Source organism: Sceloporus occidentalis, unplaced genomic scaffold, assembly GCF_023333645.1.
Source record: "Sceloporus occidentalis isolate IW3139 unplaced genomic scaffold, rSceOcc1.0.p SCAF_178, whole genome shotgun sequence".
Lineage (NCBI taxonomy): Eukaryota > Metazoa > Chordata > Lepidosauria > Squamata > Phrynosomatidae > Sceloporus > Sceloporus occidentalis.
The window spans coordinates 1,069,016-1,129,963 of NW_028317158.1; the positions used below are offsets into that span (position 1 = coordinate 1,069,016).

At 44.0% G+C, this 60,948-nt stretch overlaps 2 protein-coding genes across 2 annotated transcripts; one reads left to right on the forward strand and one right to left on the reverse strand.

The window, feature by feature from the left end:
* Positions 1-25,478: 25,478 nt before the first annotated feature.
* On the reverse strand, positions 25,479-29,658 carry LOC149278860 (vesicle-trafficking protein SEC22c-like). The gene is made up of 5 exons (XM_089501668.1): positions 29,477-29,658; positions 29,128-29,291; positions 28,418-28,588; positions 28,045-28,163; positions 25,479-25,679 (listed from the first exon to the last, which is right to left on the reverse strand). Exons 1-5 carry the CDS (start codon positions 29,656-29,658, stop codon positions 25,479-25,481), a joined length of 837 nt encoding a protein of 278 aa, XP_089357794.1.
* Positions 29,659-37,302: 7,644 nt separating this feature from the next.
* Positions 37,303-57,357, forward strand: LOC149278861 (NK-tumor recognition protein-like). The gene is made up of 17 exons (XM_089501670.1): positions 37,303-37,360; positions 40,025-40,099; positions 40,878-40,985; positions 41,452-41,496; positions 46,781-46,868; positions 47,495-47,524; positions 47,994-48,139; positions 48,497-48,725; positions 48,994-49,137; positions 50,685-50,775; positions 51,228-51,376; positions 51,675-52,165; positions 52,235-54,341; positions 54,635-54,730; positions 55,272-55,331; positions 56,855-56,950; positions 57,297-57,357. The coding sequence occupies exons 1-17, from the start codon at positions 37,303-37,305 to the stop codon at positions 57,355-57,357; spliced, it is 4,074 nt and encodes a 1,357-aa protein (XP_089357796.1).
* Positions 57,358-60,948: the final 3,591 nt, after the last annotated feature.

A 60,948-nucleotide genomic window follows, 5' to 3' on the forward strand; every position in this document is an offset into this window, starting at 1 on the left:
CTAAAGAGAAGCCGGTATTTACGTTAAAAATAAAATCAATTCTACAGAATCTCAGTATAAGGGAGTCGCAAGAAATCAGAAACAATAATAAAATATTTAATGAGTGAAATATAAGATGGAGGCCCACAAGCAGAAGCTTTCCTAGAACTCTAATAACTCCAGGGAAGCCCTAGGGAGGTGGAGCGGCCAAAGGCAAGAGATGACATTCAAGAGGAGGACTGCAGGCCTGAGGCAAATCAGCTGAAACATCTCTTCCCCTTTAGGATTTTGGTTGCTGAGCACATCTGACGGTGGAGTCCAACTTTTGACATGGTCAACTCAATTAGGTTGTGGTCCATGAGTTGTGCTGTGCCAGGGCTAGCCCAACAGGGTGTAGGATTGATTGGTCCTATCCACAGTCTGTTCTCCATTTGTGGTTTAGAAAGCATCGCTTTCCTCCTTTCCTCTAATCTTATATCTTCACATTGCCTTATTCTTTGCTCAGTTCATTCCTTACTACCCATTTTCCATCATTGGTATCATTTATCCTCGTCTGCTGCCTCCCTTGACTTTGGCTTTGCCTATATGCCCTCTCTCCTCTGTCTTTCCATATATTTTCCCCCAAAACAAAGAGAGGAACCATCTTAATATCCTTTTTGTTACTGTGTTTTCTAATGTTTCGATCTTGTTGTCCAACATTCCTCATTTGTATCAAACGCAGGTATAAACCACCTAATTTGTAAACTACTTGGTGGAATGAAATATTTTGTAAATATATCCCAGTACCCTTACAGGCAACCTAAACCAACATGGAGTTCTGAGTGTAGTCGGTGGGGATCAAGACCAAGCAATAAGGGAAAAGTTGTTCATTCACCTCTTCTGGACTTTATAATCTTCCAACCTTCTTCTGATGCCATCAAGATATATTCACCCCCACCATGTGGACGAAACAAACAAATACGAATGGTAAATCATAAATATGAAGTCAAGATGGATGCCCAATAAGGTGGGAACCCAAAATCATGGCATTTAATGTATTTTTGAATGTGCATTCCTTCATTTCAATGAAGATTTGACCCAGCGTCTCCAGGTGAAGCTCTGCTTCCCTGGGTCTCCTGGATGCTTTCTTCATTTTTTGAGTAGAAGAGCAACATTTGGTAATTACCATCCCCGCCCACTTCCCTTCCTACTCCATGCCCACTCAAGACTGTCTCCCCACTCGCAGCTAGCCCTGCCTTCATGGACAGCCCCCTCGTGAAGCCACTCCTTCCATCTAGAGAAGCCACTCCCCCAGAAGAGGGAGCTCTGAGTAGCCTACCCCAGGAAGTTCCCTGGTATGAGAGCGAAGAACTCCAGCAATCGGATCGCTTTCTCGTCTTTATAACCCTCGTGAACAGTGATTCACAAAGCAGAGTAAATATTTGTTATCTACTCATTTATTGAGTTCCGTGATCTTTCCCTTTTACTTGTCCCTGTTCCGTCATATTAAAAAAATCCATTAATGAGTTATTAAAAACTCACAAATTTCAGTTAAAATGTTGTCACCTCCGTCCTCTTGTTTGCAAATATAATGATGCCCAGGTATGTAACATTATTATCGTGCGACTAGTTAAAAAAAATACTAAATGGCTGTTCCCAGATAATGGTTAAAAAAATAAAAATAATGTATGCAAATATATTCATAGATTCACCGCTTTCCTTTTTTTTAAAAAATAACACTCCCAATATAACTTTCTCCTTATCTTTTCACATTACTGCGCTGTAGAAATCACAGTTTGAATAATGCATTACGTCTTTTTTTTTTTGTTTTCCCGGCTTTTTTTCTTGTATTTATTTATTTTAAATTAAACAAATTACCCAGTAAAATGACAATTATTCGCCCCTCCTCAACCTGCATTTTCTGGCGTGAATAGCAAAATGATGCACTTACAGCTCATCTGTAAGTAAGATGGTTTATGGAGAAGAAACATGTCAAGTCTTTTTTAGATAAATTGTGTTATTAACGGGAAAAAGTGGCTCCCCTGTTATAGTCAACTAAGTGTTGAGAAGCTCAATCTGTAAGTGGTTAGTTTCTTCGCGTACTTATTTAAGAGACGACCATCCACGATGAAATGCCAGATGAAAATGAGTTTGAACAGCTCATCCTAATGTGACGGGAAGAGTTCAGTAATTTCTTCTCCGCACCCGAGAGGCATTGAACTGTGATATATATCAACGCTTTTGTTGTTCGCTGGTAAACAGTATAAAAAAAATGACATTTGCCACATAAATGAAATGATCAAGACAATAAAACATTTCCAGTTTAAATGTCAGGCGTGTCGTAGGTTTGTCAGGCTGAAATCTCTAACAAAAGATGGATAAAACAAACAAAAAGGGCCTTTCGCTGTGTTTTTCTATAAAGGGGTAGGGGAAATTTTGTAAGTCATTCGGAGCCTATGAGCAATGAATGTGCAACCCCTGCAGCACCGCAAAGGGTTAAAGACACAGGATGTAAACAGAGCGTGAAATATTTTATAGCCATAAAATACACAGGTATATCCTGGCTGTAATATCCTTTTTCTCAAATCTAAGGACCTAAAGTGGGTCACCCGGAAGAATAAAATGTATCCGGTAGCCGGTGACGTGCATGTTTTAGATCAGTCTGTTTAAGCAGCTGGGACCAGGTTGGACCAGCCCTTTGTGAACAATGTCGGACCGGCCATGGGAGGAAGGAACGCAGAGGAGTCATGTAACGCAAGGTTACGTGACCCCGAGGTAAGACTGAGGGAATGAGTGAGAGGGCAAGGGAGGGAGTATGTATGTATGACTGTATGTACATTAAAGTGAGAGTGTATGTATTTGTGTGTGAGCATGAATGTGTATGTGTGTTAGCTTAAGGGTGTATCTGTGTGTGTATGTGTAAGTGTGTTAGCTTGAATGTGTATGTGTAAGTGTGTGTGTGAAAGGGAGTATTTGTTAACATGAGAATGTGAGAATTTGCGTATGTGTGTTACCGGGTAATAAGGTGGTCAGTCCTCTTGTACTTTGCTTAAACCCTTTATGTATTTAAATGTTTCTACCCCCGCTCTCTTCTCTCCCCCAATCCAGACATAATGACATTCCTTTGTCTTTTCTGATAATGTTTATCCAGCAAACCATTCAGATTGTCAATATCCTTCTGGAGATGGGGATCTCCAGAACTGTCTCCAATACTCTTCCCACATAATCCTCTCTTCTATCCTTTTGGTCTATTAAAAAAAAAACAACTCAGCTATATAACTATTAAAATTTTGTGAGTTTTAGGCGAGGGCGAGATAAATGTGTACTCGCCTGAACCTTGCAGAATAGTCAAAACTCCTCCATCACAAATATATTTATATAACATAATATGATAAATTGTAACAAAAAAGTTATTATTTATTATCATAAAAAGAAATGGGGGTCCTTCCTTCCTTCTTTCTTTAATTAATAATGTTAATGTAATATTATTGAGTGTGTGACCTTCCTGGCACTCAAAGGATTAGGAAGGCATCAGGTGCGATGGTCTCCTTTTAATGCTTTTAAGAGCAAAAAAAAAAAAGAGCATCTCCATTTACTTTATTTTCTTGTTACTTTATTTTGTGATGTTACATTCAACTGGTTCCCGACCTCTGGGAGTGATTTGAATTACTACAGAAGTGTTTTCTATCGGCCGTTAATGGTAGATGTCAAGAAGGATAAAAGTGCTTTGTTTTGTTTGACCTTCAGAATAACATGTCAAACAATTCCAACCCAACAAATGAGCGTGTCCTGCTTTCATACTTCATATGTACCTGTTTATTAGGACCCAAATCTCTGATGCCCTTCTTTCCTCCCCTGATATCCCTCTTTCCTCCCCGATGCCCCTCTTTCCTCTCCTGATGCTGCTTTCTCCTCTCCTGATATCCCTCTTTCCTCCTGGATGCCCCTCTTTTGTAGGAGTCCAGACTGTTTGCTGGGTATGAGGGTATTGCAGGGTTCTACAGCCCTAAAAGCCCCGATAATGTGGATAGAAACAGCAAGAAACGGCTTTATAAATTAAATTTGATTGCCACCGATGTCCTGGTCCCTGACAGAAAATAACTGTTACCAAAATAAGAAACAGCATTAATCCACAACTGTCTGTTTGGTTTTCATTTCTCATTCCACTTGTATTTCTCGTGCTTCTACAAGCCTCAACTATTAACCTGGTATCCCAACCTAATGCTGATGAGTCCTGTTAAGGACACTACAGCTATCTTTGAGTGGTGATTGCTTCTCAGTTTTCTTGGCTAAGATCAAGTGTAGTATCCCTAGGCCAGGAGGGGGAAGCACTGATCCTTTGGCCTTAAGGTCAAGGTAGTACGGAGCCCAAGGTGCTTATTTGCCCCACCGTACAGCTGGAGTCACATTTTTTTTAATGGTCTGCACGCCACTGTGAATATTGCACTGATGTGCTTTTTGTTACCTGCACGCTTTTCCCCCTGACCCTTATGGGCTTGTGTGTAAGCAATTAATTTTTTTGATTCCAGCCAGGCACGGCTGGGCACTTATTTATTTACTTCACTTTGTTTTTGAACGGATTTGAACCCAAGTTATTGGATCACGGCGCGGCCGCCACTTTGATTTTGGAATGATTTGGCATCACGTTTTTTGGTGCACATGCAGTGAAAGCTTGAGTTAGCTGGTGGGGGTGTGGGGAGTCTTATGGCCCCCTCCCTCTAACCATAAAGGGGACTTTCCCTTCGGGGATCGTCCCGAAGTTCAAAGGAGTCTTACCCTTCGGGGTTTTCCGGCCCTCCCATGGGGGAAGGAAGGAATTTAGCCTGGATTCTCCCTTCGGGGAGTTCCAGAATAGTTTGTCGGGCTTCCGCTGCCTTAATGCACGGAAAGCAGCACCCAAGGAGCAGACACCTTGGGCTCCAAAAAAAAAAAAAAGCTGTCTGTGAGTGGGGGACTTGATCCTCTGGCCTGCATGTGTAATTTTTTTGCATTGGCAACATGATATGGCTGGACATTTATTTATCTCGTGTTTTACACGTGTGCCTATGATTTGGGACTGATTTCACGTTTTTTAGACACGTTTGAAGTTTCAGTACTGCATCACAGTGAAGTTGAAACTGGGACCCCGGTTTCTTTTTGTTAGGGGAGGCCTTATGGCTCCCCATCTCTTCCTTACAGCGGTCCTCCTCTTTGGAGGAGACCATGAAGATCCGGCCCTCCTGCAGGCCTTCTGGATGGAGAGGGAAGGAAAAGCCCTGGCGTACCCCATGACGGGGTTGCTGGGTAAACAGTTTAACGTAGGATCTGGCTCCGCTGCGGTTCTTTACAGAATTCATTGATGCACATCACGAGAAGCACGACACCTCGGGCTTCCAAACAAAAACAAAAAATGAGTGGTGATCTGGCTACTGCACCTCTTCCCGAGTTTCGCCAAAGGTGATCATTGTTGACCTTATTTGTGGCAGCACCATGAGATTTCTGAAGGAAAAACCACCCTTCTGGTTTGTCTGGTGTCTGTAGATGAGTGTTTAATAAAACGTCTACTACCCCCTTTATTTTAAGTGGAAGGGTTTTCCATCACCTTTTACCCACCATAACTTATGTAATGGAATTTCTTTGCTACCCCAAGCCTCAAGTATTAGGCCAGCATCACAACTTCATGCTGATGAGTCCAATTAAGGTGATCTGACTACTGCATCTCTTACCTGAGTTTAGTCAAAGGCTGTCTGTACAGCAGGCAATTACTTTTAAGGGATCCATGTATAAAGTGGATATTGAGGCAAAATTTGGTTATTGTTGACCTTATTTGCATGTGCCTACCCATAATCCCTGAGTGGAAGGGTTTTCCATCACCTTTACCCACCATAACTTATGTGAGTTAAAAAAAACCTCTCAGGACAATACTCAAAAAGCTTGTCGAAATCGAAGGCCTGTTCGAAATCATGGATAATGTCTTTTTATTAATTTTTAGTATTGGGGCAGCAAACTAATGTTTGATGGTAAAAGGAAAAATGCTGTAGGGGAGGGAAAGAAATCTGATATTAAAGAAATTAAATAATAAACAGGACGGTCATAGAATTGTTTCAGCTTGAATAAATATTGATTCAATTATTCAACTTTCCACACTTACCGTAGAACCGTAAAAAAAAAAAAAAGGACGGAGTTTACGAGCCTCGAATTCTCAACCTAACAGCACAGGTGGCGTCTTGTCTATGGTGTCACAGCGCGAGCTCGTAACGGTCCCCAAGTGACGCCAGATGCTGAGGTGTCAGTACGAGGCTCTTTGATGGCCGTGAAATCCATCAACGGGTACGGCTCAGACCCTAGTTCTGCAGACGCACCTCCCTCTGCGTAATTTCAGATACTGAACCGCCGTCTGCCGCGCGCGCGGGGAGCTCGGATTTATCGCTTATTGGCAGCTGCAGCTTCTGGATGACTCTAAAGATTTGTAACATTGTATCTAATACGATCTCCGGAATTACTAAGCCTTTTACAACACATATATAATAAAACATAAAACTTTTTCGCTACACATATCCCAAATGCCATAGGGGACAATCCAGAAAAGCAACGTCACACTTGGCTTTTTTTTTTTACGCCCTCGTTAGGATCCTTACAACCTCGCGAATAAACTTGGATGACGACCAGGAATGACATTTACCAACGACGTGAAGCAAAAGAATATTACGGAGGGGGGGGGACCTCCTGAAGAAGGCGCAATTTATTTCCGTAATAAGAATATTCTGCATATTTATTGGCCACGTAGATATATATAATAAAATGAAAACAAGGGCATTGTGGGAAACCAGGTGGTGTTTTTGTTTTTTAGAGGCACCCTTTGCCTAGTTAGGATTTAACGGCCGATCTCTAATAAACTTTGATTTAAGGCTCTCCTCTAATCTCCCGCAGAACATACTGTATGTATTATGTTATGTATGAATTATGTTTAAGTTGCTCCTTATTCGGATCTGCGTGCTCGGCGTAATATTTTATGGCTATACTGCTGTAGGGTCCCTTCTTGCCTGCTGTGATGGGGCGCGCAGTCGTCTACAGACATTGAAATCATAAAAAAACTAATAAAAGTGGTTTTATATTCGCCTGTGTGTTATGACTTCTTCACACGTACTACGTTGTCGTAAGCAAAGTTTGTTTCATTATTTTTTTCATAAAAAGAAAAAGTTTCATTGAGATTTTAAAGTTTCTTTTTTTGAAACTTTTCTTCTCCTAAAGCAACAGTGAAGAGTCTGCTACAGCCTCAAAAACTAAGAATACGTATTAAAGTATTTACGCTACTGTTTAAAAGTTTGGGGTCACTGAGCTGTTTTCATGGAAAACAGGGAAATTTCTGGCTGTAACATAATTACAAAAGCGTTTTCTAACCATCGATTAGCCTTTTAAACCTAAACTTTCCCCACCCTGGAAACTCAAATACGCAATGGCGCTGAGCCAAGACATTGAACCTGCTTTACCTTTTTGTACTGCCATTGAGTTGGATCATCTGGACTTTGACTACTCTTCTGGATTATCCCTTAATACTGTGCTACAGACCCCCTAGCCGTCTGCTCTTGCTACAGACCCCCTATCAGTCTGTTTACGCTACAGATCCCCTATCCGTCTGCTTGCTTTACAGACCCCCTTGCCATGTGCTCGTGCTACAGACCCCCTTGCCGTCTGCTCGTGCTACAGACCCCCTTGCCGTCTGCTCGTGCTTCAGACCCCCTTGCCGTCTGCTCGTGCTTCAGACCCCCTTGCAGTCTGCTTGTGCGGCAAACCCCCTTGCCGTCTGCGTGTGCTGCAGACCCCCTTGCTGTCTGCTCGTGCTACAGACCCCCTTTCCATCTGCCCGTACCTGCCTACTCTACACAACCTGTTGCTCTGAGCCTGTTCTTAGACAACCGTTGTTTTTCAGTTGTGCCAACAGATGGCGCCACAGAGAAATCCAAAGGGGAAAGCAGACAGCCGTCTGCCTCAAGCCGAGTTTAAAGCCCGATCCTGTTCCTGCACAAAGACACCAACCTGAGCCGGCACATGTTCCCCTAACACATATTTACACACACACTCACGCTAACACACATATCCACTTACACATACAGATTTACACTAACACACTTACACCTACACGCTCACCTGCAACAACAAAAGTTGTTTGCTCAAAATGTGAAATGAAATAATGTTTGTAGTTGGACCTTGAAGTAAAAACAATTGTCTCCAGAACAATTATACTGATGGAAAAAACAAAAAGCACAAACTATAAGGCATTTCAGTAAAATAATGTCATTTACGGTGAAAGGCGTGAAGATGATGAAATGGCTGTTCTTGGGGGATTAAGACATCGGCTGCGTTGCCTGCCATAGAAAGTCGTGTCAGTTTTAATTAGCAGATTACGGTATAAAAAATGACTGCAAAAATATCACTTTGAGAATGTGAAAAACAGGCAGCACTTATGGTTTATTCACTGAAAGAATACTTGTAACATTTTATCTTTTACCTAAATTTAGAAAACGTACGCAAACTCCAGAATTTGCTTGTGTTTTATAGGCGACGTCTCTGTGTTTTCAGATGACACTAAATCACCCGAGGAATTATAAACTCCGAGGAGGATGTTTTATTTTCTAATGGGACGTGAATAAAATGTGGAATTAGATAAATATAACAAGAGAACCTTCTGCTGAGTATGAGGGTATGAGGGGCTTCGGGAAGGAAGAGAGGGGCATCGGGGAGGAGAGTGGGGTATCAGGGTTTTGTGGCATAACTAGGGACTGTCCTTTCTGACGAGAGAAATCCAGCAATGCTCCAATGGCCCTTTATCACTCCCATCACTCCTGTGCTCCAATGGCCCTTTATCACTCCCATCTCTCCTGTGCTCTAATGGCCCTTTATCACTCCCATCACTCCTGTGTCCCAATGGCCCTTTTATCACTCCCATTACTCTTGTGTCCCAATGGCCCTTTATCACTCCCATCTCTCCTGTGCTCTAATGGCCCTTTATCACTCCCATCACTCCTGTGCTCCAGTGGCCCTTTATCACTCCCATCACTCCTGTGCTCCAATGGCCCTTTATCACTCCCATCACTCTTGTGTTCCAATGGCCCTTTATCACTCCCATCACTCTTGTGTTCCAATGGCACGTCGTGTTTACTGATCCAAGTTTAGGTTTAAAAGGTTAATTGATCATTAGAAACCCTTTTACAATTATGTTACAGCCAAAAATGTCATTTTTCTATGAAAACAGCTCAGTGACCCAGAACTTTTGGACAGTAGTGTATATATATATCTCTAGATTGTAAGCTTGCGAGCAGGGCTCTCTCCACCAAATGTATCGGTTTGTCTTAGTCTGTCAATTCTTGTCTTGTCATATCCCTTGAATTTATGTATTGTATTAAGCGCTGCGTAAACTGTTGGCGCTATATAAATAAAGGATAATAATAATAATATATATATATATATATATATATATATATATATACACACCAGTATATATTGCTTATGTTAATCTGTAAATGCTATTTAAGAGGCATCCACTCAAGGGGAGGTTTGCAAAGATATATATTTTAACATAAAGTGAAATAAAATCGGCTAAAAAAATAATAAAAAGGAACCGGCGTGGGGAAAGCGAAACGCCGCGGCTTGTCGAAAGAGGAAGAAGCGATGAATTATCCATCTCCACCCTACTGACAAATCCACTAGAAATAACATTATTTGTTACAGAAAGGTGACATTTCCAAACGCCAGCGAAGGAGGTGATATATCGATTTGTATTTTAATGTCTTTTGGGCTGGCTGAGCCGTTGGGTTTCCAGAAACGAAGCCGGACTGAGCGCTCCGCTGCATATAACGCCGCGGCTGCGTTATATCACGTGTGTAATCCCGCAGACGCGCCGTCACATACATTATATAAAGAGTTTATTCCGCTGGAATTTCCTTCCTGCATCCTTTCTGTCCTCGTAAAAAGGTTACATAAATCAGAAAGGGTTTTTTTTTTCTCCTCTGAAAGGTTTTATTGTTTGTTTTAAAGATTATGTCATGTTAGAGACCGCTTGTCCGACCGTCTAAAAAAACAGTAATCTCACGAGAGGGGATTACTATAGAAAAACAGATAAAACGAGCTCCTAGTCTCCGAAACCCATCTGCCGGGCTGTTATTACTGTGAAAAAAATATATTTTTTGCAAGAGAAATGGAAGGACAGCAAGCGTTAAGGTCCAGGTGCAACGGGGGTAATCATCAGTGTGCAGCCCAACCAGCTATGTGCCCGGGGTACCAGAGGGCTACTCCAGGCCTGGCCACCAGGGCCGGCCCGACAATGGAGCCGAGTGGGGCAAATGTAACCGTAATAAAGGAAATGTCATCAGAAATAAATTTGTTTTGCCTTAAACATAACTGAAACATATAGTTTTTGTCTCATTTGATGTCATCAGAGCTGGACAGATTCATACAGAGGTTTTTTGTTGGCAAGCCCTCGCTGTCATGTGTCTTGTTATATCAGGACCTCAAGAGAGTTAAACCAGGAGCCTCATGTTTGGAGACCATCTGCATTACTGTGCTCTGCCACCAGGGGCATCCTTAGACTATTGTTCGCTGCCTGATCGTAATCAGACTCAGAGGCTCAGGAGAGTATTGTTCCACCCAGAGACTCTGGATCAACCCTGAGAGTTCCCGCGTACGCTCAGAAGGAGGTTCCTGAAACACAGAAATTACGTTCCTTTGCATTATATTTATTTTGCATTATATTGATATCAAAAAGTCACATTAAGATGTAATGCTAAGGCCCCACCCCTAGCCACACCTCTAACCCCACCCCCTTTTAATGGCCGTATTTGTGGGACACGGCTGGCTGACCCTAGAAGGAAGTCTGGGAAGGAGGCATTTGCATGAGAAAGGATGTGGTATAGATTGACAGCATGGCTTATTGCCAGCTTAGGTGACCGACCCTGCATACTTTAATCAAAAGAGGCATAAGTTCCTCATTTTCTCTATTTTCCTTATAAGTTATCTTGGGTCACAGATCTGAAAAAAAGCAATAAAGGCCGAGATTGAACCTGTCGTAGTGAATAAAATTTGAATGGATTAAAACAGCAATGAATAATTTATATGCATTTCATTCAATATGATTTTTTGGGGGGGCGAAAATACCGATCCTATACTAATGCAATGTGTATGTACTTTAATAAAATGGAAAAAAAAATGAAATAAAAAAAATACTGATGCATTCTAATTGATAATAATTGATTTGGACTGTTGCAATGCATTTTAAATCAATGCTCCTTTATTAGTAAAGATCAGAATGTTAATATTTTAGCCTGTTATTTTATTATTATATTAATTTATTAATAATTATTAAAATAAAGATGCATATTGTCCTATACATTGTCTAGTGCATACAGAAAAACATGGGGGGGGGGGTCTCAGGGGCTGTTTTCTAGAACGCTTTTCATATTTTCTGTTAAGATACTGAATTTATAGAAATTGTGAGCCATCTGTTCAGCAATAATAAGCAATATTTACTGTGACTGGTTTTCTAAAGAAAATACCAGAATTTTCATTCAGTTTGGAAATATAATTGTGTGAAAGGCTGTATATTTTAGAGTTTTCATGAATTTTGCCCGAAAAATGTCACAGGCTATAAAATGTGATTTCATCCTCAAATATTCACTATTAGCTCAGACGTTATAGCAATCTGTAGTACGCACCCGGTAGCTGTTTATGGATTCTTAGTATGAAAGGCTAAAAATTTTACTCGGCCTGAAAATAACGATCTAAAGTATAGCGTGCGCTTCAATGTAATGAATCGACCTGTTTAATTCTGGTAGGAATATTTTTTTCTGTGATTTTCTATTACCGTATTTGAAATAAAAAACATACAAAATTGGGCATTCCAGCTCCCAGAGTCAACGTAAGATCGTCTGAGCATGATGAGGAGCTAGCTAGAAAAATATGTTTTATTGTATTTTGTTCCAATAAACTCTATCTGCAGACCTTTATTATTGCTTTATGGCAATACTAATCTAGTCCCTTCCTCCACAGACTTTCATTAGTCAGAGTCCCCAAGTGGGTGATTAAGACTGAGTCATTCTATTGTATCATTACATAAGTTATGGTGGGTAAAGGTGATGGGAAAACCCTTCCACTTTAAATTAAGGGGGTAGTAGAAGTATTATTAAACACTCATCTACAGACACCAGAAGGCTTGTTTTCCCTCAGAAATCTCATAGTGCTGCCACAACCACAAGGGATTCTGGGTAGGTGCATGCAAATAAAGTCAACATTGACCACCTTTGCCTCTATATCCACTTTATACATGGATCCCTTGTAAAGTAATTGCCCGCTGTACAAGACAGCCTGTAGACAATCGGGAAGAGGTGCAATAGGCAGATCACCACTCATGTACGGAGGAGACTCCCAAACGGCTCATACTGGAATTGAGTACAAAACCATATTTACAAGGCAAGATTTACACTCTAGCACGCTCTAGTGCATACCTCCAAAGTGCCTCTGTATGGCCAGTCCTTATTTGTGTATCAAATCCATTTGATGCCCCTTTCTCCAAATCTGCATTCCTCTTTCCTCCCCTGATGCCCCTCTTTTCTAGGAGGTCAGAATGTTTGCTGGGTATGAGGGGATCGCAGGAATCTAGAGCCCTAAAAGCCCCGATAATGTGTATAGAAACAGCAGGAAACGGCTTTATAAGTTAAACGGGGTAAATAAACCTCATTCTTCTTCTTCTGAATGCCCCTCTCCGTTACACCAGTAACCAGCATAAAGCCCCGCCCCTAACCACACTTCTAACCACACCCCCATCTTTGGCCTCTTTAAATATTGAGAACTATATAAATCTGCCCCATTGTCTGCAAATCACAATTCTCCGCTACGTTTCCAAAATGTTCCAGTTTGTATCAAAACAAATTAACAAGGACATTTCCCGACGTCTCGATATCATGCCAGGAAAATGCGAACGAGTATCCGACAAACATAAAGGAGATTCATAGATCCAAAAAAAACCCAAAAAACAACCAACTGGATTAAAAACAGTCCCTTGATTTATTAATAAACTATTTAAGTAAAGTAGCTGCTGCCGTTTCGTTGCGATGAATTATTCATCGGGCTCCGGGCTGCGCACGTATTATTTTTATCACTGATTTTCTAAAAGCCTCGGTGGTTGCTGCCAATTCATAATTATTACTGACAATATGTCATCATAACTTGTGACAAGGAATCAGATTTTGCTGACACAAGCATTATTGTTTCTGGGCAAAGCTTAGGTTTTGTAAAGCGAGCGGCCCCCGACCTGCCAAAAGCTTGATACATTAACTGTCAGACCACAAAGACACCGAAGGTAGATTTTATCCTCACCCTTTGAAGTGCACTCAATCGCCGGTGTGATGTGGCATTTATTTCATGATAATGCTTTATTGTGAGTATCTTGGCCACTTTCATTTGACCTTCTCGTTTCTCCAGAGCGAGAGACTTTTAATGGAAACGACCGTTATTAATCTTTGTTTGTCAAAACCTAGAATTCCATAAACTGTATTAAGACGTTCTAGGAAAGGGCTTTTTTTTTTCAAGCAAGGAAAACTTTTAAGTTATTCTGGAAAACGATGGGTTCCGCATAATCGAGGTCAGCGTTTAGGGGTGCAGGGCTGGGAAGGTCAGGTGGCTGTCTGGGGCACCTGGACCAGGGGGCACTAGCGGTCTCCCCAGAAAATGTCCTCACTTTGTAGTGCCTGACGGGGACAGAATGCATGGAGGATCCGTACAAGAGGTCTACAGTATGTCAACATTGGCACTCTAAACGTGGACATGGTCAGGGCCGACCCTACCATGGAGCCGAGTGGGGCAACTGCCCCAGGCGGCACGTTTTTAAGGGGCAGCACTTTGCCGCCCCAAGCCCTTTTTTTTTTTTTTTAAGGCGGAGGAGAGAGAGAGAGGGCGCCGAGTGGTTTTTGCTTACCAAGTTGTCAGTACCCGCTCGGCGCCCCTCTCTCTCCTCTGCGAGCCCTACAGCTCGGTCTCGGTGCCGGCTTGTAATGCTAAGCGCTGGAAGATGACGTCATTTCCGGCGCTCAGCATTACAAGGCGGAACATGGATAAAATACAGGTAATCCAGTCTCTTGAAATCCAAACGGGTGAAACTGTAAAAACAAAAGTCTCCACCTAAGCCTCTAATTCACCCTAACTGGGTACTCTGGGTCTACTGGAATCCATGACTCTGCATCCAGTAAAAACAAAGTGAATTTTACGAATGAGCCAAGAAGTTTGCAAGGAGGCAAAAATAAATAAATAAAAAGTGGGGTTAATTTGTAATCTAAGCACTAATGCGATGTGATAAATAATGCATGTTCATCCAAAGTTCTGTTGATCATAGGCAGATTTGTCGACTCAAATCTTGAAAGTGATTAAATTATTTAATTTCCATAGTCTTTGGAGGTAATTAGCACTTTTTATAGTATTTTAGTATGATGCTGCAGGATGATCAGACTTTAACCCTCTAAGCATCAGAGCACTGTTATGATATTTCACATTAAAGGATATGTTTTTTCTACATTGATGCACAGATTTAGATCAATACCTCCAAACTGGATGGATTTATAGACTATAAAGTATTCATTAAGCAACAACATGGACACATGCAGAAATAAAGGCGGGTGTAATGCTAAGACCCTGGTTTTGGGGGGGGGGGTTATAAATGTTGATTCTAAAAATATCAGATACTGTTATAAAATGTTGGATTTAAATTCTATGGCCACTAGCTGCATCAGCAAAACTTCATGCAAGGGCATGCAAGTCTAAGGACAGCTCGCATTTCCTCGCCAGGAATAAAATAATTGAAACATCATTACTTTCGTTATAGTTGATGGAGGATGCAATGCAACCTCCAACCACTTGGGGCCAGAAATGTACAGGCGTATATAAACATGCAGGCAATCTACTGCCATCAGATATAGAAGGGATTAAATTTTTTTGGTCAACCAGTATGATTATTGTGGCAATATTTAGTTAAAACGTTAACCCCATTGTATGGACCCAAGGTGACCTGTAATGGGGCCAATTTATAATCAATTTCCTGTCCTGAAGTTTTCTTAATCCTACTCTGTCCATCCTAACCAATCAGCAGCTCTGACCAACTCAATTATAGGGAGACATAACTTAATGAGGAGGAATAATCATTACAGGAAGAAAATTTGTTGCCCTGTGCCCCCATCTTCCTTTTCTTCATCTTCTCTATTCTATCTTCATTCTTTATTCCTTAATCTTCTTTCTTCGTCCGCATTTCCACGGACATAACCCGCATACTTCCGCCAACCTCCGCCAAAATGGCGGCTCTGTGTTGACATCCTCCTCGATCCTCCAATCGGGGGAGAGGACGTCACTGCAAGTGGCGTCATTTTCCCTTGAGGGAAGCTAAGGGCAAAATTCATCTATTTCTTTTTGCTTCGTTTTCGTCCGATTCGTGGGGGGAGGGGTCATTTTTGGGGCTTCATACGAATCGCCAAATTTCTGTAAATTTGCAATACGTACAAATCAAAAAGTCTACTTATAATACATATGTATATTGTTTACACACATTATAACAGAGACAGTGGAGTAAGCTGCCGCCATATATATATATATATATATATATATATATATATATGTATATATATATATATATCCTGAAAGGGACTGAGACAAGTAGTATTATTTCCTATTATTCACATAATGCGCTGAACACAAAATAAAATTCTGCATTATTTGTTCACAAAAACCCTAAGTAGGATGAAATGTGTGATGTTTTCTGACTGCTGGACAATTTCCCCGTTGAACCCATTGTTCGTTCCTCTTAATTAAATCCGCTGCCTGCTTTCCGTCCGTTGCTCATCCCATTATGTTTTATGTATGAATAATTCCCTCTTCCAGATCAGGTTTATCAAAAGGATTTATAAAGAAGCAAATTGTGTCCTGATCTCCCGCGACCGTCATCCTTTTCAGAAATCGCACATCGTCGCCAGCCTTCGCCTCCTAAGACTCCATTCAGCGTCTCATCGTCAAGTTCTGCGCTTATCACATCACTGCTCATACTTCATCAAAAGGAATTGGACCAATGACAGCTCACCACTAGAAACTGTTCGGAAATCTTCTGTATTTAATCAGTTAACATTTCTTTTTTTTCCACATTTAAGTGCAAGCGGTCTCCTCTTGGCCGAGTTTCCACCGGTTATGTGACTACTTTTTAAAGTATACCCCCTGATATTTTGCTGCTTCTTGGCTTTCTCACGGCGGGCAGAGATGGTGGGAAAATTCTACGCGTAAGATAGGTAAGAGTGGAGACTTTGATGTGCCTAGTGTTAAAATCGGAGCATACCTGCCAACGGTCCTGAATTTCCTAGAACAGTCCCAACAGCCGGCTTATATGCCGGCGGCTGGCAAATGTCCTATTTACTGGCACTGCCGGCAGCTCGGTGTTTGATTCATACTGTGCTATACTGTGTGAGGGGTAAATCGGGAGGAAATTGGGTATTCCAGGGGCGAAACACTTTATTAGCTGCCCTCAGATTGTAAGCAGAGTCATCTGTGATGTCACACGTGCTCTGGCCGTCTGCATTCTGTCTGAGAAATCATTAAATCCCCCGGTTCCAGCGGCGGGCGTTACTGTCCCTTTAATTCACTCCAAGTTACAGAATAAATGGAATTGAATAAAAGCCAACATGGCGTCTAAAACCCTTGAACTCACACTCACTCTCTCTCCCTCTCTTTCTCACACTCTCTTAATGCCTTCTCTGTCGACCACTTCCACATTTTCTTGTTCTTCATCTTATCTACCTTATCTTCGTCCGCATCTCTGTGGACATAACCTGGCGGCACTTCCGGTGACGTCCTCTCCCCTGATCCTGCAAACACCCTTAAAATAAATAAATAAAAACCTTCTGCTGCAGTCCCAGTAAATCAATAAAATGAACTACGGTTGTACAGCTTCTTTAACCTGCCCCATCCCAGTAAATTGTATGCACGACCCTACTGACACAGAATGATAGATGAACCTCAGCACTTTTACTTTCGCTGACTGTCTCACACTCCAACTCCCATCAGTCTGTAACTGCTACTGACAAGTTAAAATGGTGTCGGCACTCTTATATATCTAATACCTGTCCTTCCACTTATAAATACTGTAAAATATAAAAAAAGGGAAAAAAAACCCATCAATCACAGCCTTGTACCTGTCAATCATTTATGTGTAGCCTTCCACACACACCCCCCCCCCCCGAAAGAGCGCTAAAACGGGCAAAAGAATGAAAAAATCTCAACAACAAAAAAAAAGTTTTGTCATTCATCCTCCTCGTTATCGAAGGTTCATTCAAATACATGAAAATGGCAAATTTCATTAAAAATAAAGTTTGTATAAATCCAAGGAAAATTAAGACATCCACCAAGAAAAAGTGTTTATTTTTCTCCTCCACTCCGTCTTATTTCTAGTATTAATGGAAGAGAAACCAGAACCTCGACTTAAACCTGTTTTTTTTTTATCATTTATTAATTTGTGAGAATTCTGTTAAAAGCACCTTAAGATAATTGTATAACCTATTTCTGAGAAATCATCGTATAATCTGCGTCACGCCGCGCAGCGCGGTAATACGGGCGATTCAGTGGCCATTATGAGTACTTTATGTGCTAGCCTCGGGCGAGAAGTCTTTCCGCCATATTAACCCGGTTGTCAGGGTCGTCCTGTGATTTCGGTTGCCATGGTTTCCATGCGATTGCTGCCCCATCAGCAGGAACATAAAATTCACCGATCCCTCGCCATGTTAAAGGGACACTTTAATGAATATGATAGCTGAGAGGTTCCTATACATTTTTGTGGGACCCCCCCTTACAAAACCATTGGGGGGGGATTCCCTTCATACTGCTACAAAATGACACCTTTTACCATTTAAAGGGACACTAACAAAAAAGGATTTCGATTAAGGGGGTTTATTATAAAAGGTGGTGTTCATCTGACCTGTTTCCTCTTACTTTCTGCTGAAAGTGACTTAAAAGTACTTTTTCTTCAACGTTTTAGCCGGGATTTAAGGCGCGAACAGACGCAGAGTCCTTCTAGAGATATTGCTGACATCGCCCGGGCTTTACATCGTCTACAGCAATTTAATCCAACGGCGTGAAGAGCTTTTCCTAGCAGAGCGGACGGGATAAAGAGATCTAGAAACCGTAAGACTAAAAAAAGATGGACAAAAAATATCCGTATAGATCAAAAAAAAAGGTGATGCCGTCCCTTTAAACGCTAAGATGATGGACGGTAAAGAAAGACGAGGAATCCCCATACTGGCCTTTTCTATAGATTTTTGGGGAAATTGATTCTGTAGTGCATCGGGGTATCAATCGGGGCGAAGGGGTGAGTGCATGGAGAAGGCCGCATGGAGTGGCTGGCTGCTGCCATGGCAACAACCGTTTAAAAAAAAAAAAAAAAACACACACAAAAAAAACATGCATGTTGGCGGTTGATCAGCTGGATCAGTTTGCCAGCATGCAGAAAAAAAAAAAAATATCTGACATGAGCTAATATGCAGAGATCAGACACTGTGACATCATACCCACCCCCCCAACCAGCAAACCCCCAAATAAATTAAATTATATACAAATCAATACATTAGTTACCCATGTATTTATTTACACATCGAAAAAGGACAGATGGCCTTTTGTGGAATACAAAATGGTAATATATATAAAAAAATGTATATATATATTAAATTATAAAGTATAATCAATAACAATCAATCAGCAACTGAATGGGGAGGAATAACAATGCAGGATGTTAAGGTTGTTGCTCCCATTGAATACACAATTCAAGTACATTCCTAGTACATATTTATTGCTTATATCATTTTTACACCCATGTATAAAATGTAGAGTTTGTTTTATGTTAATGGAATCCTAGGCATGCCTTGTTTTGATGGCCACACTGATTGCAAGCTCTTTGGACAAACCAGTGGGGCATAAAACAGGTTGCCATCCCTGAATTCACAATTTAAAAAGACGCTTAACTGCATATTTGTGAGAGAACAAAGGCATTCATGGCCCCCTCTCTGTGGCTGGGCCCTGGGCAATTAACTCCTTTTGCCCCACGGAACAGATTGCTGTTTCTAGTTACTGGACTCCATAGTCTTATGTCTTTGCTGCAGGCAAGGTGCGGGAAGCCACGTTTTAAGGTACTGCTCACCCCTGCGGCACTGAAAAGGTTCAATATTGTCTCTCTGTATTACCCCATATCAGGAAAATCCATCAGCGGAGCTCCGGATTTCCATTTATATTTTATGAATTTCACGCGTACGCGGCGAAGCACTTTTTTGAACAGTAAAATATTTAGCAGCTTCTCTGCTGTCTCATAGCGAGACGCCCTCCTGGGGGTTTCTTCAGCGACCGTCGCCAGCTTTTTACCACCCAGTTTTTAATGAAGTATATGTAATTCATATTGGTTAAAAAAAACCAAAAACGTCTAAAATATATTAAAAAAAAAAGAAAAGCCAAAATCCCTTTCTGAAAAGAGAAAGCGACAATTTCCTTAAAAAAAGGAAGAAGGTACAGAAGAGCCTAAAGACTTGGTTCAGGCTTCAAATGTATCTGAGCAGAAATAGAAAGGGACTGGCCAAATTAAACAGGGATACTCCGCACATATCCACACATGCACACTCTACCTCCAAGGTTACGCCCCCCCCCCTCCAGCGAATCGGAACGCCAGGAGCGGAGCCTGGGAGGTATAACGCCACCGTGGGACAGAGACAGAGCTTGGTGGGGCAGCGGCATAGAATGATAAAATCAAGACTGTCCTGTGCAAACTGGGGCAGTTGGGAGGTATGCTTAGACGAGTATATATAATTATATAATAATGCATAATCAATACATTATGCTCTCATTTATGTTACTTAAAGGCAAGGGCTGGACAGGGGATGACTGGGTGGTCCTGGGGCTTTAAGGTCAGTGGCTGTCAAATGACGTGAAGCTATTCTCTGGATACAAGTCTTTTTATACTCACACACCCAAACAGCCTGTCTGTGCCATCTTTGTCCCCAAACAGCCGGTCTGTGCCATCTTTGTCCCCAAACAGCCGGTCTGTGCCATCTTTGTCCCCAAACAGCCGGTCTGTGCCATCTTTGTCCCCCAACACCCCACCTGTGTGTCTCCCTCCCTACGTGCAGACTGCTCCAACATGCAGGAAATAGAAGAGATGTCACTTCCTGTGTGCTGGATCAGGCAGCCTCTAACTGCAGGTGTAACTTGGCAGCAAGCGAAGGCCACCTTTTGAGGGGGCGGTCACCTAGACTGGCGGGTTGGACCCCTGCGACCATGATTGTTATGGACCTGTTTTAAGGTGACCAGGTTTACTCTTACTCTGGGAAACCTTATGGAGAATGAATACAGCCGGACAGAATAAGAATCTTCGCTGCCCTGCATGATGCATTTTTCTCCAGACGTCCACTGAGCAAAGAATTCCACGTTTCAAATCAGTGTCTGACGTTTTAAGGATCAAACTGTTTCTTTGGGCAGCAAGTTTTGTTTATAACTCAAAACAATTTTGGAAGTTTTGGGATTTAAAAAAAATAATTCAGATAGGTTCCTTGAAGTCATAGATGTTTGATTGATTTATATAGTGCCAACATATGCTACACGCTGTACTTAAACATAGAAACCGGTAGATCGGCCCCATTCAGCCCTGTCCAGTCTGCCCATTTCTCCTGCTATAAAGACTAAAACCTTAATCAGTCATTGGTCTCATCTTAGATTCAGGAGCCATATGCCTATTCTCTCACTGTATTAGCCCATTTCTGCTGGGAGGCTGTTCCAGTTATCAATCAGAAATAACTGTCATTTGGTGGGCTCTTAGTGGGGAATATTGATTTGCAGTAAAATATATCATTCTGCGTGAGTGATGTTGATAAAGTAACAAAGTAAACTCACTTAAACCTTTTCAATTAATATAGCGTGCGAATGAATGTAATGAGCATATAGAAGTATTGGCTGTGTGAGACTGCCCTCTAGTGGTGAAGAGATTTTTTACATTAGGCGTTGCTTTCAGAAACTGGAGTTCCTTCCTCCTGAAGAAGAGACCTATGAAGCCCCAAAAGTTTATGAAACTTTGCAACTTTTCCTATGTTGGCCAAATAAAAGGACTCAACGTCAACTCTTCTAGAATTAGCAATTGAAGCTATTATAGGAACAGCATCGTTCACAAATTTGGTTGGGGTGGAAATATTCTCCCCACATTTTGGGAAATCCCTTGTTAGAGGGTATTCTAAAAATGGTGATTCCGGTGCAAAGTTTCAAAAGTGGTGTTATAACCATAGCAACTGATCGGCAGGTATAATCTGCAAAAACATTTAATTTGTTGCAGAGTGTAAGGTTCCTGTGATCCAGGGAGCCCATAAAGGTTCTTGCTGCGCACCAGTGCTGGGTTAAGAGCCCCCAGGGATGCAAGACGCATGCACACACTCCAACATCAGATCTGCTTACCTGTCAGGTGCACTCACCCTTCCATCCAGTGGGACCCACACCCCTCGTATCGTGAGGTTACATTATGCGACCCTGCTGGGGGGCGACTGCTCTACTGCCCATGGTGGTGAGATCTCCAGATGACCCATTAAAGCACCTGAGGGTTAAGACCCCCCAGGGATGCAAGTCATATGGCTATAGTCTTAAGTGGATAATCTGCCGCTGGTGCATAAATTGGACTTCTGAAGTTGGCATTAAAGGTGATGTTCACTCAGACAAAACATTAACTGCACAATTTACTAGATCTGTAGTATTATTATTTCCTTTGAAGGGTTAATCCCATAAAAACTCAGAAACCTTAAAAAAAAAATTTGTTTCTATGGCAACATCCTATCGGTGCCTGCTTTTGCATCACATGACAATTGAGTGTTCTCTGCAAAACTTCTGAATAAAAGATTATTCCTGGGAAGGGTTTGGGCGTTCAGGACTTGCAATGATGTTTCCAACCTTGTACAAATTCCGTTGGTGGAACAGCAGCTTTAATGGCACCCGGTCTTAATGAGTTGTGTAATAATTCAATATCAGGCACGTGTAAAGTTTAGAAATTTAGAAATGCAAATTCTGACCATTAAAATAACATGAAATGGATCAGCAATCCAGCGTAGACGGGGTTAACGTTGTAAACGACTATCGTAGCCGAAAACAGCTGATTTTTAATAGAATTACCAATCTTTGCCTCTAAATGCTTTCCTTTAACCTATTTACAAAAATGGGGAGGAAATACAAACACACTGTGTTCATCTGTAGTTTCATTTTCTTAGAATCCTAATTTTCTTGTTGTTTGTTAACAAAAAATGAAACTATAAGCTACTTCCGCCCAAAAAACATCACCACCGTTTCTTTTTATGGTTCTGCTTCATCAGAGGTTTTATAGGGAATCCAAAGAACCAGCTGGAGATTCTCCTGGGGAAACCGAGGCGTTCTATGATTCCCCGCGGTGCGGTCAGACAGTATCTTAACACATTTAACTTCAGCAGTGTCAGTAATATGGAAAGAAAAATAACATCATTTTATAAAACCAGATATTTTATTGCGAATATAAAAACACATAACCTGTAATTGTTGGTTCTCTCCTTTTAACCCTATGCTCTGCTGCCACTAGTGGCTGGATGTGGAACTGCAGGCACCCCCTTAAAGAAAAAGCCAAAGGAAAATACTTCAAATTATTTGATCCAGTTGGATTCTAAAAGGCCCCAAAATTTACCATGAGCTCTGCTGTATTTTGGAAAAATGTAAACGATAAAGGGTGAACGTTAATACTAATTTTTGGAGAGGGTGTCAGTCGGTGTCTGGATCACTTCTTTTCATTGGAAGGCTGGCCGTTACTGCACCATCGTAGTGATGATAGCACCTGCGCATGCACTAAAAACACAAACCCAATACATTCTCCGCAGGGTGAGAGTGGCGGAGCCAAGCGGTGCTGCAGAGCGCTTCGCGTTGGAATGCTGACTTTTGAATCATTACATGGCATTTTTCCTTAGTTTTAGGAAATTTTTTTTTTTTTACATTAAATAGAAAAATAAAAAGAATACATTTAGTTACACGGACCCTACAAAAGGCTGTCATCGCTTTAGCTGCATCATTTTATACAATCGCTGCAGCAGCAAATAATAGTAACAATACAAATAATAATAGTAATAATACAAATAATAATAGTAATAATACAAATAATAATAGTAATAATAAAAATAAGCTCCCTCTTCAACTATGAACTACATGGAATGATTAAAAAGGAACATTCTGTATCAGCGACTGATGTTCCTTAGTGTGATTATATACCTCAGACGAGAAGCCTGCAACCCCCCCCCCCCCCGGCCAGAATACATCACTGACTGGGGGGCATTTATTATTGAAGCCTACAATTCCCCCCAGTTGCCAGGACCTGCATTGATATAACCCCCTTCGATCCGGTGTTTGCCAGTAGCCATGGTGATCTGGCTGGAGGGGGATTGGGGGGGTATCAAATCTTTAAATTCTCTGGTTACTGGAGATCACCATTGTAGGTAATCATGTGACATTCACTAGCCCCGCCCTGCTACTTCACCTCACTGGAAATACTGCTTTTTGGCAGGGCTTACATCATTCCTATACAGACCATAGCTGATAAAAAAAAATTCAGGGAATTAACACACACATTGCATATTTTACCACAAAGGAAATACTCAACTAATTGTAATTATTTGTAGGTGGCAGAAAATAAAAGAAAACAAACAAAAATTATATAATAGACACCAAAAAATACAGCAAGTTATACAGCAGTCAAAAACATTTAATTACAATTAGCAGTAATTATAAAAAGACACCCCACAGGCAGTGCTCACTAGTAGTGAATAAAGTGGCGTCGGTACAAATATTTTCTCCTCCTTGGAGATTTGGTCCAGGTGCCCATTTCCCAAAACGCTAAATATTCTGAAGAGTTTATAGCCTTAGAAAAATAATTTAATGTATAAAGTAAGGATGCGAGACCCTTTTTACGTAGCCCCCCATCAGAAGCAAGAAAGGGGGCTTTAGTGCCGTCTTATAGCCAAAACGCAGAAGGTCACCTGTCACAGGTAAGGGACGGGTATGGACCTTTGCCTAAGGCTTAAAGGAGGAGTCCCGCCATACATCTGTTACTGTCTTGTGGTTTTAAGGAATATCTGTCTGCCCCCCCCCCAAAAGTCTCATAATGAGTAACATTACTTTTATGCTTCTCCGTGCCAAGAAAGGCTACTGGAGTCTCCAGTGAAGTGCTGCTTCCCCGGCTCTCTGGGTCACTTTTCTATTTCTCTGGGCAGAGGTGCAGTGTTTGGCCACACCCACTACCAGCTGATTTAAGGTGGTTTGGGTCTAGCCCCACCCTCTCCCAAAGCCACTCCCACAGAAGAGGGAGAGCTCTCAATAGCCTTCCCTGCGAAGTACCCAGGTATGCCTACCCATGATCCTCTGTGTTTGCGAGGCTAATTCTTCTGCCCGGGAAGCCTCTTGGTGATCGCAATACAGCGGCTACGGAGTCACACATGGACCAACACGCAACGTCCCAGTGGAAATTCCTTTAACCCAAATGACATTAAACTTTGCAAGCCGCGGACTGTCCCTCGATAAACCTTTCCCACCCCATTCCGAGGTTCCTTTTCCTCTACAAGGTGAGCTTATCTGACTTGGCTAAAACCCTGAATTATTTGATGGACCTGCTTTTGGGTGGAAACTTCATCTCTTAATCAACGGCTTAGCGATAAGACGCCTAAAGACAAGCTTTGCGCATGAGATGTCTGAGCTGCAGAACAGCAACGCATACATAATGCGACATGTAAGTGCAACATGGAAGCATGGAATCTGCCAGCAGATCGGCCCCATCCGGCCCCCGTCACGTCTGCCCCTTTTTTTCCTGCTTTAAAAACCTTCATCAGTCGTTGGTCTCGTTTTAGATTCAGGAGCCGTATGTCTATCCCATGCATGTTTAATACCCTCACTGTATTACCCTCTACCACTTCTGCTGGGAGGCTTTTCCACCACCCTCTCATTAAAATAAAATATTTTAAATGTCAGTAATACTTATACTATTCAATGTTAAATAAGTCATTGGAGGACTTGGAGGAGTTACTCAAAAGACTCCTTAAAAGGGACACGATCTGCCTCACTGAGGACTAAACCGGAAACTCACGACGAGCTTCTCCACAGGTTAAAAATTATTATTTTTTTAAAAATTAAAAATTGACATTTTCCTCCAGGGAAATCTTTTTTTTGGCTGCACAGTAACAAAACACTGTATACCGCGAACCAAATAATACATCCAGAGTGCAATTCTGCATAAAAATCAAAATCCATAGGAATCCCGATTAATTATAAAATAAAATACAAGTAAACAACGACATTTCCGTGGGATTTCAGTAGGATTGATGCGTCCCTCCCCCGAGAATAATTTAAGGTCCAGGCCTATTTAGTGGCATATTTGCAGTAAAAATTCCTTGGTATTCTTCGAGGGATTTGCCCCCCCCAGGGGTACCAGAAGCCCCCCGGCCCCGTTGGGTTCATACCCCACAGTCGCTGCGTCTGTCCACAGGCTTCCTGACCACAATTTGTTGCGTTGAAAGCGCGGCGACCGCGACATGGAAGAAGATCTGCCACTCGTCGCGCAGTCCGTACAGGTAAACGTTACAGACGCAAATCACCGCCAGGAGGCTGCAGGTCTTCAGCTTCCGCGCCCAGCAGTGAAACAGGTACAGGTAGCACTGAACGAGAAGACACGAGACGGGCGGTCACCGGACGCGCAAAGATATTCACTTCCTCAACGCAGGGACTTTAAAAAGGGATGATGTAACGGAAATGTGACTGCCTTAGCACTTAAAGCCAGATCAACGGCCTCAACAGAGATACACACTACTGCTCAAAAGTTTGGGGTCACTGACAAATGTCCTTGTTTTTCAAAGAAAAGCACATTTTGTCCATTAAAATAACATGAAATGGATCAGAAATCCAACGTAGACGGGGTTAATATTGTAAATGACTATTATAGCTGGAAACGGCTGATTTTTAATGGAATCTCTTCATAGGTGTACAGAGGCCCTTTATCACTCCCATCACTCCTGTGTTCCAATGAACCTTTATCACTCCCATCACTCCTGTGTTCCAATGGCCCTTTATCACTCCCATCACTCCTGTGTTCCAATGGCCCTTTATCACTCCCATCACTCCTGTGTTCCAATGGCCCTTTATCACTCCCATCACTCCTGTGTTCCAATGGCCCTTTATCACTCCTGTGTTCCAATGGCACGTTGTGTTCACTGATCCAAGTTTAAGTTTAAAAGGCTAATTGATGGTTAGAAAACCCTTTTGTAATTATGTTACAGCCGGAAACGTCCTTGTTTTCCATGAAAGGGGCTGAGTGACCCCAAACTTTTGAACGGCCGTGTATCTTGGCTGGGTGGTATCCCAGGCCAGACACAGGGCAGCACCCTAGCGGCTCCCTAACGCTTACCAACGCAGTTGCCGTCCTCTATGCTGAGCGCTGGGATATGACATCATAACCTGGAGCACATGGATCAGCGCTCCATGGTGTAATAAAACCCTAGAGCTGCCCCTGGGTAGAAAACACCCAGAAACCAATCAGAACGGTTCTGAATTTAAATCGTTGTTCCTGATGCAAAAGGTGGCAATAAATCAATTGGTATCCCCCTCCCCCCAAAGCAAAAACATTTAAAAATAGGGATATTCGATAATTTTTACAAAGGCATTGCACAAATTCTTTCTGCGGGTAGACAAAGGTAAAGCACTTTATAAATAAATTAAATAAAAAAAACAATATAGCAACAATACACAAAGTTTCCTTACCTGTAATATGTTTGCAGAAAACGCCGTAAGAAACGCTATCACCCTTCCTGAGTTTTCGGAGCCGTCCTTGGAAAAGAAAGTGCGGTATCGGTTAACACGCGACGAATGCAGCTCCGGTCCTGCGCTCCTAAACGCCCTGGTACTTAAGGGGTTAAAATGAAAATGGTCTCCTTACGTTTATATTACTAAAGTTCAGGAGTTTTGTGATCTAACCATGCGCCACGCGCTGCCGTATTTGTGTAATTTCAGTACATCCTCACATTTAAAGTGGTTAAAGGTTCAGTCCCACTTAAGACACAAAACGAAGGTGCTCCCTGCCGCGTTAGAAAGACCTGTCGTTGCATCCGTCTTTTTCTCCTCTGAAGGGTTAATAACAGGCCCAAGAGGTAGAATCTTAAAATTAATTAATTAATAACAAGAGAGATAACTTAATGGGGAGGAATAAAAAATAAAAAAAGAGAACGAAACACAAAAACTGCTCTGGTCCTATACTGGTAAAATTGCACATAGGAGACCTTAAGGGGTTAAAGTAAAATGTATTTGGGTCCTGAGGTTGGTGTTAATAATAAAAATAGATTCATTTTTGTCATTGAAGACCTTGCTGCGTCAGAGCCCCGCTTTTATGATAATTGTTCCTTTTATGTGGAACATCTCCAGTTTTTGAAAGCACTTCGGTAATTGTCGCGTCCCTTTTGTATCCCGACGGGCTGGGAATCGAGTGCCAACAATGTCCTCGGCGGAGCGCAGCTTTGTATTTATGCTCGTGTTCCTGGCACTAACCACCCAGAGACCCACGTGTCCTCCTAGGAGGAGCCACATGCCTCGTCTGGACTTCTTCGCACGTAAACAACAAAAAGTCTCCAAAATAACAGCTCGGTAATCGGAATAGAAATGTGCCGGGGTAAAAAAATAAATAAAAAAAAAAGGGGCAAATCTGGTAGACGAAAACTTTATTGGCAATGAACGGAATTGCATTAGATTGTAAGCTCCTGAGAGCGCCTAAGAAAAGACCTAAGCTGTCTTCAAAGCTTGCAGCGTAAGTAAGGTTCTACAGACCACCTACCCCGGGGAGAAACATTTACAGGCGGATCGGCCCCATTTGGCCCCCGTCTAGTCGCCCGTTTCTCCTGCTGTAAAGACTGAAACCTTAATCAGCCGTTGGTCTCGTCTTAGATTCAGGAGCCATATGTCTGTCCCATGCATGTTTAATACCCTCACTGTATTACCCTCTACCACCTCTGCTGGGAGAGAGACCAGACGACTTACCTGAAAAGAGTTTTCAGCCAGATGCACCCCGCGGATGAGACTCAGGGCGCCACACATGATGTTCAGAGTTAGAGAAAGGATTCCCAGCGCTGTGACCGGCGTCATCCTGTAATTAGGGGCTTCATACAATTAAAAGAGAGTCTCTAATGAATATGACGTTCCGGGCGGGCACACCCTGGACACCCACCACTCACACTCACGACGTGGCCCCCACTCGTCCCCGAGAGCGCAGTGCGGTTACGTGTTAACTAGACAGGGTGGGTACTCTTTGGGCAAAGCGAGTGGTCTCTACGGGGATAATCTGTTCAGTTTACCCGCCGGCTCCGTTAACTTATTTAGCGCATATAATAAATACTCATGCGGGGGATCTTACCGGCCGACGTGGGGGAGACCGATGTGCCGGAGGCCGCGTGCCCGTTGGGAAAGCCATTCACCTCTTCAGCATCTTCTAATTTGATGACGACGGGTGGAGGAGAAAGATCCGGGTGGACCGGAGGACCTCCAGCAGAGTTAAAATTGTGTTTGACCCGCTGGATGATGCTGTCTGTTACAACAAGATGAACAAAGTGTATATAACAGATAAAAGGTCTTTATAGTAAGATTCCTCCATCCAGTAGAGATGGTCTGTTCCTGTGGGGAACTCGGCCCCCGTTTCTCCCGCTGTAAAGACTCAAACCTTAATCAGTCGTTGGTCTCGTCTTAGATTCAGGAGCCGTATGCCTATCCCGCGCATGTTTAATCCCCTCACTGTATTACCCTCTACCGCTTCTGCTGGGAGGCTGTTCCACTTATCTATCGCTCTCTCAGTAAAGCAATCATTGGATTACCCTTTAACTGATCGCTATTCTGCTTCTGAGATTCATAATTTCACAGATGTATTACAAAATAGTGAAATAGCGACAGAGAGCGAGAGCCAGTGTGACAGAGCGAGAGCGCGACACAGAGCGAGAGTGTGACTGTAACAAAGCAAAAAAACGTGGTTTTGACCCCCCCCAATAGGGGTGTCTTACATTGGGGGGGGTCATCTTATAACGGAGGAAACCCGGTGAGTTCCGGTTGGAATCTCCCGGAAAAAGTACTCACCGAACTCCAGGAAGGCGTAGGGCCGGGAGGCGAGGGAGATGGCGGTGCTGTTATAGGAAGCAGAGAATTCCCAGAGGATCTCATCCAGGAAGCAGAACGCCACGGCTGGGGGGCAACTGTCAGGGCAGATCATCAAGGAGGAGATGACACCCGCGGAGCAAAAACTGCCGGTGGGGGGGGATAATAAAATAAAAAGGGGTCAATTAACAGAAACACACAGAACCCTGTGATACCCTCATACCCAGCAAACCTCCAGAAAGGGGGGCATCAGGGGAGGAAAGAGGGGCATCAGAGAGTCGGGGATCGCAGTAATAAATACATCCGAGAATACAGAGTAAGTGGCACTCACTGGATGCAGAGCTCACTCAGTCTGGCCGTCCCTCGGGCTGGTTTTCTGGACAGGGTTGGACACAGAGCTTTGAGTTTTTTCTTGCACTCCAGAATTTGTTTGTTGGCGTGGAAATCGTTGGAGGCCGAGAGCGGGAGTCCGTCCTCCAGCCTCACGACACAAGCGTAGAGGATGACGGGCATTCTGCACCCCCGGCTCACGACTTCTGCATCTGCACCAAATACAAGACGACAAACGCTGTCCTAAAAATCAAACGCCACGACTACACAAAGAGGAGACGGGGACGCCGAGGCGGCCGGTGGAGAAGTTAGAGAGACATTGAGAGAGAGAGCGAAACGCGGAAGAGCGGAAGAGAGCCAGCGGGGGAGAGCGGAAGAGAGCCAGCGGGGGAGAGCGGAAGAGAGCCAGCGGGGGAGAGCGGAAGAGAGCCAGCGGGGGAGAGCGGAAGAGCGCAAGCGGGGGAGAGGGGAAGAGCGCAAGCGGGGGAGAGCGTTAGAGCACAAGCGGGGGAGAGCGTTAGAGCGCAAGCGGGGGAGAGCGTTAGAGCGCAAGCGGGGGAGAGCGTTAGAGCGCAAGCGGGGAAGAGCACAAAAGCATAAGAAGGCGGAATAAAAGACGATTATAAGACAAGGTCATGTTTCAGATGATTTTTTCTGAATCGGGAGAGTGGCCCTGGTGACCTCAGCAGTGCGTTCCGCCGGAGCCCGTGTCCTTTAGTGTTAATGATGCACACGCTGCTGGCTCCGGGCGCCCGGCTGGGTCTGACGCGTCTCAACTTACCAAAACCCGAAAGAATCTTTGTTTTTCTGAAATTCTGTCTAATTCAAGACTCTGGAACTTCGGAGGTCCAAACATTTCATACCGGCCGCCAAATCTTCTTTATACGGCTATAAAAAAACAAAATCTGTCAAAATGTAACATACAATAAGGTCTGAAACGAGCTCGTTACAGAACAGTCTGACCGTCTCCGCTCAGGATTACGTCACAGGAGCCAAAGTGCAGCCGAAGCGGAGATCAGGATAAGGCAGGGGGGGGCTGGAACCGCTGAATATGACTAAAAACATTACTCTGCATACATCGTCAATTTTAATAGAACGCCCCCAAAAATGTATCAGCGGATTCGGGGAATGAGGGCGGCAGCTGCAAGTTCTCTTGAGATTAAGCGGAGCGAATGATCTACTGCCGGGCAGATTTCTTTTCCTGTGCATGCGCTGGCAGGAGAGGTTGGAGCCCCGCCAAGCCTGAGCAAGACAGGGACTTTTATTCTAGATTGTAAGCTCCTTTGAGCAGGAGAGTCCAACTCGTTATACGTACAGTGCTGCGGAATCACTGCGACCTGTACGATACATTCATTATATACATCAGCGGCTGAACGGGCCAGTGATTGTTTCTCAGATATGATCATATATATGTGTGCGTGTGTGTATATATATATGTATATTATCATATGGCTCAACATCTACGCATATGTTTACATACACATATATATATATATATATATATATATAGTACTGGTCAAAAGTTTGGAAACAAGGACATTTCCGGCTGTAACATAATTACAAAAGGGTTTTCTAACCATCAATTATCCTTTTATACTTAAACTTGGATCAGTGAACACAACGTGCCATTGGAACACAGGAGTGATGGGAGTGATAAAGGGCCATTGGATCACAGGAGTGATGGGAGTGATAGATGTGATAAAGGGCCATTGGAACACAGGAGTGATGGGGGTGATAAAGGGCCACTGGAACACAGGAGTGATGGGATTGATAAAGGGCGATTGGATCACAGGAGTGATAGATGTGATAAAGGGCCATTGGAACACAGGAGTGATGGGGGTGATAAAGGGCCACTGGAACACAGGAGTGATGGGAGTGATAAAGGGCCATTGGATCACAGGAGTGATGGGAGTGATAGATGTGATAAAGGGCCATTGGAACACAGGAGTGATGGGGGTGATAAAGGGCCACTGGAACACAGGAGTGATGGGATTGATAAAGGGCGATTGGATCACAGGAGTGATGGGAGTGATAGATGTGATAAAGGGCCATTGGAACACAGGAGTGATGGGATTGATAAAGGGCCATTGGATCACAGGAGTGATGGGAGTGATAAAGGGCCATTGGAACACAGGAGTAATGGGAGTGATAGAAGTGATAAAGGGCCATTGGAACACAGGAGTGATGGGAGTGATAAAGGGCCACTGGAACACAGGAGTGATGGGAGTGATAAAGGGCCATTGGATCACAGGAGTGATGGGAGTGATAAAGGGCCATTGGAACACAGGAGTGATGGGAGTGGATTTCTCATCCATTTCATGTTATTTTAACTGACAAAATCTGCTTTTCTGTCAAAATCAAGGACATTTCTAAGTGGCGCCAAACTTTTGAACCATAGTTTATATACATAGTGTAATATGTGTGTATCTGTGTGTGTGTGTGTGTGTGTGTATATATATATATATATAATGTAATATTGTGTTTTTATATAAATCTATATTATAAATATATAAAATTATTATTATTAGAAAGAATATTTTGCTGTGCAGAAGAATTAAAAATTTCCCGTCAGATACACACAATTTGCATGTGGGCGGGGTTAATGCAGAAATAATGTATACAAACACGGACACAAATAACACAATAATCGGTCGAAACCCCGACCTGTCACCCAGCGCACCCTGTGTGTCCCTCCCCGGCCCCACTACCCGCACTGCGCGGCTCTTTGGATCAAATTCCAGCTTCGCTTACATGAGACGAGCTTGGCATCAGTGATGTCATCAGCAGAGCGTCGCTACGTCATGGGGGTCGCCCGCCAAACACCCCCATCGAATCTGTGGTTGGCAAAGAGAACCCTAAACTAGGATTCCAGCAGAGCAGCGAGTTACTGCCAGTGCGCATGCGCAAGTCTTAAAGCGGCAATGCAACCCTGTGCAACTTAAAAGGGCTACATTGGCCTTGTAACTGCTTTATTATAACTGCATTATTGTTATTACATAGCAGCTTAAAAATACATCTATTACTATTATTATTTTGTTGTTCTTTTAAGACTAATTTCCTTCCAATAGAAAATCTTCCATCCTTTTATTTGTCACAAAAAGAACTTTCCATTGCACAAATATTATTTTTTAAGTAAATATTATGTGTTTTATAAAATGCACAGAAAGACTGTGTTAATTTAAATTATTTATGGAAATAAAATTGTTCTATTTCTACACCTCACGGTCATGATTGAAGTCCTTTGGTCACCGTCTAACTTCCCTGAGGTATACTTTGTGATAACAGTCAGTATTTTTGTGTCTTGATGATAATTCGGTGGTAGATAAATGGAACAGTGTCCCAACAGAAGAGATAGAGGTTAATACAGAGAAGGAATTTAAACATGCATGGGATAGACATACGGATTAAGGTTTCAGTCTTTACAGCAGTAGAAACGGGTGACTAGACGGGGGCCGAATGGGGCCGATCTGCCGGCAGATGTTTAAAAAGCTGACATACTTTAACAATGATCGCCGTTCCTGTTCAATCAATGAGGGAAAACTTAAAAGGACTTAAAAAAAATTTTTTTAATTATTTTTCTAAATACATATTTTTTTGCCATAAACTATTACTAGTTTCATTGCATATCTGGGAGCGAAAGGGTTAATATATAATATACAGTGTATATGTATATATATATATATATATATATATGAGCAGCACCCCCCCATTGTCTTTTGTTCCTGTGAGAATTGTTATGTTCTGCACTATTTGCCGTGCCCTGTTTACTCAGTGTACAGCGCCACGGTATATGATGGCGCTATAGAAATGAATAAATAGTAAAATAATAATTGAATTAACTTTGTTAAACATTAATTAAACTTTAATTAACATTATATCCAAAACTTGGACCAGTATTCGGTGATTTATTCGAATAGCTCCTGAGGCTTCGAGCTTCTATGCAAACAATCGATCCCGGATACAGGCAGCGACTCAATAACCACATCCTCGTCTGGCGTCAGACTGCTTCAGTCACTCGATCCAAAATCTCTCTCAAGTATTTAGGATTTAAAGCCGATTTGTCTGGGTTATGAGTAGAGCCAGGAGTTATAGGGGGCTATAAAGGGACCCCAGGGAACAGAGAAGCTCCATCCCAGTGCTTGGACTGATGGGGGAGGGGACTGGCCAAACGAAGCAGGGGCACTTGGGAGGTATGACATGGTGCGGCTGCTTAATACATTAATAAATAAGAACACTGTTCATTTTTAGCACCAGAATTTTGTTTAATTTATAAAGCCGTCTCCTGCCGTTTCTATACACATTATCGGGGCTTTTAGGGCTGTAGAACCCTGCGATACCCTCATACCCAGCAAATATTCTGACCTCCTAGAAAAGAGGGGCATCAGGGGGAGAGAGGGGGGTGTCAGGGGCCGCTTCTCCTTCTGCCCCAGTATGCTTTAGTCTGTGTTAATGTTATTGATATTTTTAAAGTAATGAGGGACTTGAATCACATGGAGGGACTGGCCACACTATACAGAGACACTTGGGAGGTATGGTGAATCATCTCTTTTAGAGAAGTTGTGAATACATGGTAGCTGAAACTGCAGCCTTGGTTATAATAACCAGATTATTAGACGTGGGCAGGCAGCAGCTGTAAAGGCAAATCATTAATTGCTAATTCATAATGATAAGTAAAGCCAAAAACACCTTTCAGCTCTGGGTATGGAGTACAACAGACACCAGGGCTCCCTACTGGAGACACCTTAGGTTCGGTCTCAGGTGTATAGAATTCGTGGGTCATACGCTCCTCGGCTACCTCAGAGTGCGCAAGCGCTGTCGCCTAATGACGTCAGTGATGTCCCAGCCTGCACCGCGTTCCGTGCTGTGAGGTAAAGGAAAGGGGCGGAGCAACGGGAATACGTGGCTGCGGGAGCGGCGGCTTCACGGAGAAGTTACCCGGTAATTAGCACCGCAGCTGGGGGCAGGGAGGGCCTGGGGTATCACACGTACGAGAGGGGGGGGGGTATTTCCAAGGGTCAGCATCACCCGCGATAGGAATAAGTTCAGGCACGCGCACGGTTTACCTGAGGTATATTTGAATGAGATATTGTGATTCATGTGACTTAACCCCATGATAGCCTTACTAAGTTGCGTAATTTAACCCCTTAAAGGTCAACTTCCGATTCCGTAGTCTACCTGAGGGCTGTAGAGCTAGTACTGAAAGGGTTTATCTCCAGAGCCCTGGTGTTGATAGGGTTAACTTCCAGAGCTTTTTGGGAGACCTCGTTCTGAAGGGGTTAACCTTCTGATTGCCAGTGCCTTGAGCCCTTGCGCTGATAGGGTTAACCTCCAGTTTGCTTTGTTCTGGGGATTAACCTTCAGAGTGCTGGTGATTTAGTTCTGATGCGGTTAAGATCAGTGCCCTGTAAGGTCTGGTCGGGTTATCCTCCAGAGTGCTAGAGAGCTGGTACTGATGGGGTTAACCTCCACAGTTCTAGAGCCTTGGTGCCCCTGGGGTAGTATTCTGGAGCTGATGGTGGTGACCCCTGGGTGCTAGAGGCCTGGAGCTGATGGGGGTGACCTCGTTGTGTCCGTCTGCAATTGGGTACAATGTCTTTTGCAATTGTATTCATTAAAAAGGATGATGTGACATCATCGTGTGTGCAGATTATGTATATGATGAAATAAATATTGTTGGGGCGAGCCATTGATGTGGTCGGCCAAGAACGCCGCTTCTTTGGGGTGAGGCCAGGTGGCTGCGTTGGTATTTTTGGAGGCCCTGCGGCTGATATAAATGAAATTTATATTGCATTTGTCTTAATTTCACTAAGATTTGCATAATTTATTTCTTCTTGTAGACTCTAGAATGTTACATTGTAGCTGTTCCCATTGCAATAAAGTAAACAGTAACGGCAGGGAACCAATTTATCGCTAGTATCAGATTAAAAATACATTTTCAAAAATATTGCTTTGTTGCTTTTTTAACCCCGTTGTAGTTTTTGCCCCATAATATGTTTTCAGGCAGCTGCATATCAGCCGTTTGTATGAGTTCTCGCTCTGCTATCTGACCCCCCCACCTTATACTGCCTGTGAGGAACAATAGAATGGCTCAGTCTTATTCACCCAGATGGACTCTCTAACTAATGAAAGTCTATGGGGGAAAGGACTTCATTGATATAAAGCATCAGCTCAGTGTGGTGTTTGAGCCGGGAAAGATAGAGATAAAGGGAGTTTATTGGGACAAAATGAGTTAAAACCAAGTTTTTGTCAATTTTGACAGACATGACGGTATACCACACTGGGGAAGGGGTATATCACTGTATACCACACTGGGGAAGGGGTATATCACTGTATACCACACTGGGGGAGGGATATATTACCGTATACTGCTCTGGGATTTATGGGGTAAAATATGTAGGTTTTTTTCCCCTTGGGACTTCCTCTTTCAATGCAGCGTTTGCTGTTCATGTAGATGAAGTTCTACGCCATAAAATCGTGTCCATTTCCTTTGGGATGGCTGGAAGTGATTATTTACTATAAGCAGCTGCCGTTCGGTGCCGGGATCTCTCGGGCTGCGTCCCTTCTCTGCCGGCCGTCGGCGAGACGCTCGGGACCCCACGCTTCCCTTGTGCCGTATTTGTGAACCTGCGCGCTCCCCTAACGTACTGACGTCTCTGAGCGACAGGTGAAGAAGAGCTTCTCTGCTCTTTCAGCTGCCTGTGAAGATTCCTTTCATATTTCACGCTTTTATGTAAAAATAAACAAAAAATGCTAAACCCCGAAGCAAAAAGCCGGGGAGACCCCGGGAACCAGGTAGCCCCATCGGTGAGCTCTTACTGTGGGCTCCTAACACAGATCTCTTCGGGGCCCAAAAAACCCAATTTGACTCTTAGATCGCACCACTGTATCTGAGGTTTAAACGCCTAAAATAAATATTTGTTATAAACTTGCACATATTTGCCCAAATTTTAATGAGGATTTTTTTTTCAAATTTTTTTTTTTTCCCTTTAATGGGCGCCAACTACTTGCTAAGTGCCGGTAGATCCTGAACAAGCTGAAGCGCTGGTGCTGCTGCTCTGATCTCGTGTCATGGACCCCTGTCCACACAGCGGGGGGGGGGTGTTATAGGTGTCCTGTGGAGCCCCTTAAATATACAAAGCATATGTAAGTTTCATATAGCTTATACAAACTTAGGCAGAAGCTGCAGCCTCATCCCTGGCAGGAAAGAGCTCCTATAGAAATCAATGGGAACGCATTATAAATGGGAGCATTTGCTGAGTCGGCACAGCATATATCACATACAGGGGGACCCCATCTTCTGCACGCCATTTAGCACATGGGGGGCAAATGCATATGGGGTATTTTGCATACCCCCCCCCCCCCACAACGCATTTGCAAAACAGACCAGATGGAAACTTTTAAAGGCGCCGCATCTGATGGCTGGAGAGTCCCTTTAAACCAACAGAATCCACAGAATGCTGCGGCTGCGCCCACGGCCCACTACCTATTTGGTAGAGGAAAGGCTTTATTATAGGTGAGCCTGTGTATAGGTGCTGGTATGAAGTATAGATTGAATGTCACGTATGAGTAGATTTACAGGCCGCTTGGCTTGTGGTTTTCTTGTAAGAGGAGGAAGTAACCCTTCGCTCCCCGGCGGCTGCGGCTGGGAGGTTTCTGAGCTGCTGTGTATATAAAGGAGGCAGAACCTGCTTCACACGACGACATCTTTGAGTGTCCTCCTGGCTTCGCTTCAAGCAGATGCTCCTCTCGTCCCCGTCCGTGCTGCCAAGTTAAAGGCATTGTTTTGTTTTTTCTCCCTTGCTTGCTTTAAGGTGCAGTCATCTAACGATGGGGGAGAAGGCCCGGCCCCAGTGCTACTTTGAAGTTGAAATCAATCGGGAGCCAAGTAAGTACCGTGTCGTGTGTTCTCTGTAACAGCTGTCATCGGGACGCGTCTCATTTTTATATCCATGAAGTTCCTTGACTTTAGTTATTAGCATTTTTTTTTAATTATTATTATTTGTATTAATATATAATATGCTCGTCTTGGTTAATAATGGGATTTACTTTTAGAATATAGATAAACATTGAAATACATAAAGGGATTTAACAAAGGACAGGAGGAAAGTTTATTCCATAGGAAGAGCAAAGTTACAACAAGAGACCAGAATCTAACACTAGAGGGTCAGAGGCTGAGATGGAATGGAAAGGAGTTTTACTTTACTGAGAGGGTGATAGATACGTGGAGCAGCCTCCCAGAAAAAGTGGTAGAAGCTAAGATGAGCGGGAGACTAGATGGGGCCATATTGGTCTTGTCTGCAGGAACATTCTATATTTCTACGGTGTCCACAACTGCCAGGAGCCCCTCAGGCGCGCAGAGCTTCATATCACGTGGTGTATAGGGGAGGGTATATATATGATGAGACTTTGGCTTAAAGGTCCCAGGCAGCCTCCTCAACAAAGGAAGCGTATTAAAGTACTTCGCAAATTCCCTTCGGGAGAAGCTGCAGCTCCAAGGGCACAGTGCAACATCCCCTCTGTGGTCCGGTTTTTGCTCCGCTGTGAAGATCTATGCAAAGCCCAGCCTCGGGCGCCAGAGATAGGATGGGTTCAAATATGTGATAATTACAGAAAAAATAATCCTTTCTTTGTTTTTTGGGGGGCTTATTCGATTTCATGTGATGCATATTAAATACTAAAAGCCCTGCCAGAAAACCCCAATCAGCTCATATTTCATTGCAGTTATTTGCTAAGATTAACATTTTTTTCCACATTTCTGTCTCCATTAATTTAAAGAGGCGGATTACTGTCCCTGACTCTCCCGCTATAGAAGAATCCATACTGAAGTAATCTATAAGTAATCTTAACCCACCATGAGTGTATTCTTCCAAAAACAAAAAGCACCCACCTGACACAGAAGATGCAGCCTTGCTGCACCAGCTTCCCTCCCCCTCCGTGGTCCAGTGGCAGGATAACACTCCCTTTGAATTCAATAGGGGAACGCTTGCCATGCCCCCGGCCAGCCCTGGAGTATTTCACAAGCCGGGGGGCTTGGAGTTTAGGGGCAAATGTAAAAGACAGATTCTGCAGAAAATGCAGCTCTAGAAACAAGCCCAGGCTGGGTCACGAATCTGCCACGTCATTGGCCAAAACCCTGACCAGAAATATATATATTTTTATATGTCATGTGACACAAAAGCCTGCATGGACAGGCTCTAATTTAAAAAAAAAAAAAAAAGTTTCTGTTGCTTTTATCTGATTAAAATGTCAGACGAAAGAATAAAATGACAGAATATGAATGGCACCCTCTACCATAATAAGCAAATAACCCGATCTAAGTGGAACAGCAGCTTTAATATCAGTAACACATGGCATATTTGCCAGCTCTTGCTCCGGGTGTCCCAGGACAGAAAGGGGGTGGAGTCTAAAGTGGGCGGGGTTACACTGAGCTGCATTACCCTGCAGCATTGAGCTCCAGGCTACCCGGGGCAGATACTGTGTGTCTGGAGCACGGTTACCGGCATTTAGGCCGTTTATGTCTCTCAGACCTGCAGAGTATAAATGCAATGCACTTTACACAGGCAGTATTTTTATGTTGGGACAGGACCCAAAAATCAGGACCGTCCTGGAAAATTCAGGACTGTTGGCAACTATGTAATTGATATAGTGGCATAGAGAGCTTTATCTGTATAAAGATTTGTCCCGTACGCACACAAAGCATTTCCTGTGTGTACAGGAGCCTGTGGCGGGGCCAGCTGCGGCCCCCGCAACAAGCGAGGTCTTTGTCTTCATCCTCTTTCCTTCTCAGCTGGAACCCAGACCCAGCGGAGGTCTCCCAGCTTCCTGTATGAATGGTTATCGTCTCGTACTGGATATACTTATATATATATATATATATATATATATATATATATATATATATATATATATATATATATATATATATAAAATTTATATAGCGCCAGCAGAGTCTGGAGCGCAGTTACAAAAGGGGAGAGATATGCAAAACTGACACTAACATTAGCAGAGGTTAGGACGTACCGGTACAGAAGCTAACAATCCATTGGGGGGGTGAGAAAGAGGGGCTGCTTGGGTGAGGATAGTTCGACTGTAGCGAGAGAACAGAAATATCAGGATGCTGTGACTATGAGAATAGATCGTAAGCTTCTTGGAATAGGTGGGGTTTTACTGAATGTTTTCTAATTAACTATTTTCTAGATAAATCAGCGAGCCGGCCCCCTGTATAATGTATAGTTAAATCAGCGAGCCGGCCCCCTGTATAATGTATAGTTAAATCAGCGAGCCGGCCCCCTGTATAATGTATAGTTAAATCAGCGAGCCGGCCCCCTGTATAATGTATAGTTAAATCAGCGAGCCGGCCCCCTGTATAATGTATAGTTAAATCAGCGAGCCGGCCCCCTGTATAATGTAAATAGTTAATCTGTGATTGGACTTTATGGTAAAATGCTCTTCAAATGAAAATTGAATTTAGCTTTGCTTTTTTTTTTTTTTTTTAACCCTTTGTGACCGTCCCCAAATTTGTGTTGACGGATTTTATTTTGCTTTTCAGTCGGCCGTATTGTATTTCAGCTCTTTTCTGATGTTTGCCCAAAGACCTGCATGAACTTCCTGTGTTTGTGTACAGGTAAGGCGCGAGTAACCCAGGCAACCATAAAAATTCTCATTGCCTCTGTCATTAATAATAATAATATTACTGTTAGAATATTTTATAATAAATGTGTGTGTGTGTGTATATATATATATATTAGACCTAGTGTTCAAAAGTTTGGGGTCACTCAGCTGTTTTCTTAGAAAACAAGGACATTTTTGGCTATAACATAATTACAAAAGGATTTCTAACGATCAATTAATCTTTTAAACTCAAAATTGGATCAGAGAACACAACGTGCTATCGGAGCACAGGAGTGATGGGAGTAATAAAGGGCCATTGGAACACAGGAGTGATGGGAGTGATAAAGGGCCATTGGAACACAGGAGTGATGGGAGTGATAAAGGGCCATTGGAACACAGGAGTGATGGGAGTGATAAAGGGCCATTGGAACACAGGAGTGATGGGAGTGATAAAGGGCCTGTGTATGCTGATGAAGAAATCAGCCGTTTCCAGCTACAATAGTTATTTACAACAATTTTACAAACTAGGACATTTAGAAATGACCCCAAACTTTTGAAGCCTAGTATGTGTATAAAATCATTTCATAATGTCCATGCTTTATTCGTGAGAACTCCTTGTAATAATTCTTATGCTTTAACTTTGTACCGAGTGAAAGGAACCCCTAGGGGTCCAATCAGAGAATTCTGCTCTGAAAAAATACCCCTCCTCATTTCTGAAGGTTTTCTCATTCTTGGGATTTTTTTTTGACAGTTTGGTTTATTTGTTTATTTTCCTCCCCCCCCCCCATTAGGTGAAAAGGGAATCGGAAAAGTCACTGGGAAAAAGTTATGTTTTACGGGCTCCACGTTTCATCGCGTGGTTAAAAATTTCATGATACAGGGAGGAGACTTCAGCGAAGGTAAAAACAGCGGCAGGTGTGATTCTTTTATCCATCTCGGGGCCGGACGTGGCGGCTCCGTAAAAATATTCATATATTGTAAGGGGGGACTGTTACAATACTTTATGCAGTATATATAACATTCACTATTTAAAAGTAATAATAATAATATATTTATATAGGAGCATTTTCAGTGCATGCAATAAATGGGTCCAATTGGTTGACCTGGCTTGCGGCGAGTGTACCACGTGTGTGCAGGAGAAGAATTCCGCATACCTATTGTACAGCGCTGCGGAATACGATGGCGCTATATCGGTCAATAAAGAAGAATCTTCCTAGCCAGGGAGGGAAACCAAATCCATAGAGAGGATTTTGTTGAATCCTTTAATGCTTTTGAAAGCAAAAATGTAGAGGGCGCCTGAAGGGGTTAAACTTAACTTTTGCCAAAAAAAAAATACATTTATTTTAACTTTTTTCATTCTTCCAGGTAACGGAAAAGGAGGGGAATCGATATACGGCGGTTATTTTGAAGGTAAAGCCTGACCTTGCCTTTTTGTATTAGTTGCTGATAATCGTTTGGAGGAGGCTAGCCTTTATTAAGAACGGCCGGATAGATCACTTCCTTGCATGTCTCGTAATGTTGCATGTACGACCCGTATGCATGAGACGGCCAGAAATATAGATATATACATTTCCCCCCCCCCCTAAGCCACGTAACTGTTAGAAAGGGAGGACTAATCTTGTATGGGATAAAGCAGTGTGTTTTTCTCAGCATGGAGGCTAGGCAACGTTATCAATGAAAAGAAAAAGAACTCCTATCTTCCTGCCTAAAACTGTCAACATATTCTTTTATTTATAGAGAATGTGGTCTTTTGCAAAATGAAAAGGTAAGCAAAGCAAAGCTCGGTAACACCGTGAATATACCCCCTCCCCTCGCACCCCCCGTACACGGATACCTTGTGTCTGGGTCTCGTAACACCTCCTTCAACGAATTGGTACAGATGATTCATGTTAGCCATAGAAAGGAATAAGAGATTAGATTGCAAACTTTTGGGACTATCTAGGTCTCTTCTTCAGGCTTATGATCAGTGGCGACTCTAGAAACAATATATAGGGGTGGGCACACAAGATACCACAGTCAAACTGGGGGGGCATTCATAATTTCCAAAAGTAATGTGCTATGGAATTATACTTTTGTTATTGGGCTAAAATAATACTTGATCATTCAACATGGGAAGCCTGAAGCCACAATTGAGTGCGACTAATCCTTGAAATAAATATTATAACACAATAAATAACTTTTCCACTAAATGATTCCAGGGCCTTGAACGTTTTGTCCCCTGAAGTCACTACAACTTCAGGAGGGCATTTTATCTCTGGATAAATATAAATTAAATAATTCCTACTGTAAGTTAAGTGCCAGGAAACAGATGACCAAAACACACACACCAACACAGGCTCTGTCACACCAACACCAAGACACACACACCAGGACAGGCTCTGCCACACCGACAACCAAACACACACACACACCAACACAGGCTCTGTCACACCGACACCCAGACACACACACACCAGGACAGGCTCTGCCACACTGACACACAAACACACACATCAGGACAGGCTCTGCCACACCCACATCCAAACACACACCAGGACAGGCTCTGCCACACCAACACCTATACACACACACCCGAGGACAGGCTCTGCTACACTGATAACCAAAAACACACAAACAGCAGGACACAATCTACGTCACAGACGTCTACATCAGGATGGATTTTTCACGCTGCATTGTCGTTTATACCCCCCTTAGTGTTTTTGCCCCTTGTGTATTGATGCCCCAGCTGCCCATATATATTATTAGCCCCAGTTGCCGATAGCAGGTATAGATCAACACATTAACACACAAACCAAGCTTTGCATGTATAGATCAACTGAAATTCACTTGTGATCTCAGCACTGAAGGTATATATCAAATAAACAGAATCAGACATACAAATCCTGTATTTGCAGGTATACAATAACAATATATAAAACGTAGCATTGCAGGTATAGATCAAATAAATACATGGAAACAGCATTGCAGGTATTAATCAACTGAATAAGACATACAAACACTGTATTTGCAGGTATACATAAATAATGTATGGAAATATATAGATATGGATCTACAGAATAACGCAAAAACCCAGCTTTGCGGGTATAGATCAATTTGAATTCACATAAAAACACGGCATTAAAAGGTATTTTAAAACCCCCTTAATTACAGGCATAGATCGCAGGTTGCCCACCCCAAAGCCAGCCCTGGCGTCCACACTGCCCACACAGCAATCACACTCCTATCGCACCCAGGCAACCAGTACATGCTGGTACAGGGTGGCTGTAAGTGATGTGCAGACCCCATACTGCTGGCAGCATCAATACACAAGGGGGGCAGCTAGCTAGGTTTCATCATGTACTGGCTGACTTGGCATGATAGGAGTGTGATTGCTAACAGCAATCACAGTCCCATCATTCCTAGGTTCCAGCATTTACTGGTTGGATGTGTAAGTGCTGGAACCTAGGCATGATAGGACTTTGATTGCTGTTAGCAATCCCACTCCTATCATGCCAAGTCAGCCAGTACATGCTCGAAGTGCGGCCCGCGTAAGATCGGTTGCCCTGGCTGCCGATCTTACGTGGGCCGCACCTCGAGGTCTCGCGGCCGCATTTGGACCGCATGTTGGACGCCCCTGCCTTATTACTTTCTACCCCCTCTCCCTCCCTTATCACTTTCTAACCCCCCTCCCTACTCACTATCTACCCTCCCCCTTTGTAGTTCTCTCCCCTTTAGGTACAGCGACGGGAGCACGAGGCTTCAGTCTTCCTTCTCTGCTGCGGTGGCCGCTGCTTCACTGCTGAGCGCCGAAATATGACGTCATATTTCGGCGCTCAGCATGAAATGCCGGCACCGCGACGGAGGTAGAGGCCTCGTGGAGGAGAATGGGGGGCACCGAGCGGTTGCTAGGCACCCCTCTCTCTCCTCTGCATTAAAAAATAAATAAAAATAAAAAAGACGGGATTTAAAGTCGCATTGCGACTTTATTCCAAATTCGGCAGGGGGGCAACAGGGGGGGCAAGAATTGCCCCCCCCCTTGCCCCCTTGTAGCGACGCCACTGCTTATGATACATTTCAGGTTGGTATGAGTTGTTTCTGCTCCATATGTATAATATGCTTGAAGAAGAGACCTGGATAGTCCCAAAAGCTTGCAATCTATTATACTTCAGTTAGGCGATGATGGTGTCGTCTTTTAAGGAATGGGGCAGGATTTGGAAATCTTAAGCGTCTTGTACTTTTAGATCATTCTCTCCTGTTCCTCCCCAGGTTGTTTCGTCTCTGTATGAAATAGGAGATGCTATTAGACTTTTAATTTGTCCAGGTCAGTGCCGCCAACCTGGGGAGGGGGGTTGTGTGTGAAAAGCTTCCACTTAAGGGAGTGTAGCTGTCCACTCCACCCCACTATTGGAATTATATCTTCACCGAGGTCGCTGTTACCCAATTTCCCATAACGCCCGGCCAGGTTTGTGACCTGTTCAGTTTCTCTGTCGGATTTGGCTAAGTGTGATGGGTGTTTGAACACAAGCTGGGTGGCAATCGAATGCTAACCCCTACCCAGCCCCCGCTTTAACAGAAAAATACAATAAATGAGTATACTTTCCGATTATTCTTGCGTTTTGGTACGTAGCGGCTATACCCTTTTTTCGGTGCAGTTGCGGGTGGGCGGAGCTGGTGGGCGGAGCTAGTCGTATGCAGTATCGGCTCTAGAGATATACGTCTGTCTGTCTAGAAAGGCGCGGGGAATGATAATCTGTAACAGTTCCCATTAAACGAGGATATCTCCCGTCCGCGGTAAATCACAAATGACAAACGTACTTCATTGCTGGAGCGTTTTATGCAAATTAACCATCCTTTCCCATGATCCCTTGGTGCAGAGGGCATTGGAATCCTCCTGTCAGCCCAAGCAGGAAGTTGTTACCCACTTCCTGTTCTCTCTCTCTCTGCATTGTTTTAGCGGACGCAGATCCCTCCGTAACGCTATTATCACAGATATCTTAGGGCGATTTAACCCTGTGATGGGGCAGGATAAATAAATAAATAATAATAAAAAAACCATACATGATTATTATGTTTTGAATGGGTGAAAGAATTAAAGCTTTGAATCTGCCGGCAGATCGGCCCCATCCGGCCCCCGTCTAGTCGCCCGTTTATCTTGCTGTAAAGACTCAAACCTTAATCAGTCGTTGGTCTTGTCTTAGATTCAGGAGCCGGATGTCTATCCCATGCATGTTTAATACCCTCACTGTATTACCCTCTACTACCTCTGCCGGGAGGCTGTTTCATGTATCTAACACCCTCTGTCAAGAAAAACATCCTTACCGACATCTGACCCTCAGGTTTTAGACGTCAGGTCTAGCTATACTGTTTGGGGCGGAATGATGGTTTTATACGGGCGTTTGGTACCATTTAGCTCCGCCTGCCAGCAATAGCACCGCCCACTGCTGCCCAGAAGAGGGTATAGCTGCAAGAACTCTCCGGAAAGAGGGAAAATGGCGAAAAACAAGGTTTATTAGGAAGAAAAGCCCCGTTCGTTTGGTTTGTGTATCGGGGCGTGCATGCAGTCAGGTGTCTCAGATGCTTCATATACTGTACACGAGGTACACACGTCTGTGCCTCTTCACGCAGCATTGTGTTCCCACTGAAGGCTTTCTTTTTGTTTTTGTTTTTAAACAGTGTACTCAAGTAGGTAAGTGCGAATAACCTTGGGTGCCCTTCGGACGTCTTCCTTCCAGCGCGCGTCATGTAATACGTTACGTTCCTTAAAAATAAGGGGGGATCAGCTGGAATGGGGGCGTCCGGCCGCTCTTAGTCTTTTCAAATCATTGTCACCGACCACTAAACGCAGATTAGCGGATTCCGCAGCGATGGCCAACATTCCATTAGTTTCTTCACCATGAGCTTCTCTGAATGTTTTCTTATTTTATTGTAAAGAATCAATTTTTTTAAATAATTATTGTCTTTAAAAAAAAAAAAAATATGAATACGGGTCTCTGATTGTGTCATGCTTACAAAATCCATTTATTGTTAAATTTATGGCTACAAATATTTACATTTTGTCTCAGACGCCAGAGTAGTTTTAAAAAAAATATATATATTTTTTTTGAATATTTATACTTATTTTCTCTTTTTTTTTTTTTTTTTTAATTTTTCAGTATTTTAAATTGTATTTATTTTCTGTAGTAAATTCAGTAACTAACAGCGTTGACGTAGTCCTCAGAATGTACTTTTGGGCTGCATGTTACCATAATATCGCACCTTGTAGACTTAGAATTCTTTTTTCAATATTATTCATTTTTTTTATGTTTTTTTTGTCCAACAAATGTATTTAATATTTCAGCAAATGTATTTTATTTAGTTTTTGAGTTTAGCCAAAGATTAGGCCCTTCGACTACTGAGGGGGGCGGGGTGTGTGTGCGTGCAAATGATTCCTCTGGTGATTAAAGGGTTAAACCTTGTGATCATTTAACATTATTTTCACCGTTAAAAGATCGATAGAGTAGTTTTGGTTTTTTTGGAGACCCACCATATATTTCTTCCCGGTCCCCGGCAGAATTTGTCGCAGCCTTTAAATTCTCCGCATCTCTGGGAAATTTGGCATATTTTTTTTGTGTAATAAGTTACCTTTTGCTATTTTTTGTGATGTTAACACTAAATATTTTCTCCCTTCCCCACCCTTTTCTTTTTCTTTTTTTTTTTTTTTTTTCCCCTCTAACAGATGAAAACTTTATTCTCAAACATGATCGCGCGTTCCTCTTGTCTATGGCAAACCGTGGAAAGGATACCAACGGGTCACAGTTTTTTATGTAAGTCAAGGGTCCTTCAAAGCTAACCCTGCCGTGAGGGGGGTCTGAAAGCTGAATAATAACCCCGGGCGCATCCTGCGGGGCAGTTCACTGAGGGCACGTTTTGTTGTGACCCCATACGTTTCACTAGGAGCTAATGGCCTCGCACGTAGGTGTTTCACAATCACTGAATGTGACTTTAAAAATGCTGTCCCATCTAGGGTGCCTCACAAAATATCAACAAAAAAATGCTGGGTCTTGTAAAGAGAAGTAAAAGAAACCTCGATGCCGTTTTATTTTTACCCTCAATGCTCCCTGTAACCTAACAACTGTATTCAAAGGTTGATTGAGATACTGGAGGTGCTTAGCAACAGAGCCCTTTTATTGTCCCAAAGCCCCTCCTCTGTGTGTTATATCACAGCAGTCTGACCGCCCACAGCCACCCCCAGTCCCCATTAAACTAATAGACTTAGCGCCCCCTTATATGATGCCAGAAACTGGAGGGCAGCCAGCGCAAAAAAAAATAAATATATAATTTCAACAGGAATAGGTAATATTTAGCAATTTCTCACTTTTTTCCTGTTCCTGGAATGATAAAAGTACAATTTCCTTTTCCTGACCTCTCTCTTTTTTGTCCTTTTATACAGAACCACTAAACCGGCGCCGCACCTTGATGGGTAAGGCCTTTGCACGTGTTGATGTTTGTAGATTAACCCCCGGGTGTGTGTTGGCGGGGTAGCGGCAGGTTGAGTGGCAGGTGTCAGGCCGGATTACGCCGTCTCAAAAAGCCCACCAGGGATCCAGTATGATCTTTTTTATTTTTCGAGCTTAATCTGCCGCAGTGTAAGCGTGAAACACGAGCTTTATGTGGACATAATCTCAATGGTTAAGGTTCCTCCAGACTGACATAAACTTCAAACACAATCCTTTTGTTGGGGGGGGGGGGTGTTGCTGTGGAGATGCACTTAGGCTGATCCAAAATAAATGAATAATCCTCGAGTCCTACACCAGTTGTAAAGCAACAGAGAAACCTCGCAGAGAAACCGGGCAAGTTTGTTAATCGCCATGGTGATGGATGTCAGGTCTGTCAGGAGGTACGCTTCCGTTCTAATCCGATGCATTCTGCCGTATTGTTTTGGTTTCCAGCGTCCATGTTGTTTTCGGACTCGTGATTTCAGGTTTCGAGGCGATAGAGCAGATCGAGAACCTGAAAACCGACGCGGCCAGTCGGCCGTACGCTGATGTTAGAGTGATAAACTGCGGGCTCGTGGTGGCCAAGCCAGCCAAAGATGGTGAGTTTCACGCATTGGGTGAGAGCTGGCCAAGCCGCTTACTCAATAAAACGGGGGGGGTCAAGAGAGTTTAAAGGGCCGTCCCTGGCAACATTCATAAACTCGCTGATTTAAATATACATAATACGGGGCCATCCAAGCAGTCTTTGGAGCGGAAGCTCAATGCCGTTGGCCAAGGTTAAGTGAGATGAAACTGCAACTCTCCTGCCTACTCTAGGAGACCCTGTAGGTTGCGGTACAAGGTGTGATCAGTGCAGGGAGTGTAGAAGCATGGTGGCCAATGTATTGAATATGCGGTTGGGAGACGTATTGGGTTTCATGGCTGGCTTGTAATCTCCTTCTGCTTCCTTTTTTAAGTCTCAGAGAAGGTTAGGAGAGTCTCTTCTTGTTCGGAGGAGTCCAGTTCCAAGTCCTCTTCTCCTTCGTCTTCCTCTTCCACCTCAGAGTCTTCTTCAGAGAGCGAAGCTGAAAGAAGCAGGAGGAAAAAACGCAAGAGAAGAAGCAAAGTGAAACACTCGAAGAAGAGGAGAAAAGACCGTGCCGCCAAGGTGGAGACCCGAGAGAGAAGGGCACCAAGTCTGCGCAGGTGCGTTTACTGAAACAACCACGTTAGCTAAAATAGGGGAAAATAGACCTTTTTTTTAAAATCTGTTTGATATATCATGCTCCTGCATAGACTTTGATGGAAGATCGGCCCCCGTCTAGTCTACCCATTTCTCCTGCTGTAGAGACTCAAACCTTAATCAGTCGTTGGTCTCGTCTTAGATTCAGGAGCTGTATGTCTATCCCGCGTATGTTTAAATCCCCTGGCTGTATTAGTATGGCTGGTGATGCTGCGAATGTTTTTCCTGCAGCACTCAGTCTGATAAGAACAACGCCGAGGACTCTGTGTCTCGCAGGGAGAAGCTCGTCGTGCGCCCAGAAGAAATCCCACCCGTTCCTGAAAACAGGTTTCTGTTGAGAAGAGACGCTCCTGCTCCAAATCCAGATACAGAAACGTAAGCTTAAGTTACCGATTTCCTGGGCGTTTGTGACCAACACGAGAATATTATATGAGAAAACAGCTGAATAATTACATTATTACAAGCCGGACACGGTCATTAATCTGTTCGTTATATGAAAGACTAAGATGTTAAAATCGGTCGCTTTTCATCAGTTTTGATGTTTTGCACCTTTGGTTTCTTGCATTAAAAGTTTGTTTTATGAGAATTATTTGTTTTGGAAAAAGCTAATTTTTAATGGAATCTCTTCATAGGCATCCTGAGACCCTTTATCACTCCCATCACTCCTGTGTTCCAATGACCCTTTGTCACCCCATCACTCCTGTGTTCCAATGGCCCTTTATCACTCCCATCACTCCTGTGTTCCAATGACCCTTTGTCACCCCATCACTCCTGTGTTCCAATGGCCCTTTTATCACTCCCATCACTCCTGTGTTCCAATGGCCCTTTATCACTCCCATCACTCCTGTGTTCCAATGACCCTTTGTCACCCCCATCACTCCTGTGTTCCAATGACCCTTTGTCACCCCTATCACTCCTGTGTTCCAATGGCCCTTTATCACTCCCATCACTCCTGTGTTCCAATGGCACGTTTAAAAGGCTAATCGACCCCAAACTTTTGAGCAGTAGTGTATATACCAGCGCCTGTGATTTTTTAAAGTAATCACTGGCAGTAAAAATAGAGGATTCCAATTACGTGCTAGAAAGATATTTAACTCGAGCAAATAAAGCTAAGTCACTCTGACCTTTTCTAACAATAGTAGAACTCGAGACCGTTCTCTTGGATCATTGGGAAGTGGGGAAAGAGGTTTTCTGGAAATGAGTATTTGGCATAAAAATTTGGGTTGTGTATATAAATGATCACACGCTCCATTGTGGGTCCGTGCTAGTTAGTATTTGCTTTGCATTAGGAAGAAAGATTAGGGCGACAGGAGATGAGCCTTGTCTGCTTGTCTATTGCCTTTCAACTCTTTTCGGCAAAATGCATATAATTGGATGTGACTTTCCTTACACAATAAAGAGAAAAGGTATAAATATGTCATTCCACCTACACTACCTTTCAAAAGTTTGGGGTCACTCAGCTGTTTTCATGGAAAACAAGGACATTTCTGGCTGTAACATAATTACAAAAAAGGCTTTCTCACCATCAATTAGCCTTTTAAACTTAAACTTCAGCGAACACAACGTGCCATTGGAACCCAGGAGTGATGGGAGTGATAAAGGGCCATTGGAACACAGGAGTGATGGGAGTGATAAAGGGCCATTGGAACACAGGAGTGATGGGAGTGATAAAGGGCCATTGGAACACAGGAGTGATGGGAGTGATAAAGGGTCTCTGTACGCCTATGAATATATTTTATTAAAAATCAGCCGTTTCCAGCTGCAATAGTTATTTCCAGCATTAACCCCGTCTGTTATTTTAATAGACAAAATCCGCTTTTTTTTTTTTTCTTCTTTCTAACTTTTGAACAGTAGTGTACTTTGTTGAGGCTATTTAGTATATATCTTATCTTTTTCCTTTCTTGCATAACTTGTTTGTTTAGGAAGTCTGTGAATACGGAGCCTCCGCAAACTGACCTGCAGAAATCTTCACTTTCGAAGTCTGGGAGGAAAATTAGAGGAAGAGGCACAATAGTATGTTTGTTTTTAATTTAATTGTATATGACTCTAGTACGTTTATTTAGTTTTTTTTCTTCCTATATAGCACACATAGTTCAGTCATTCCAGAGACCTCATACAGGGCCAGCCAAGCATTTATTACAACTGAAGCCCACTGAGGTTGGACCTTAATCATGTAAAGTGAAGTCATTAAGATGGAAGTGCAGCTCTTCTAGAACATCCTCCTTCGGTTAATAAAAACACCACCGTCGTCTTCTGTGTCCCCCCCCCCTTTCTTAGAGTTCAACGGTTTTTCCTCCCCTTTTCATGGATCTTTGCGTACAGATTATTCAGGGAACGTTTTCTTTTTTTCTTAAAAAGTGATAATCGTTTGTGAGTCCGTTTCCGCACGAAGCGCCCGCTGAGTTCCTTTTTGGTTTGTTGAAGTTTTATATATGTTTTTCTGTTCTTTTGAACTACTTTTTCAGCGATATCACACGCCACCTCGATCGAGGTCTCGTTCGGAGTCGGAAGTCGATGATGAAAGCAGCGAGACTCCCCCTCACTGGAAGGAGGAGATGCAGAGGCTGAGGACCTACAAACCTCCATCCGGGGAGAAGTGGAGCAAAGGAGACAAGTAAGGACGATGTTGGGCTATTTGTGTAAATCTTAGGTCTGCCTTGGCCTATTTACAGCTTTTCCAATGGCCAAAAACAGCTCTTCGGCTACAAATGTCCAGATGAGGTGTCTCCAGTTTTCCACAGGCTGTTGGCAAATACACCCAGTGTCTGTCTGTCTTGTATTTTTCACCCATTTAGTCCAGTAAAAGGTTCAGATCTGGTGATTTTTAAAAATATAGAAAATTTAAATTTCAAAATGTCATCATGCCAAAAAAAAATAACTTTTTTCTTTTTTTGTCTTTTCCCTTACTTTAGACTCAACGACCGATTGTCCAGTCACTGGGATGATGGTAACGTGTCTCCAAGGTCGACTTCATGGTCGCAGGACGGCTACCACTCTGACGATAGTCCAGAATGCGCTTCCCGCTCTAAAACGAGCAAGAAAGATAAAAAGGTAAAACGCAAAAAGAAGTCCAAAAAACTGAAGCATTCCAAGAAACATAAACCAACTGAGAAGAATCAGCCACCCACGCCAAAAGCAGAGTCCGCACGTTCTTCAAGCAGGAGAGAGAAACCTACCCAAGAGCGGATTAAAGAATCTGTATCCGGATCGTCTAGGGAATCTTCCAAAAAAGACTGGTCTCTGTCCGATAAAGAGCGAGGCTCTTCGGCCCGTTCTGGCAAAGAATCTCGTGTTGGTTCTAGGTCCAGATCAAGGTCTGTGTCAAGGGTAAGCTCGAGATCCAGAACAGCCTCCAAATCCTCCTCACGATCTAGAAGCCGCTCCAGAAGTCATTCTAGAAGCTGTTCGCGAACTAGATCCAGATCAAGAAAACGGGCCAGGTCTCGATCAAGATCAATGTCACGACCTCCAGCTTCTCCTAAATCCAAACACATGAGAAACGTCTCACGTTCCCCAAAAACTAAAGAGTCGCCTTTAGCAGGAAGCAAACTGGTTGGAAATACGGAACCGGTAAAGGCGACGCAGCCGATTGATAAAGTCGTTTTGCCTTTCGCGGTCGCCGATAATATTCCTGTCATGCCCTTAAGCGACAGTCCACCACCTTCCAGGTGGAAACCTGGACAAAAGCCATGGAAGCCGTCTTATGAAAGAATCCAGGAAATTAAAGCCAAGGCCTCCGACGTTCTTCCGGCTCAGAGTAAACACGCCGCGGTGGATAAGAAATCGGGTTCTTACCGAAAGCGGCAGTTAAGCTCGGATAGTGAAAGCAGCGGCTATTCAGGTAGAAGCTATCGCCGCAAATCCAAAATCCGATCCTCGAGAGGCTACAGCAGATCCTACACTCGTTCAAGAAGCCGTAACAGCTCCGGTTCCAGAGCAAACCTCTACTCGGACTCGTCGAGCTCGCGGGACCGATCCTCGTCTTACGATTCCGATGACGAAAGGCCTCGGAGGCGGGAAAAGCCTTCCAAGGAAAAGCTCGAGAGTCGCTCCAAACGGCAAGGCCAGAAGAATAAAGGAAAGGTGTCCAGTTCTCCAAAAAGCACAGACAGCGACTCAAATTCAGGCCCGTCCTCGGACAGCGAAAAGGAGAGTTACAGAAAAAGAGGAAAAAATCAAAATGGTACAAGAAACACTCAAACGAACGTTAACATCAGAGAATCGGACGGCGACCAAAAATCGAGACCTGAGGAGGTTAGTGATGCTTCGCTTGCAGTTAATTCAGAAATCAAAGAAGTAATCTGTGACCAAGGAGCGAAAAGCGAAGGGATGAAAGAAAGTACGCTCGCTCCAGTCAAAGCGACATCCAACATGGAGGGCTCTCGTAACGTAGAGGATGCTGCCGTCTCCTCTGGGAAGGAAGAAGGGGAGGCCAGTTCAGAGTCCGACACCGAGGCCATAAACCAGTCAAAAACGGTGGCTACTTTGTCTCCGCACGCTTCTGAAGATAATACCGAAAAACAAACCCGATCTACACCTTCCAGGAGCTCGAGTCAGGAGAACGAGAAAGGCAAATCCAAGAAACACAAGCATCGATCCAGTAAGAAGAGGGCAAAGAAGAGCCATTTGAAGAAGGCGAAGGAGAAATCCAAGAGGAAAAAGCAAAAGAAGCACAAAGTACAGAAAAGGAAGCAGGTATTTCACTGGCAGCCCCCGCTGGAGTTTGGTGAGGAAGAGGAGGAGGATGTGGTGACCGAGAAGCCTAGTAATCTGATCAAACGGCAAGACGCGGTCCAAGGCAAAGAAAGCAGTCCCGTGAATAAAAGCGTCAAAAACAGCATTTCTCTGGGAGGCAACGAGAAAGGAGACGCGGAACAGAGTAAAAATGAGACCTCGGGGACGTGCTCTGGGAAGACAGAGGAGAAGGAACCTGTGTTCTCGCTAAATAAAAGCCAGATGGCTCCTGGAAAAGGAGCCCAGAACGATGAAATCAAAGTGCGGACCCACAATCGCTTACTTAAGTTGGAAACAAGCTCCCCCGGACATACACAAACAAGTCCTGCCCCGGGGAAGTCTGAGCAAACCTCATCGTCAGGTGCACAATCCGTCAAAGGGGAAATCACACAAGCCAAGACCGAGGGAGCCCCGAGTCCTCCGGCGGTAGCCGCAAACACAACGAGCGCGGAAAAGGGCACGGCTGGAAGTTCAGACCCTGCGCCCGTTGACCACAAATGGAAACCCGTGCAGGGACAGAGCGTTCTGCAAATGCTGAGATCGTCCGGTGCGCCGGCGAATCCCCCAACGGGGCCAGAGAAAAAGCCCCAGGGCTTCCGAATCGAGATTAAAAGCAAAAGCAGGGTAAGGCCGGGGTCGCTTTTTGATGAAGTCAGGAAAACTGCACGCTTGAACCAGAGACCTCGAAACCAGGAGAGCTCAAGCGATGAAGGTTCCTCAAGCCACCGGGAGAAAAGCCCCGCCAGCTCTCGAAGTAAGTCCAGGTCGGTGTCGAGCCGCAGAACGAGGACGCGTTCCTACAGCAGGTCCAGGAGCCGATCGCACAGTTACAGCTCTTCGTCCAGGTAGGAAACAATAAGCCTTACACGTTCAACAACTTCCTGTTCTCAGAATCAGCATGATTATTCCTCCCCATTGAGTCATCTCTCCCTTATTGTTAAGTTCGGGTTCAGGCAAAAGGGAGAGAACTTCAGGGCAGGAAGTTGATTAGATAATGCTGGCTCTGCCACAGGCTGCCACCTCTCTATTTACTAAACCATTCCATCGAGCACGCCTGGGAGATTTCTCCTCTGGTGGTCTCTTAGTTATTGTGCCCCGGTCACTGACGAGGACATAACCTCGACTTTACCTATTACAGGTCGAGAAGCTATACGAGAAGCCGCAGTAGACGTCGTCATGGAAGCTACAAATCACGTAGTCGGAGCAGGTCCTATGGAAGCTATAGGAGCTACACGTACGTAACGCGTGTTAAATTTTCTGCTTATTATTATTATTTAAGATATTTAACCCCTTAAGGACAATGGGCCGCCCCTAAACCCATTGAAAACAATGCATTTTGAGCCCTTACATGTACGGCTTTGTTGTTAAGGGGTTACTTCTGTTAATTGCTTTATTATTACAGTACAGGTTAAAATCGAGAGCGTTACATGGTGTTCCGTTCAGAACGTTTCTTTTCCAAATGTTAAATATATGATATTAGCGTAAAAAGTGATTTTTATTGTGAGCAAAAAATACTTTTATTTTCCTTTTTTTTTCTTTATGGAGCTGGAATTATAGCATCTAAATCTAAATTCTACATTTAAACAAAGCAATCAATATGTATTAGAAACTCGCCTATGGATCCAGCGTGATTATTCCTCCCTGTTAAGTTCTGCGCCGCTTATGAAGCTGTTGATTGGTTAAAGTTACCTTTTGTAAGGGGGGCGAGACAGAACCCCCAGGACAGGAAGTTGGGTAGATGGTGCATTTTAAACCTGCTTTTGTCCTGATTGCAGCCGAACCCACAGTAGAAGTCGTTCGCGGAGTGCTTCCTACGAACGCCGGAGGAGGTCGAGGTACGTGATTATTATACGAGGCTGGCTGATAGAACGTATCGATATACCGTATTTGCTCGATTATAAGACGAGGTTTTTTTCAGAGCAAATGCTCTGAAAAATACCCCTCGTCTTCTAATCGGGGTCGTCTTCTAATCAGACCTCAAATAGAGTCTGATTAGGAGACTAAGATCCAGATCCCCCGCACCGCTGCAGGGGACCTGGATCCTCCTGTCTCACCCCCCCCCCCCCATCATACACACACTTACCGGTGCTTCCTGCTGTGTTGCCGGGGCAGCGGGTTGACGTCTACGCGATCCGCGTAGACAACGTCCGCTGCAGCCGGAAGGAGGTGTGGCTAGCAGCGGGGGTTGTCTGCGTCCGTCGCGCAAACCTTCCCCGACTGTCAGAGATCAGAGTTCCCCGCACCGGTGCGGGGAACTCTGATCTCTGACAGCCGGGGAAAGTATACGCGACGGACGCAGACAAACCCCCGCTGCCAACTCCACCTCCTTCCGGCTGCAGCAGAAGGCGACGTCAACCCGCTGCCCCGGCTGGAAGCACCGGTAAGAGAGGGCTGAGAGGGGAGGGGAGGGGAGAGTGTGTGTGTGTGTGTGTGTGTGTGTGTGTTAGTTAAATGGGGGTATAGGGTGTGTGTGTGTGTGTGTGTTAAATGGGGGCATAGGGCATTTCTGGAGTGGCGTTAAGGGGGCATTTAATAGAGCACTCTGCCTCCTGAAATGCCTTATACACCTATATGCCACTCTGCCCCATAATATGCATTTTAACCCCCTAAATGCCAGAGTGGCATATAGGGGTATAAGGCATTTCTGGAGGCAGAGTGCTCTATACAATGCCTTTTAACTCCCTTAATGCCACTCTGCCTCCTGAAATGCCTTATACCTCCCTATATGCCACTCTGCCCCATAATATGCATTTTAACCCCCTAAATGCCAGAATGGGATATAGGGGTATAAGGCATTTCTGGAGGCAGAGTGGCATATAGGGGTATAAGGCATTTCTGGAGGCAGAGTGGCACATAGGGGGTCAAAAGGCATACCATGGGGCACAGTGGCATATAGAGGGTTAAAAGGCATATCATGGGCCACAGTGCCATATTGGAGTGGCAAGCCTGGGGGCAGATGTGCGTAACTGGGGGACAGGTTGGAAAATACAAGAAATAAAAACAAAAAAAATATTTTTCTCAATCATAGCTTTTATTAAAAAAAATAGTTTACATGAATTAACATTTACTGGTAAAACTTTTTTCCTTTAGGGTCGTCTTATATTCAGGCTTTTTCTTTTTTTCCTAAGTTAATATTCAGATTTTGGGGGGTCGTCTTATAATCAGGGTCGTCTTATAATCGAGCAAATACGGTATTCTCCAGAGCGGTCTGTGACCTTGTGGTCGCTGGACCGGGAGATAAGCGGGCAGCATTTTTAAGAACCCATTATTTCGGGGGGGCAGGGGATAGATCCGTATTAAGTTATCTCATACAACGATCCTCGATTACAGTAGCGGAGTCTTTGTCTCTTGGCAGGAGCCGATCCCACACTTACGACAGTTACTACAGCAGAAGTCGGAGCCGCACCAGAAGTCCGAGGTACCGCCGGTCGCGTAGTTACGACAGGAGGTCCAGGTATGGAGAAAATGAAGCCCCTCCCCAAATATTATTAGGCCACCCTGCGTATTTATGTGTTTACCCCTGGCGTAATAACAACCCCCCCAGCTGACACTGGCCTTCACGTCTGCATCCCCCATACACGTTTCCCTGGTTGACCATGCGTAATGCGGTTAAATCAGTAAAAAGTCTTGAAAGTCCCCTCTTCGATTGAACTATACATCATACAGGGCCAGCCCCGCCCCTCTTGCAGGAGAAAGGTACCATCTCCCAGTTTAGCGAGTTAGCCCTTGGTGGTGTTTGATGTCATACGCGTGATCTCGTACAAACCAGCAGCTTCTCTCTATTGCAGCCGGAGTCGGAGGTCCTCCACGTCGTACAGCGGCAGCGATCGCAGTCACAGCCGCCACCGGCACCGCAGCTGAAGAAGCCGACGTCCTGTTTATAGTCTTTTGTTTCATTTTTTTTTTTTTACCCCTTTTCGGGATGTCACCGAGGGGAACATGAGCATAGTGTAAGGAAACGATGACATGCAAATGTTTTTTTTATAGATGCCTGTGAGATGCGTTCATTGGCCGGTTTTCTTTCCCGTCAGTAAAAGGCGGTAGGAGTCTGCCCTGGCTGAACTTTAAAAAACTTAACCGCTTCATTGCCAGGAGAAAGAAAAGCAAGCCCGGACTGGCCATCTGGCACAGAGGGCAAATACCCGGTGGATGAGCGGCCCAATAGGGTCTCATACTGCCAGACTATCCTCTCTAGCAGCAGATCCGTTCTTGCGGTGGGCCGCGAGGCCACGCATGTTCCTCCTGGGCCGCTTAGGCATCCCTAGTCTGGACCTGATTATTATGAATTCCAAAACGAGGGGCTATCATCAGCTGGAAGCACCAGGCTGAAGGTAATTGCCCCTTGACAGCCTGCAGTTTTCCGCCCCGCAGCCTCCTTTAGGTTGGTCTCTCTCTCTTGCTGGAGGTTCCAGATCACTTTATTAAATAACATTGAGGGAGGAAGTTTCGCCACCGGATATGCTCCTGCAGAGCAGCGGGTTGGCGTACGACAGCCGTGCTGACCAATCAGAGGCGATGTTTCCCGTCTAGCGCCTCGTCGACTTTAAACGGTTCAAATTAAAGCCATTCACAGATCCCACCAACTACACTGAACCCGGTGAACGTGCCAAATTACCCGAAAAGATTCATGAAATACAACTTTCAGTATTTTTAACAAAATGACCAGAATACTGGTGTCTGTAAGTTATAGATGACGATATACCGTATTGTCCCGATTAGAAGCGCACACTTATAGCTTGGTGCCGTTTTAAAGAAAATTGTTTATAGAAAGGGTAAAACAGTATTTTCTCGCCCTCACGCTCTCTATCAATGTCTCCCTACCTTCTCTGCCGATCGCTTTCATGCCCCCGCCTCCTTTTCTGCGGTTCTGCTTCTCTTGTTCTCCTGTCTTCGTCCGTTTCTCCCTTGTATCCGCTCCATAGATCAGGCCTCCTGGAGCTTTGGCGCACACCTTCTCCTCGATTGGAGGAACGGGGGGGCTTTCCACCATGGCTCCGCCCCTTTGCTGTTCTGCCAATTGCGGACGGGTGGGTGTGGAGGCTCCGCCCCTTTGAGGAAGCTGTACAGGAGGCCTGGTCAACGGAGCTGATACTGGGGAGAAGAGGAAAGAGAAGGAGCAGGCTGCAGAAAAGGGGACCGGGACCACCGAGCACAGGAGAGAAAGACGCAAAGCTGACCACCCTCAATATATAAACCCTGATTACAGGCCACACCCCTAATTTAAATATTAGTGCTGCCTATAATCGGAACGGTATAAGCTAATACTTCAAGGGGTAAATGAATTGAATTCTAAAAGAGCGTTTACGGATATCGGCGGCCCTTTTTTTTTTTCTGTAAAGCGTAATATTTTTGGGGCGCCGATTAGTTTCCGGGGTATTAAATCTGTTTCAAAATGTAAAAAAGAACAATTCTAATTTTGTATGTACATCTTCTGACTTGTATTTTGTTTTACGGTAGATTAAAATATTAACTCTGAACTCCGGGTTTTCTTTTCCGGTTGTCAGCTGTCATTGTTTTTTTAAATGTTTATAAGAAGCCCATTAGAGGCGAAGCGTCCTTCCCGGGAAATGTACCCAAAGCTGCAAGCCTTGCAATGTAAAGGTGGTAGATATGGGGGAGTAGCTTCCGTAGATACGGATAGACATACGGCTCCTGAATCTAAGACGAGACCAACGACTGATTAAGGTTTTGAGCCTTTACAGCAGGAGAAACGGGCGACGAAGGGGGCTGCGCATGAGCCGCTATAAAACGGGGTTATTGTGCTGCGTGTTGGGGGCGAGTGCGGGAATCGGGGTGACGGTAGCCCTTTCGTGGGGGGCCTGGTTTTAGGGGGGATTGAAGCTACAAATAAATATGATCTGAATTAATCATTGCATTGTGCCCAACAGGGGCGCGAGTCGAAGCCACGGGATCCGGAGCAAAAATTCCCCCCAAGCAACGTCCCGTTGTGTCATCTGTGCCCCCAAACAGCCTACCTGTGCCCCCTGCCCCCACAACACTTACCTGCAGGGGTGGTCTGTGTCTCCTCCGTGCTGTGTAGACTGAATCGGCATGCAGGACATGGATCTGATGTCACTTCCTGCATGCTGGATGGGTCAGACACCGTGTGCGGGAGATGATCCCGCCTCTACAATCTCCGCGCCGCTAGCTGCTTTTGGTGGGGGGTGGACGACAAGAGATCGCTGGGGTTATCCAGGCCCCCTAGAGTTCCAGCCCCGATTGTTAGGGCCCTGGTGATAAATGACATTCGATTCCATGTGCCAAATATTTACCCGAGGTGCCTGAATAAAAACGAATGCAAATGTCACTGCTATGTGGGATAACCGCAGCCGACTACAACTCTCAGTATCCTCAGCCTTTTTTTTTTTTTTTTTTTTAAAGGGACTTCGAAGTTGCCAATAAAGTCTTGGTTGTTATTCTTACCCTCATAGTAAGGGCTTTATTCACTAAATGGAGAGTAATGGTTTCCTTGGTCTCTCTGCACATGTTGATGGTCCAACCCCCGATGAGCTCCTACTGCAGGAGGCGCTTGGCTGGCCCTGTATACTGTATAGTTAAACCAGTGAGCTGCCTATCCGTTGAATTATACATTACACGGGGCCAGCTAAGCCTCCATGCTGGAGAAACCTGCCTGTGACGACCCTTCATGATGAATACTGAGCTGAAAGGCGACTCCCCATTTAGTGAATAAACCCTAAGAGTATAAGCCAGGAAGTGATGAATAGAACAGGGGGCGGTTTCCGTGGTGCGCACACCGGGGGCCGTGGTGGCTGCTTAATGGCCCTACGAGGAGCCGGGTCGAGGCAGGAACGGGATCTGGGCTCCAGCGCCGGGTTCCCTGAGAGTATCGAATTCGCCGTGTGCTGGTGTAACATGAAACGTCATATGGCGTATGCATCAGCCTGAAGACATTTTGCCACTGATTGCAATCGGTTTGTTGGAGGCGTCACGTGGATGCTTTTACCCCTGTATGACTTTGTGCCCCTGCGCTGGGTATTTAGAAGAAGAAAAATGGGGTTTATTTACCCCATTTAATTTATAAAGCCGTTTCCTGCTGTTTCTATACACATTATTGGGGCTTTTAGGGCTGTAGAACCCTGCGATCCCCTCATACCCAGCAAACATTCTGACCTCCTAGAGGTCATCGGGGGAGGAGAGAGGGGCACAGCGGTGGAAATAGGAACATCGGGGTTATTTAGTTATCCCTCTCCTATTGTTGCTGGTTGCTGTTGATTGGCGGAGAGAGACAGGAAGTAGATTGATAAACCATTACAGAAGTAGAGTAAAAATCACGATGGTGTCTAAAGACTCAAACCTTAATCAGTCGTTGGTCTCGTCTTAGATTCAGGAGCCGTATGTCTGTCCCGTGCATGCTTAATACCCTCAATGTATTACCCTCTACCACTTCTGCTGGGAGGCTGTTCCACTTACCTACCACCCTCTTGGAAAGGA

What these genes read in the sequence shown, in the direction of transcription:
- LOC149278860 (XM_089501668.1), bottom strand. Translation starts at nt 29,658, where the DNA reads ATGCCCGTCATCCTCTACGCTTGTGTCGTGAGGCTGGAGGACGGACTC. An exon ending in CTACGCCTTCCTGGAGTTCG is followed by an intron (nt 28,589 to 29,127) that starts GTGAGTACTTTT and finishes TTGTTGTAACAG; the next exon opens with ACAGCATCATCCAGCGGGTC. An exon ending in TGGCTGAAAACTCTTTTCAG is followed by an intron (nt 25,680 to 28,044) that starts GTAAGTCGTCTG and finishes CTTCTCGTTCAG; the next exon opens with TGCTACCTGTACCTGTTTCA.
- LOC149278861 (XM_089501670.1), top strand. Translation starts at nt 37,303, where the DNA reads ATGGGGGAGAAGGCCCGGCCCCAGTGCTACTTTGAAGTTGAAATCAAT. An exon ending in ATACGGCGGTTATTTTGAAG is followed by an intron (nt 41,497 to 46,780) that starts GTAAAGCCTGAC and finishes CCCCTCTAACAG; the next exon opens with ATGAAAACTTTATTCTCAAA. An exon ending in GGCCAAGCCAGCCAAAGATG is followed by an intron (nt 48,140 to 48,496) that starts GTGAGTTTCACG and finishes TCCTTTTTTAAG; the next exon opens with TCTCAGAGAAGGTTAGGAGA.